The sequence below is a fragment of the Dendrobium catenatum genome, unplaced genomic scaffold, assembly GCF_001605985.2.
Source record: "Dendrobium catenatum unplaced genomic scaffold, ASM160598v2 fragScaff_scaffold_1594, whole genome shotgun sequence".
NCBI classification, from domain to species: domain Eukaryota; kingdom Viridiplantae; phylum Streptophyta; class Magnoliopsida; order Asparagales; family Orchidaceae; genus Dendrobium; species Dendrobium catenatum.
This window is the reverse complement of record NW_021320056.1, coordinates 429799-492033: the sequence shown is the minus strand read 5'-3', so window position 1 is coordinate 492033 and position 62235 is coordinate 429799. Positions and strand designations below refer to the sequence as shown.

At 37.4% G+C, this 62235-nt stretch overlaps 2 protein-coding genes across 3 annotated transcripts in view; both read left to right on the top strand.

Annotated features, from left to right (window-relative positions):
• The first annotated feature begins 3720 nt into the window (after positions 1–3720).
• LOC110098207 (tyrosine--tRNA ligase 1, cytoplasmic) lies at positions 3721–53877 on the top strand. Of its 2 annotated transcripts, XM_020824949.2 has the most exons (10): positions 3724–3979; positions 4105–4252; positions 4728–5011; positions 5136–5232; positions 5376–5481; positions 5570–5652; positions 40277–40422; positions 52646–52751; positions 53221–53280; positions 53649–53877. In XM_020824949.2, exons 1-10 carry the CDS (start codon positions 3870–3872, stop codon positions 53667–53669), a joined length of 1161 nt encoding a protein of 386 aa, XP_020680608.1. In that variant the 5' UTR covers positions 3724–3869; the 3' UTR covers positions 53670–53877. The 2 variants fall into 2 exon arrangements, with proteins under 2 accessions (XP_020680609.1, XP_020680608.1); XM_020824950.2 differs by lacking the exon at positions 52646–52751 and having other exon boundaries at positions 3721–3979.
• A 7537-nt stretch (positions 53878–61414) lies between these two features.
• LOC110098211 (sister chromatid cohesion 1 protein 1) overlaps positions 61415–62235 on the top strand; it is a 14014-nt gene continuing 13193 nt past the window's right edge. The window contains exons 1-4 of the mRNA XM_028700803.1: positions 61415–61694; positions 61774–61832; positions 61955–61999; positions 62109–62128. Coding sequence (XP_028556636.1) covers positions 61480–61694; positions 61774–61832; positions 61955–61999; positions 62109–62128 — 339 coding nt within the window. The 5' untranslated portion in view covers positions 61415–61479. The remainder of the gene's footprint in view (positions 61695–61773; positions 61833–61954; positions 62000–62108; positions 62129–62235) is intronic.

The following is a 62235-nucleotide window of genomic DNA, read 5'->3' as shown; positions in this document are numbered from 1 at the left end:
GCCGACTAACGTCTCAGTAACTGAACCTATTGGAAAGGATCTTGGGGTCTGGCTTGATCAATTTGACCAAGTCAACCCTTTGACCAAAGGTCTGGGCAAAATCGAGGTCAACATATATCTGGCACAATTATTTTTTGTTGTATCCTGGCTGAATGGTCACGGGCAGTATATTGCTAAAGAAGGCTGAAATATGCTGACTACCTTTCTTCAAGATACAACCTTGCAAGGTTTAAAATTGCCTAGTTAGGTATTGAAGCATTTTTCACTTGTGAGGCGGTGCATAAGTCTTATGACGTTTTGAGGCGTAAGCCTTAAAATTCAAAAATTGCGTAAAGTGAAAATAAATATTAAAAGTAGTTTTTTGTATAATACCTAAATAATATGTTAAATAATTACATATTAACTTTCTACTGAACAATGAAGTGGCAAATTGGCATGCATATGAAATTAAAAATTGCAAAAAACATAGTGGTAGGTGATAAATTGCATGAAATAGAATTGAAATCCAATATTACAAAAGCAAAATAACATGAAATATAGGAATTACGTAGAAATTCCTTCTTTCTTAGTTCCCTACTCATCCACATTTAATTCTTAAAAAAAGCTAACATAATTAGCAACAGCTCATAAATCGTCTATATTGTTATCACTGAGGTCTTTATTTGAGTTTGACTCATAAATCATCGAATCACATTAACATAAAGATGAGAATAATACTTCAAAATTTTTAGAGGAGGTGGTGGTGTGTGTGGTTCAAGTGATTCCCAGTGGTGGCTACAACAAAGGCGATGGGATGGAGGTCAAGGTGGTTGAGAGGAAGTTGATGTGGCTTGGGATGCATAAAAGCATGATTTGTTTGGAGCCTTAGTTTAGTATTTATGAAAGTAATTTATTAAAGAAGGTGCAATGACTAATATATAGGTCTAAAGTCATTCCAATTACTAGCCGAGTTATTTTTGGGAATAAGCACAATCGAAGTAGAAGTAACGAACTTAGGGATAGAATTACCAACAAAAAAATTCATAACTATAGAATAAATATCATTACTAATAATATGCTAGGCTTTCTAAGAAAAACTTAGTGGTGAAACCATTCGGCCCAGCCACAGAGGCATCATTCATACCATGAATAGTTTCTTTAACTTCCTCTAAGGAAGGGGGTTTAGAAAGAAAATCATTATCATCTTGAGATATGAGCCTAGGGATAATAGAAGGGGTGTAAATATGATCAGGACTAAAATCCTTATTGAGATATTTTTGAAAATACTAAACAGCTAAATTAGCAATTTCTAAAGCATCCTTGGTTGTAGAGCCATCATCAAGATTAATTTTATTAATACAATTTTTGGCACGCTTCCTCTTAACCAAAGTATTAAAATGTTTGATATTATTATCATCTTCCATAAGGTGTTTCTTTGTTTCCAAAAGCTTCCTCCTGAGCTTGTAATTTAAACAGACAATCTTTAGCATCCCTCAACAAACTGAAGTTATCAACAGAAGGCATCAATTGATAATTTATCTCAAGAGTGTTCACTTTATCTTCAGCATTCAAAATATTGGTGAAAAGATTACAAAAAACATTATAATTTCACTAATTTAAAATTTGCTTAAGCCTTTTTAGTTTAAACCAAAGTCTCATCATGCCAAAGATAGAATTATCTGATGTAAAGGGGCATGCCAATTTTCTTATACCAAGTCCATAAAAAAGTCATGAAGCAACCACATATTTTGAAATCTAAATTGCGGGGAAGAATTAATAAGCCTAGTTTTGAGGCTAATTAACAAGGGAGAATGGTCAGAAAGAGTTTTGCTAAGATGCTCAACAGTAATAGAATTAAAAGAGTTAATCCAACAATCATTAAACAACACCCGATCCAGCTGTTGCCAAAAAAGACCACGATTCCAAGTGAATTTATTTCCAAAAAAGCCAATGTCAACAAAATTACATTCCATAATCACATTATTAAAATCATCCATCAAATGATAGATAGGAAAAGCACCCCTATATGTTCAGAAGGATTAGAAATAGTGTTGAAATCATTATCTATGAGCTAGGGTAAGTTATAAATGCCATGAAAGTTGATGAGTTACTCCTATAATACTTTCCTAGTATAACGAGAAGAAGCAACATAAACAAAAGACGCACAATAATGAAAATTTAAAACATCAACATTACAATGCAACACTTGACTAAAATCTCTAATAATATATATCCGAACAGGATCCTTTCATAACACCCAAATCTTATTGGCAACATTAGAAACAACATACTTAAAACCCATAATTCTAGTAGTACCAAGTAATTTATCAGAGGTTATAATATGTTCAAGTAAAATAAGAATATAAACATTATAAATGCGACATAAGTTCTTAACTCTTAACCAAGAGGAGGGACACCCAATGCCCCTAACATCCCAAATAATAGAATTAAACATAAAAATATAATTAATGAGAAGTATGCGACTAGGTAGTTCTAGGAAATTGTAAAATGATATTCTTATTTTTCCTACCTCTCCTACTTTAAAACTTGATATAACTAGTGTCATTATCATCTTTAGAAAAACATTTAGCCATAATATTCATATCTTCCGTATAAGTAAAAGCATCACTATGATAATGAGAGTTTAAGGGAAGCTTACTATTATTGATCAAACTTGCATGCATCACCTCCTGAGGCAATTCACCCTCCTCAAAGATCGAGCCATCATCCACATTAGTTTTACTACTCAAGTCACTACCAACATTACCTTCCACGATATAGATTTGGCCATCCTCCTGATCATTAACAATAGATTGAGTAGGCAGATTGTCAGAACAACTATTATTTAGTATCATAAAATCCATATCAGGCAAGTTTTTGTTAAGAGTACAAGGACTAATAATAAAAGATGAAGCAATATTTTGATTAGTAGTAATAACCAACATTTGCCCATCCACATTTTGATAAACATTAGATAAACAAAAAGTCGGGTTAAGATTTTCTCCCTAAGCACAAATAGGGTCATCGACTTGGGTGGAAGGTGGTTCAGTATGAACTATGACAAGTTGTATTGATTCCTCAATATTATCCTGCACTTTAGGAACATTACCCTCATTCACATCAATATTAGGAATCACAATATCATGATCAACCAAAGGGACAATATTTCCATGCGATTGTTTAGAGGCTTCCTTCTCCTTTCGGAGATGGGGATGTAACCTGTAACACTCAGTTAACCCATGACCATGCATCTTACAATGAGAACAAAAAATGGGTAAATTTTCAATGTCAACTTTTTAGAAATAACTATTCAACTCCGAACAAATCCAAATCTCACTAGGATGTTTCTTAGAAATGTCCAACTCAACTAAAACATGAGCCACACACGGACGAGCGATAGAGGCCGTAGCTAGGTCCGTCTGCAAAGGCCTACCAAAAATCGACTCCAATCCAAATAAAATTTGAGAATTAAAAAAATGAAGTCTCAGATTCGGGAAGGAGATCCACACAAGGGCAATAGGGGTTCCTCACGCACATCAAAATCTGGTGTATATTTGAGCAATTTCATTTGACACGCTTAAATATAGTAAAATCTCTTTGAAAAAATTCGACTATAATTCAAATTATTACTCAATTGAATCGCAATATGGCACGGATCCAACAAGCCAATATGAAAGGAACTAAAAAGCTTCATGTTAACCAAAAAAAGAAAAAAAAGAAAAAAAAATTGCCTATAACATTTACATAAGATTAGGACGGCAAAGAAGAAACTTGCATTCAGTTATCTTCTTCGAATTCTCCAAGCGCCGGCTTAGGTATAGTAGTCGCCAAGAGGCAGAGAAGCCCAGTTCTTATTACTTGCCCGATCTCTAGATCTCCGCACCGGGTTCATGGCGAACGCATTCGAGGCTGAACAGCCGTCAGCCCTTGATGACGCTCCGGACGTGGGATCCATAACCCTCGCTGCATCTTCTTCGAACTCGCAGGCCGAAGCCTCATTGTATGTCGTCTGACTCTCAAACCCTTGAATATTGCATTAAAACATTTCCTTATCTAGGTATTCAGCGTTCTATGCTGTCTTTTACGGTTCTTCGGTCTTTAGGCGCGTTACTGGGTGTTTCTCAGGTTATCCCTGGAAGAGAGGTTTGCCTTGGTTAGGAGCGTTGGGGAGGAGTGTATTCAGGAGGATGAGCTCCGGATTTTGCTCGAAAAGAAGCAAAATCCCATCTGCTATGATGGTTTTGAGCCGTCTGGGAGAATGCATATTGCACAGGTCTGTGATTTGTCTTATACATACTTTTATTCCTCGTGGAAGGATTTGTTTTGAATGCGTTTTAAACACGATTAACTGAAAATTTAAGAATTTGGTAAGACCACCTTATGGACCATAGTTCAAATTCAACATGCAGACATGATTATACTAATTTTTAGAAAATCCAAAAACCTGATTATCCAGATTTTTTAGGTTTAGATCCTTTGTATTGATTCCACATTCCATTGATAATCAAGTGTTTTTCAACTGGTAATTAGCCAAGATATTGGAATGGCATGCAAAATGTAGAGAATTATCATTTCATAGTTCTTTTTTATGGTTATCTTGGTCTAGACTAGAACTTTTGTGTAGGACTAAGTATGCTTTGATGCTCTAAATTCTATTTAAAATATTTTTAATCTCTAAATAAACAAGGGGAATATGTGGCTCACAGCTGTGCCTGACGGTCTAATTTAAACTTATTTTCCATGAATAGGGCGTTATGAAGACTATAAATGTGAATAAGCTGACATCAGCTGGGTGCACTGTTAAGATATGGATAGCAGACTGGTTTGCTCAGCTGAACAATAAAATGGGCGGTGATCTGAAGAAAATACGCAAGATTGGAGAATATCTTATTGAGATATGGAAAGCTGCAGGGATGAAAACTGAAAGGGTTGAATTTTTGTGGTCTTCTAATGAAATAAACAGTAGAGCAGATGAATATTGGCCTCTTGTAATGGATATAGCTCGAAAGAATACACTGCCAAGGATAGTACGGTATAAGTCTTTCCCTCCCATTTTTCTTATGCACTTCAGAGGAATGCATTAAGTTGTCAACGATCACTGATCGTATATTTAATGAAGTAGTAGTCTTGATATTTTATCTTTCATTTTCATACAGTTGTTGTCAGATAATGGGCCGAAATGAACAAGATGAGCTGACGGCAGCCCAAATATTTTATCCATGTATGCAATGCGCAGACATTTTCTTCTTAAAGGTGTTCCCTTGTAGTTTATCTACTTATTTAATAATCTCACTTATTTTTCGGAATCTTATATTTCCTTGTATTTTATATTATCTCACAGTGCAATGGTTGGTTACTTGTTTTTATCATTCAGCAAATTTCCCCTTATTTTGTAGGCTGACATTTGCCAACTGGGTATGGATCAGAGAAAAGTGAATGTGCTTGCAAGAGAATATTGTGATGACATTAAAAGAAAGAACAAGCCCATCATTTTGTCACACCGTATCCGAGATGCTAAAGAATATTTTCTCAATGCCATATGTTTATTATAATTGAGCTATTGCTTCACATTACTACAATTGAAATATAGATATGCTTCCCGGGCTGCAGCAGGGGCAGGAAAAAATGTCAAAGAGTGATCCTTCTTCTTCAATTTATATGGAAGATGAAGAGGTATGATTGGATGACTCGAATGGCATTATTTGTTATCTGATTTAAGTTTCATGCTGACTTTTTGAAGTGTTCTTGTGGACAGTTTTTTTGTCCTTATGATAATTTAGGAAAATTTTCATTGATGACCTCTCCTTGGTTATTTAAATGTAATTCTAGGTTTAGGCACGGAGATGCATATGCTGCTATCAAGAGGTTAATGTACTTGTGGGATCACCTTTTTATTGGTTAATTATCCTTTTTTTCTAACAAATAAGAAACCTTTAAGGTTTTGTTTTATTTTTTTGGAAAACAAGATTCAATAACATTCATCAAATATTTTGATGAGTATTTTTAGTTGATTTAAAAAAATTTCTACATCAAAGATGAACAATTAATACATCAGATATTCAGATTTCAAGAGTACACACATAGAATTATTTTAGATTTTTTTTTTAGTTGTGAAAACAAGTACACAACATATATGACACTGGCAAACTTTGAACATTGTTTGGACTTGAATTTCTCATCCTAGATAGGTTGTGGCAAATGGTGGACTAATGGCCACTCTGAGCATAGAATGGTTGGTGATTACCTGGGGATTTTCTTTATTTATTTATTTATTTATTTATTTATTTTTTATTTTTTATATTTGTATGGGCTAGATTTTGGTATGGCGAAGACTCGATGTAGGAGACAGAATGTTCTTCTGATAGAATTTACTTCGATTGCACTTATTACCAGGAGCCAAGTTGTTGATGTTATATGTCGAGGGGGTTTTAAGCTAGGGTGCTTGAATTCGATTATTAAACTCTCTATTGAGGGTGATCTTTGATTATACCCACTTGTTATGGTTGAAGGCAGTAGAGTTGTGGCAAGGGACTTCGGATTGATGGCCATAAATTTCCATTTGAGATATGAGTAGTGATTTATGCATAAGAAAGATGCAGTGATCACAATAGTTATCCTTCTAGTTGAAATAAAGCTCTAACTACTTTCATCATTAGGAGATTAAGTTTTGAATATTTGTCACTTTATTTTGAGGGCATTTGATTGTTGGACATATTTTTGATGTAGACATTTTCATTGCTGAGAGCGACATAGGTAATGATAGAAGTTCTTTCGGTGTTAAATAGGGCTGTCAATTTGGGTTCTTGTTTGAGTTGGAGTTTGACCAAAAAAATGACTATACATGAATTTAATCAATTTGAAACCAAATTGTTTACTAAATAGGTAAAAAAGCTCACCTAAATTTGATTTGTTGATATTGAACCTGACTTGCATGACGAGTTAGTGTCAACCCAATTTGAAATGGACACAATTGCTTGATTTGAACATGTTAACTAAAAAAAAGTATATATCTATATAAAACTTTATTTAAGATTTTCAAGAAAAAATGTAATAATAAGAACAAAATTTCTATGCTAGTTTTTTTGGTTGACCCGAATTGACCCACACGACCTAAAGCCAACCTAATTTTTTTTAGTTACTTAAGCTGACGTGAAACTGACCCTAATCTGATTTATATGACTTTACTTGAATATGAAAATTGGCAACAAGTTTGATTTAGATTTTTAGAGTTTAATATTGATTCCTTTTATCCTTACTAGCCTTGAGGATTTTGCTTTAAACCTTAACAAGGGCATCTTCTTCATAGCTGTGTGTTGGTCCATCATTCGGAAGGCTAGATGCATGTACCTGATGCATCTTGGAAGTAAAAATAGCAAAGTAGACAAGTAAAAACTATAGGAACACAAAGATAGCGGGTGATTTTATTATATCTTTAACAAGAAAGAAATATACAAGTGATTTACTGTTTGAGAGGTAGATCAACTCTCCCACAAACTCTAGCAACTGCTAGAAACCCCAAAAGAATCCTATAATAAATTCAACAAATAAAAAGATACTAACCCTAGACCAAACTCATTAAATATCCCTAATCATACAATAATGTCAATTAAACCCTACCTAAACAAGTCAAGATATTCCAAAACATCTCTCTCTTGATTTTTCCTCATCACATAATGAATTATAACTTTGTGGGCCCCACAAGGGGGGCCAAAACTTCCCTAGTTCCTGCTCTTGGTTCCGCCCAGCTCAGTGGCTGGTTCGATTACTACTAGTCATATGGTTGGGTAGGCCCAGGCCGCACCCCGCTTTTGCTACTTCTGCAATATAACACTTACCCCCTCCCCCTCCCCCCCTCGAACTCCTCTAAGTGTTGATCTACACTGAAAACTGATGTAGTGCTCTGCCCATAATGTAGCAAATTAGGTGGATCTCTCCCATAAATAATCCTAAAAGGGGTGGTTTTTGCTGTTAAATGGTACGAAGTGTTGTACCAATACTCGGCCAAATCAATCCACTTTGTCCAACACTTCAGCGTATCTTATACAAATCATCGCAAATAGATTTCCCACCTCCGTCTGGCCATATGTCTGGGAAGGGTATGCCGTGCACTGTCTCCTGTAAACGAAATAAATTCTTCCAAGAATACTTTGTCTATCTGACATTGGATTCTAAAAATCCATTTAAGCGTACCACCTCCCGTATGAAAGTAGCAGCCATTGAGACTGTAGTGTAAGGTTGCTTCAAATGGATGAAGTGTGCATACTTGCTCAGGCGGTCCACCGCTACCTGTATCACCAAAATCCCTATGAATGCGACAACCGCTCGATGAAATCCATCGTCACTTCCTCCCATTCCCTCTTTGGTAGGGCTAGATGTTGTAGTAACCCTCCTGGTGTCATGGCCAAGTACTTGTGCCCTTAGGAAAAATCACATCTCGACACCTATTCCTCTACATCTCGTTGCATCCCCATCCAATATAATTTTACGAATAGCCGACTGTAGATTTTTTGAGCTCCAGAGTGTCCTCCAATTGCACTGCCATGAAACTCTAACAAAAGCTTGGGAATGTATCCCGATGTCCTCTCTAAGATGAATTGCCCCTAATGTAGCAACTGGGGCCCTTTCATCATGTAATTGGGATGCCTGTCTGGGTCCTGCAACAACTCATCTTTGATCTTCCTCAGACCCCATTATGTTCTCTCTCCTATCTCAGGGCTTCCCAATCTAGAATCATTAGTACTGATAGAGCTATCAACTTTGGCTCGTCTTTCTTCCTCGATAGTGCATCTGCAACCTTATTCTCTAGTCCTGGGCGATACTGGATATCGAAGTCATATCTAAGTAATTTGGATAACTACATATGATGCTCCTTTTTTACCATTTTTTGCTCCAACAAAAACTTTAGACTCATATGGTCTGTACTGATGATAAAGTGTCTCCTCAACAAATAGGGTCATCGCTTTTTGATGGCCTAGATAATTGTTATTAACTCCTGCTCGATATGGACTTGAGTCTCGCCTTGGTTGTGAGCATCTGATTGAAATAAGCAATGGGCCGATGATCCTGCATAAGTACTGCCCTAGTTTGTATCCTGATGTATCTGTCTCCACCACAAATGGTCTGTTAAAGTCAAGAAGTACTATTACTGATATGCTGGTCATGATTTTCTTCAATTGTCTGAAGGCCTGTGTTGCTTCTCTCCCTAATTGAAATTGTACTTCTTTAGCTGCTCGGTCAGTGGCGATGCTATCGTGCCATCCCCCCTATATAAACTTTCGGTAGTACCCTGTGAGACCCAATAATCCTCTCAATTCATTCAGGTTTTTAGGCAAAAGGCAATCCAATATAGCTATGATCTTGGACTGGTTTGTTGTTACCTCTTCTTTGCTTACCATATGTTCCAGGTACTCCATCTATGGTTCTGTAGTGGAACTTTTTTCAAATTGACATACAATTGGTGCTACCTTAAAGTTTGCAATACAGTCCTCAGGTGACCCACATGTTCTGCCTCCATATCTCTGTAGATCAGGATGTCGTTAAAAAATACCAGTATGAATTTTTTTGAGGTAGGGTTGAAAAACACGATTCATAAGGGATTGAAAAGTAGCGGGCACGTTGGTAAGGATGAAAGGCATCATAAAAACTCGTAGTTTCCCTCGTGAGTATTGAAAGCTATCTTGTGCACATCCCCCGATTTCATTCTGATATGGTGGTACCCTAACTTTAGGTCAATCTTCTAGAAGATGATCACCCAGCTTATCCATTGCTCATCAATCATGGGGATAAGAAATTTATCCAACACAGTTTCCTTGTTTAAGGCCCGATAATCCACACAAAACCTCCAACTTTTTTTTTTTTACCAACGACACTGGCTAGAAAAGGGACTCACACTGGGCCAGATAATTCAAAACTCCAACATTTCTCTGATGAGCCTTTCTATCTCATCTTTTTGAATTTGTGGGTACCTTACAGTCAAACATTGATAGGAGAAATGCACTCCTTCAAGATAATGACGTGCTCATGCTCCCGGAGTGGCGATAATCCAGTAGGTTGTTGAAAAATATCAAGAAACTGCTGCAGAAGCTGCTGTACATACTTAGGGACCTTGTCTGGCTCTGAATCTCTAACCTCCTTTAAGCTCTACAACTCCACCAAGTAGCCCAGTTTTGCTCCTTGTATTGCCTTGACCATGGTTTTGAGTGAAACCATGGTTCTGCACTGGCTGGCATCTCCTCGTAGCACCACCCTCTTCCCTTCCACCTGAATCTCCATAGTCAAAGATTTCCAGTACACCTTTGTTTCCCTTATCTTTTACTACCATTTCATCCCTAGGATCACATTAGTAATCCTCAAATCCATAGGAAGAAAATCATCTATTATCTATATGTACTGGAGTGTCAGCACCAATCTCTTGCAAATCCCCCTACTCCTCTCCACCTTCCCTATTCCCATCATGACTCCAAAGCTCCCTGTATCCGCCAACTCCAATCCCAACTGGTTCAAGACCTAGTTTGAGATGAAGTTGTGAGTAGCCCCGCTATCCACCAATATCACTAGCCGCTCCTTGATATGTCCCCTCACCTTCATGGTGTGATTTGGAGTAAATCTCACCACTGATTTAAGGGACACTTCCGCCACATCAAGGTGTACGCGTTGTCCTCAATCTTCTGCTTCGTCACCCAAGTCCTCATTGTTGCTCTCCTCGTCATTACAAACCATAAGGACCTTGCGTGTGCGGTCCTTGCGCAGATGGCCGGGTGCTTACTTCTCATCATATCGGAAGCACAAACCCTTCACTCTTTTGTCTTCACCTCTACCTTTGCGTGGAGCCTGAAGTTGGCTCCGCGGCGAACTCCCTCACTCTTCTCCATTGGTGCCTCCCAATGAAAAGACACAGTTTAGGTCTTTGGTGCTAGTGAAGTCAAGGCACTCCTATAGGAGCCCCTTGTGATTCCGCTCATGCTATTCTTCTCCATCTATCTCCAATCCTCCACTATCTATGCTAGCTCCATCGTCACCCTCAACCCCCTTGGCTTCAATAGTTAGAGGTCTACCCGTATGTCTGGCTTTAGTCCTTTCATGAAAATTTTCTCCATCACTGCATCCAAAATCCCCCTCAACTGTCCTAACAGTAACTCAAATCTCTCCTTGTACTCCATCATGGTCACCTCCTGAGTCAATACAAAGAATTGCTCATGGAGGTCTCCTTCTCGAGTGGCTTGGGAACGTTTCAACAAGCAATCTTTAAATTCCTCCCAAGATTGGATCGTATATCTAGCCTCCCTTCACTGGAACCAAGCTAGGGCTTTCTCCTCCAAACATAACTATGCGGTCTTAAGCTTTTCCTCTTCATTCAGGGACTGTTTGGTTGGAATACATTAGGGTGTAAAGTAAAGTAAATACATGGGTTTTAATTTTTTCGGTGTTTGGTTTGACACCCAGTAAAGTAAAATAAATTCCTAATGTATTCGGAACTTTCTCTTTTAGTTCATTTTTCATGTAGAGTAAATCTGCTCAAAATCGAGCAAAAAAAAGAATTCACCAGGCGCAGGCGAGAGAGAGAAGTTTGTTTCTTCCTCCATTCTCATCGTAATCCATATCCTCGTTTCTTCCTACAAGTTCAAACATCATCGACAAGGCGACAGATGGAGCGACGTTTAAACCTCGTCTAAAGTTGATGGATCGGAACAACAGTTTGATGAAGATTTCGAGCTGAACATGCTATCTTTTGCGGAAATTCCTATGCAGGTTTACTTCTCGAACTGTCCTGGCGTGAACGAAAATCTTCACGTCGATGAGAGGGAGCTGGGTCAGACGGATATGCTTTGTGATTTCGACATCCCTGTCCTGATTTTCAGTGATTCGAACGTCTAATTGGAGGTATTGAAATCTTCTACAACTTCATCTGTTTGTCTGTCTCCTCCTAGCTCGACAGTGCGCACGACCCCTCCCGCCCAGGTCACACGAGCAGAGCCCCATGGTAACCCAAATGTCCCTGGTGGGGAGATTGACTTGCAATTTCCCGTTGGAAGGGACCTCTGTGGGTCTGATTCTGCCTGGGATTGAACGAGGCTGTTGAGGTACGTGGTGTTGCTTCTGCTGTCATGGATTTCAAGGATTGTGATAGAGCTCTTGTGAAAGCTGATTCAGCTCCTAGTGTTTGTATGGATTGTAGGGCTGCTATGGAGGATCAATGCAGGCGTGTAAAATTTCCTGGTGCAGCCCACCAGGATTCTTCCAAAACTGTAGCTTGCAGTCCAGATATTTGTGTTAATGCCCAACTAAGTTCTGCCTGCTGGAATAACCCATTGCCTGAAATTTAGCAGCCCTCATTGTGCATTTGTGTAATCAGTTTATTTGTGTAATCATTTGTGTATGCAGCTCATCTGATCTATTGGTTAGGATCTTTTAAGTATTCAAAATACATTGATTTTACTTTACTCTACACACACCCAACCAAATAGAAAAAATAGTTCCCTTGCTTTCACATTATAGACAATCAAATATCCTTGGAGCCCTAGGAGGTGTCCCTTGATGAAAGAAACTCTACCCATTGAACTCTTTCGTTCGTTCTCCTTTCCCTTCGCTTCATCTAAGGTACTCCCTGTCAAATCTTGGTTAGGGTTAGCAATTAGAACCACCAATGGATTTTTGTATTGCATCTCTATGAGCTTCGTTATTATCTTCTCCAACCCTCCAAATCGGCTTTCCATTCGATTTTTCCTTGGTTGAAAACCTTCCTTCAATGGTTGAGAACTTCTCTTTCATCCTGGATTTGATTTGGTCCATTTTGCCTTCCAACACATTCACCATCTCTCCAAAACCTCGCTCTAATACAATTTGATGTGTCTTGAAAGTAAAAACAACAAAGTAGATAAGTAGAAACAGTAGGAACACAAAGATATGGGTTGATTTTTTATTATCACTTGAACAAGAAAAAAAGATACAAGTGATCTACTATTTTGGAGGTAGATCAGCTCTTCCACAAACCCTAGCCGCCACTAGGAACCCTAAACAAACCCTAAAATAAATTTAGCAAACAAAAAGATACTAACCCTATACCAAACTACTACTTAAATAGCCCTAATCAAACAATTATGCCAATTAAACCCTTCCTAAACAAGTTAAAACCTTCTTAAACATCTCTCCCTTGATTTCTCCTCCTCACATAATGAATTACAGCTTTGTTGGGCCCCTAAACTCCCCTTGTTCTTGCTCCTGGTTTCGCCAGCTCTGTGGCTGGTTCGGCTCCTACTACTAGACTGGTTGGCTGGGTTGGCCCAGGCCACCCCCCTCTCTTGCTACTACTGTCTAATTAGTACCATTAGTCCAAGTGGAGCTTGAGAGAATATTTGTCATTAGATTGGGTTATGTATTCACTGCCATCTCCTTTCACACGATTTTTAAGGTGAAGATTTTAGATTGTGAAGATGGTGCTATGAAACTATCTAATTACTATCTACTACTAATTGTACCCATCATAAGGGCATGAAACTATGAACATGCGGTATTTGACGTGGACATTTTTTGGTTGCAGATTGATCCCTTCAGTGATGATTTTTCTTGATTGCACCTATCATCGAGGACTGTAGCCCAAAAATGTATAATGTCTGAAGACATGGTTATTTTATTTTATGGATCCCTTTAGCTATGATTTTTTGTGATACTCATTACATTTCTCGATATGAGAGGTTCTGAGATGTTTGTTTTGATAGCTGAGTTGAGTGTATAATTTTGAGAATGACCCTTTATTCATGATTTGCAAAAATCGAATCCATCATCGGGTGAAGAGTCTTTGTTGTTGTTGGTTCAATGAATAATTGGAGTTTGATCCGTGTCAAATGATTTAGAAGGTGCATTCCTTGGAGCTACAATTGATTTCTTAGTCCGCAGTACACAAGTATATGGTTTTGGATATTCTTTAATTTGGGATTTTAAGATGGCTGATGATTGCATTGGTTTGGCATGAATGATCACCATCATATGCTTTTTTTTTCTTATAATTATTACTTTCTAAATTGCAACTCAATATGCATCATATCTATTGAAGTTGACATGGAGTATGATCTGCATGATCTAATCAACCATGATCAATTGGAGTAGTTCTGAGTCCTTGGTAGTATAGATCTTATCGACTAGGTTTAGAGGTCTTGTTTCATCATGTTTTCTGTTCTGGGCAGTTGACGGGCCTTTTGGCTATATTGACTCTATATTTTGTAAATGAAGGATTTAGTTATATATACTTAGTTATTTATATTTAACAAAAAATTTAATTATTTATATAATTTATTAGAGTTAAATGGGAGTTAGGATTACATGCTTTGGAACAATCATTGGAAGGACTGATGCATTAAATGTGGCTCACATAATTATCTTGTTTTTTTTTAAAGCTTATGGAATTTTTTGGGATTTTATTTTGGGCCTTTATACGTTTCTAACCTTTTTATGTTTTATCTCTATTTCTATTGTTCTTACAGGAATTTTTAGACTTTTTAGAATTTTTGTTGTATTTCATTTGCTTCTAGGAATTTTCTAACTTTCATTTTATTTGTACTTTTTGGGCTTTAGTGGCCACATTATTTATTCTAGACCTCTCAGCTTAGTTCGACTCACAGGCAGCAAAGTTGATTGGGTAGGCACGAAAGAAATTGAGCAATAACCTCACTAACAAGAAATAAGATTAGTTTGCATGCTTTATGGGTGGATTGATCTAAGTCGGATCTGCATAATGCTAGTTTTTCTTGACATGGGTTAAGTTTCTATGTTGGAGAGAGGAGAGAGAGAGAGACTTTATTGCTTCATTTGTACATTTCAAGAAGTCGACGCTCTGGTCTTTCTTCTTTTTAGCAAGAAGGTGGAAGTGATGACAACTACAACTTGGTCCAATTTTAGTTTTGATGAAGAGTTCACTAAAGTTTGCACCAGTTGACTCTATTAGTGTATATTTTGTTTTACTTCATAATTCTTACACATTCTTAAGATCATTTTTTAGGTTCATTTATTCTTCCAAATATTCATGTTTATGTTCATGTCCCTATTATTGAGCATCTTTAATAATAGTTTACATAACACTTTTGTGGCTTGGAGCGGGTATTTACTTGACTAGCAATATTTTGTTTAAAATTTTGGCTAAACTTCCATGTCACCTTTGTGAGGGGGTTAGCATAAGACTTTCGATCGTGCTCACTTTGCTTCAAAAAGCATCTATGGGTTGATGTTGGAGGCACTGCATGATGCAAATTTACTCTTTAATTAGAGTAAAAAGAAGGAAATAAAGAGTTTGTGTTATTTTAGTGAAGTTTCTTTATCATTTTTATAAACGAAAGTATCTATTGATGGTGCTTCCTCATCAACTTTTTCTCTCAAAATTTTACTCCTTATGGCTATTTACAGGGACAATTCATTATTGTTTTGGAGTTTTTATTTATTTATTCCGGCTAGTTAACAATGAAGTTTATGCTTGAGAGGACTTCAATGCTTCATTTTTACATTTCAAAAATTCGAAGCTCGGATCTTTCTTTTCTTTAGCAAGGTGGAAGTGATGACAAGTACAATGTGGGCCGATTTTAGTTTTGATGAAGAGATCACCAAAGTTTGCATCAGATGACTTTATTAGTCTTTATTTTGTTTTGCTTTATACTTGTTACATATTCTTAACTTCATCTTTTAGGTTCATTTATTCTTCCAATCATTCATGTTTATGTTCATGTCCCTATTATTGAGCATCTTTAATAGTAGTTCACATAACACACTTGTGGCATGGGGTGGTAATGTGATACATGCAAGGAGTTCATGAGAGATTAACAAGAGAATTTATTAAAAGTTAACCAATATAAAAATTATGCATCAAATCAAAGTAAGATTTTATAAATACGTAGTCTTCCACTTGCTTAGGCAAAGAAGTACATGAAGATTAATCAAAATGCTCTTAATCAAATACAAAGGCAATCGTAATGTAATAGCTTATAACATAAATCCGCAATTTAATAATGAGAGGTTCACCTTGAAGGGTTTCTCACTCAACTACTCTAGGGTTTAGCGGATGAAGATGCTCCACGCTAGACTTGAGATCGCCACTAAGAAAAGGGAGCCGAGGAACTTTGTTGTTGGAAAGGTAGCCGGCGGTGGAGGAGGCGTGGGATGCCCGATGAGAGTCCACGGTACTCTGGGTTTGTTGAAGCTCGATTGTCTCGGTGAGGCAATAGATGATGCGGTTGACGTAGCTTTCCACCAAATCGTCGTACTCCCAATCAAGTTCTTAGAAAGGAGTTCGGAAGATTTATATCTCTTTGGGTGTTGTAAACAAAGCCGTGGTCGATCTCAGGATCGGCTATACATTATCGGAGAGAAGGAAGGAGGATGTTGTCTTCTTCTTCGGCTTCCAAACATAAGGAGGGTTGGGCTTTCAAGAGGAAAGAGGCACGTGGGAGGGGCGGCTTGGGCAAGGAAAGGTAGAGGTAATGTGAGTTGGGTGAGAGGTGGAGAAATATTTTAGGCAAAAAAATCTGATTTTAATTTCAAATTTTGAATTAGAGGGAGGGAAAATTAATGTGAATTCAAAATATTCAAATTAGGGCTAGGGGGCCGGCGGTTTAAGGAGAGGATTAGGGGAGCATTAATTGAGATTTGAATTGGATTGGAGAGATAAAACATGAGAAAGGGGGGCCGGCCATGTAGAGAGGGGAGAGGGAGTTTTGTGTTTAGTATGTGGGCCCCAAGAAAATCAATGTGATTAAAATCAAATCTAATTTCAAATTCAGATTTGATTTAAATTGAAATAACTTCCTACTGGGCTCTTAACTCTGTAGGAAGGGGTTTTGAAATTCAAAATAGATTGATTTCCAACAAGGATTCTTTCCTAAATAGCATGGAGGTATTTTAGGAAAGTAATTATGACAAAATTTGAAATTCAAATTAGGTGGACTAGGGATTATGGGCCGGCGGGTTGAGCATGTAGAGGGGGAGAAGGGAGGGCAGGCCGGTGGCTTGGGAGGCCAAGGGAAGGCGCGGCGGGTTGGGTAGGGATTTAGGCTTAGGTAGGAGGAAAAGAAAGGGGTGAGAATGGTGAGGCCGGCGGGTGGATGGATTACGAGAGGGGTTTTGAAGTAGAGGGAAAAGAAAGAGATTGTAGAACCGTGAACATTGAAATCCACCAAAGATTGATGGGTATTGCTTTCACCCACCTAGGGTCTCTCCTCTCAAGAACTCACTTAGAGATCAAGCAAAGAAAACTGAAATTTCATTCATAATTCATCATCCAATACAATAAAGGAGGCCACAATATATAGGCCTAAGGAAATAAAAATACAATGACTCATATGCCCCCAGGGCTACAACTCAAGCAGACTCAAAAGAAAGGGTACACCCGTAAATTATAATTAATACATAAAAGCATCAAAATAAAGACTAAACATCAGAAATAAAGACTGTTGATCGTAGCCATCGATCTACGACTCCTGCGCTGATATACTCGTCGATAATGTCTGTCGATGTCCTCATCAGGTGGGGATTTATCTGACTTGCAATATTATGTTTAAAATTTTGGCTAAACTTCCATGTCACCTTTGTGAGGGGGTTAGCAGAAGACTTTCGATCGTGCTCACTTTGCTTCAAAAAACATTCATGGGGCGATGTAAGATGCACTGCGTGATGCAAATTTACTCTTTAATTAGAGAAAAAGGAGGAAATAAAGAGTTTTTTTTATTTTAGTGAAGTTTCTTACCATTTTCATAAATGAAAGTATTTCATGAAGGTGTTTCTTCATCAACTTTTTCTCTTAAAATTTTTCTCCTTGTGGCTATTTACAAGGACAATTCATTATTGTTTTGGATTTTTTTTTAGTTCGGATTAGTTAGCAATGAAATTTATGCCTGAGAGAGACTTTAATACGTCATTTGTACATTTCATAAATTTGAAGCTCAGGTCTTTCATTTCTTTAAATAAGGCGGAAGTGATGACAACTATGACTTGGTCTGATTTTAGTTTTGATGAAGAGTTCCCCAAAATTATCACAAGTTGACTTTATTAGTGTTTATTTTAATTTACTTTATACTTGTTACACATTCTTAAGATAAATTTTTTGGTTCATTTATTCTTCCAAACGTTCTTGTTTACGTTCATGTCCCTATTATTGAGCATATTTAATAATAGCTTACATAGCAGATGTGGCATGGGGTGGAGATTTATTTGACTTGCAATATTTTATTTAAAATTTTAGCTAAACTTTCATGTCACCTTTGTGAGGGGGTTAGCATAAGACTTTTGATCGAGCTCACTTTGCTTCAAAAAGCATCTATGGGGTGATGTAGGAGGCACTGCATGATGCAAATTTACTCTTTAATTAGGAGGAAATAAAGAGTTTTTGGTGTTTTAGTGAAGTTTCCTTACCATTTTCATAGTGAAAATATCTCATGAGGTATTTCCTCATCAACTTTTTCTCTAAAAAATTTACTCCTTATGGCTATTTACGAGGACAATTCATTATTGTTTTGAAGTTTTTTTTTATTTCGTAGTAGTTATCAATGAAATTTATGCCTGGTTAAACTACTTCTAAAATGTGGTGAGTGGTGAGAACAAATTCTAGTAGTAGTAGGTGCTTTTCCAAGAGCTACGACCAAAATAGCTGAGGATAGTTACAGCTTGGATGGGCAACAAATTTTAGTTTTCTGGTGTTAGTGAGTGGAAAAGAGAGAGACGAGAGGAGAGGAGAGGGAGGGTTTAGAAGTGATTGAAATTATTGCATGGAATTTGGCCTATTTAGAAGCAATTATAATATGTATAAATTCTTATTCAATCCTAAACAAGCCCCACAAAAGTGGGTCTAATGTGATACCACTAGGAGTTACTTGCGAAATTAAAAGGAGCAATTGATTAAAAACGTTGCTAATGAAAATTATGGCTTGAACATTAAGAAGAGTTAAGAATCTAAAATAATCAACTTGTTTAGGCCAAAGAAGTGTGATTGATATTAATCGAACAATCCAATCAAAATTCAAGACTGTAGTAAATTCTAAGTACACATAACATAATCCATCGCTTAACAATGAGAGGGTCACCTTGAGTACCTTCTCACTCAATCACTCTTGGGCTTTAGCGGAGAAAGATGAACCATACGAAGAAGGATATTACCGCTAGGAAGACGGCGCCGAGGACCTTTGTTGATGGAGCGGTAGCCGGCGGAGGAAGCGGTGGATGACCGACGATTATCCAACTTCCCAGTGGAAGATGTTCTTCAATTGACAATGTTAGTTGGTATAAGATGCGGTCGATGTATCCTTCAACCGTTTCGTTGTTGCCAAAGAAGACGTCAAAGAATGGGGATCCAAGAATGTCCGTCCGTCCTTAATCGTCGAATACAAATCCGTGGTCGACTTCAGGATCGGCCATGCACCAATGATGAGGTTGGGAAGAGAGGTTGTCTTCTTCTCTTGGCTTCAAGTTTCATGTGCAAACCAAGATTCCCAAGAGAGGGGGTTGCAAGGAAGGGGCGGTCAAGGTAGGAGTAAGGGGGCTGGTGGCTTGGATGAGGAGCTTAGGTTAGGTTGAGGAGAGGATGAGGTTTAATCCAAATATGAAAGTAATTTCAGATTTTGAGTAAATTTGGAGGGAACTAATTTGAAATTTAAAAATCAAATTAATTAGGGATGGGGCCTCATTAGGAAGCCAAGAGGGAGTTTCCCCTATAGGTGGCCGGGCAACATTAAGAGGGAGAGGGGAGGGGATTGAGGAGAGATTAAACACTTTTCAAACAAGTTGAGGCTAATTAGGAGGGAAAAAATATTAATTCCGCTCTAAATGAAATTTGGATTGGATTCAAATTTGAAAACTTTCCTTATTTAAAATTTTGTAAATATGAAAAGTTTTTTAATTTCAAAATTTTTGAACTTCTCCCTTTATTGCAAGAACCAAATTAGGGGGGGTCATTATTATGATTGAAATCATCATAATGATGGAGAATATGGAGGGGGCCAGCGGTCAAGGGGGAAAAAAGGAAGTTTGGCGTCGGGTTGAGGCGGCCAAGAGTTAGGCCGGCGGGGGGGGGTTTGGAAGGGAAATTTGGTGGGGATCAAGGGGAGATATTTTGATTGCGGGATGAAGGTGGAAAGATGATGAGGAGCCGGTGGGAGATAATGGAACTAGAATAGGGAACGTAAAAGAAAACCACGAGCCACGGACTCTTCCGGTGATTGGTGGGTATTGCGCTTGCCCACTCGTTAGGCTCTCCCTTCTCTCCAGTGCACTCACAAGAAGACGAAGAAGAAGACAAAATAAAATATCATATCATTCATCAAGAAAATTACAACACATTAGACCACTATATATAGGTCTCCAATCATGAAAAGGAAAAGTACGAAATTGCCCTCTGTGCTACAATAACAAGACAATTCCCCAAAGGGGTAAATGCGGAAAACAATAAATAACGAAATAAACATAACATGAAAAATGTATCAAAAGTAGAGGCGCTGAATCGTAGCCGTAGATCTAAGATTCCTTCGTCGATAAACATGTCGGTAGCATCTGTCGATGTCCTCATCATTCTTCCCAGGTGGGAGAAAACTCGACCCTGTCGAGTGAGTGTCCCTAGAGCTCTCGTACTACTCTAGGAGGTATGGATCTAGACTCTGCAGCTCCTCTCGGTCAACCCACATATCCTCTATCGCCGGGGTCCCTTTCCAGTGAACTAAGTATCTTCGACGTCCACCTTCTTTCGTGGTAATGATCTCATCATCTAATATGACTTCGATCTTCTCCGCATTGAGTAATTGAGGCAAATTGGGGAGTGGAGGTAGGCTTGGGATTTCACATGGTGGGGTCTCACAAGGCTCATTTGCAAGTGGATTATTGGGGTTAAACTCTGGTCCCTCGAAGGTTACTATATCTTCTATGTCAAATGTAGGATTAATGTTAAAACCTTTGGGGAGGTCCAAAACATAAGCATTACTATTTATCTTTGAAATTATCTTGAAAGATCTGATGCTTCTTTCATGCAACTTCTTTGTGGATCCTGGAGGAAAATGCTCCGGGCGGATTCGTACCATCACAAATTTTCCAACTTCAAATTCTTTAAATCTTCTTTTATGATCAGCAATAAATTTATAATTAGCGTTGTTTTGTTCAATTTTCTTTTTAATTTCTTCGTGTAACTCCTATAGATGTGATGCAAATGCAGATGCAGACTTTAATATTCTAACTCTATGACTCATGAGAATAAGGTCAATGGGTTGTTTGGGTAGGTATTCGTACAAAATCTCAGCAGGACTAAGGCCAGTGGTTCTGTTAACAGAGTTGTTATAGGAAAATTCGGCAATAGGCAACTTAGAATCCCAATTTCTAATATGTTTGCCTATCAAAGTCCTTAAAAGGTTTCCTAAGCTTCTATTAACCACTTCAATTTGTCCATCGGTCGGGGTGGAAGGCCGTTGAAAATTGAAGTTTCGTGCCCATTTTGTGCCAAAGGGTTTTCCAAAAATAGATTGTAAACTTTTTTTTTTTGGCGAAAATTTGGGCGTAGCTCGTATATTAATCAAAAGGAATTACATGTAAAACTAAAAGCCTCTAAAAAACAAAAAGAGGCTAGCCTGAAAGCCCAAAAAAGAAACTACATATATGGTACAGTAGTGACCTCCCTGAAAATAATCATCAAAAACCAAAAAAACAAAGTGACCTCCCTGAAAAAGAAGACGTCGAATAAAGCCTGGACTCAGCAAAGATCATACCAGATCAGAAATAGCAACTTCAAAAATTCCTCTGGTTGACCGAAGGCCATCCTAGGGGAGCCTAAAAAGGGCACATCATCGTCCAAGGCAAGGATGACCTCAGGCAAAATCCATACGAAAGGATCTCGGCGGTACAGTAGTGAGTCTCCAACTATAACTGAAAAACATTTGAAGCAGGCTGGGGGTTGGAGAGAGTTCTCAGCTCTGGTAGGGTTTTTGAGCTTCCTTTCCCGTCGCTTTGCTCCCGCCATTTTCTTCCTCCGGCTATGCCGGAGGATACTCTAATGGCTTCCTCCCTTCCTCTGATTTTCTACCTCTTGTCTCCTCTTCTGGGGGTGCGCCTCCGTCTCCGCAGCGCCTCTGGAAGCACATCTTTGCCCCTCCCGTTCCCTCCCCAAAAGACTTCAACTTCTCTTTTCATCCTTCAAAACCAGAAATTATTCCTTTTTCTGGTGACAAATAGCCTTTGGAGCGGAAGACTGGAGTTTCTGCTTAGTTGGATACTCGATTGGCCGTAGACCTTTCTACGACGCTTTACATGGTTCTATGAAGAAAACTTGGGTTCTTAAAGGCTCGTTCAGCTTCTATTTCTAAGCGACGGTTTTTTTCTTCTTCGCTTCTCTTGCTCCGATGATTTTGACATGGTTTGGTCAAGGGGTGTTTGGTTTCTTTTGGGTAAGCCATTCATCCTCCAAAAGTGGCACCCCAAGTTCAAGCCCAAGAAGGAAAACTTCTCTTCTATTCCGATTTGGATCAAGATTCATGATCTACCTCTTGCTTGTTGGAACTCCGATGGTATTTCCAGAATCGCAAGCAAAGTGGGGATTCCTGTTGCAGCGGACAATCTGACTATACAAAGGACTCGTCTTACATATGCCAGAATTTGTGTTCTAGTTGATAGTGAAGCCATTTACCCGGACGAGTTCGTTGTTTCGCTTGATGGTGATGTTGTTCACCTGAAGGTGCAGTATGAGTGGCGTCCCTCCCCTTGTTCGCATTGTAAGTCTTTAATGCATTACTCCTCTCTATGTCCAAAAAAACTTGACTCTCCTACTGAACCTAGTACCTCCACTGCTGCTAGATTGAAAGACCACACCTACAGAGGTAGGAGTTTCAGTAGGAAACCGAGAAATCGAAAATCTCATGAATCCCCAAATCACATTTTGACGCATACACATAATCCTCCTCCTGAAATTAACACCAATACTCAGTCCTCTCCACCTAAACAGCCGTACAATCCACCTATCACTAATAGCATTGGACTGCCATTTCTCTATTAGCCTCAACTCCCCTACCTATTTGACGGTGGCTTCCGATAATCCTATTGAGAAGGCCCCCCATTCCACGGATGATCGGGAAATTGTACATGATGTTGGGACTTCCAATATTCCTAACCTGAACTCTCCGAATGAATTTGAAGAGGAATCCTCTTCAACTTGCAACCTGCACTTGAAGAATGTTAACCTGCCTTAGGGAGTCATTTTCCCCAATAAGTTTGATATTCTACAACAACAGGAAGAATTTGCCTCCTCTATGAATTTTGCGGATACTAATGCAAATGACAAAGGCAAAAATTCTAAAAGTAAACAAAACCAATCTTCAAATTCTGGCACGTCTAAAAAGCCTACGAGGGGGAAGCAAAGCTAAAAAACCTCCTCCTCACCCTGGTACCTGATGGTTTTGCCGTCCATAGCGGCTTGGAATATCAGGGGATTTAATCGCCCTGATAAAGTTTTGTGTTGCAAACGTCTTATTGATTCTTTCAAATTAGATATGTTATGCATTCTGGAGAATATGATTCAACTTTCTTCTCTTCAAGATTCCTTTCAATCTACACACTCTGTTTTTGCTCATGAAAACAATTGTCATAATTTTTATAAGTCTTCTCCGGGTCGGATTTGGGTGAAATGGAATGCTGACAATATCCATTTTTCAGCCTACTCTAGTTACGCCACAACTCATCTCGGGTTCTGTTTTCTAGGAACTCTTTTACATTCAATATTTTTGTTTTTAATGCTTCGAATGCCAGTGCTGACCGCTTGGAATTATGGTCTCTTATCTCTTGTACAGCTCCAACTCATGATTCTCCTTGGTTAGTTTTGGGAGACTTCAACTGTTGTCGATTTGCTTTTGAAAAAGTGGGTGGGACTCCCATTTCTATTAGGAATCTTGTTGTTTTTAATGCCATGACTTTCGACAACTGTTTAATGGATTTACACTCGGTTGGTTGTAAGTTCACCTAGTTCAATCAGCGCACGGACAATCCTATTCACATTAAGCTTGATAGAGCTATGGTTAATGAAGCTTGGAGCCGCTCTTTTCCTAACTCTTTTTGCTTTTATCAAAGTTCCTCTTGTTCTGATCATAGCTCCATTGTCATCCATTCTGGAGAGGTTATGCACTCTAATCACAAGTTCCTTTTCAAGAATTTTTGGACTAAATTTAACAAATACTTGATTCTTCTTATGGATATTTTTTCTAAGCCCATTTCTGGTAACCCTTTAGCTAGTTTTTGCAGTAATCTTAAAATGTTTAAAGGTGTGTGCTTAGGAAGGAAAATTGGTCCGACACTGGTAACACTAAATCTCATCTTGAAGAGCTTCATCTTCTCCAAAGGACTTGGATTGAGAAAGTTCATGCTGATCCTCTTAATCCTTTGCTTAATGCTTCTCTCAAAGAGATAAATTCCAGAATATCTGAATTTTCAAGTATGATGGCTTCTTGGATTATTCAAAGAGCCAAAGTTATTTGGTTAAAGAATGGGGAAGAAGACTTGAAATACTTTTATGCAAAAATCAGGAGCAGGAAAAACAAATCTCAGGTTGCTGTGAATTTATTTCACTCTTCCCACTTAGACTCTTCTACTGATTATATTTCAACTATTATTCAACACTTTCAAGATCTCTATAATCCTCCATCTCCCTCTCTGACGGATATGAGTATTTTCCCTACAGGCTTCACTATCCCTGCTCACTTCATTCCTTCTCTTATACAACAAGTTTATATTGAGGAGATTAAAATAGCGGTTTTCTCCGGATCTTCCTCTTCAACTCCTAGTCCGGATGGGTTCAATTATCAATTTTACAAATCAAGATGGCATATCATTAGACCACTTCTTACTAAAGCTATATGTTCCTTCTTTGTTAAAGGCTACATTCCTAGTGGGGTAAAAGCTATTGCCCTTGATCTTATCCTCAAGCATAAGCATGCTTCCTCTATTTCTGACTTTAGACCCATTGCTCTTTCTAATGTCACTTACAAAATCATTGCTAAGATTATTGCTAACAGAATTATGTCCATCATGACTCATATTGTTAAAAACAATCAAGCTGGATTTGTCAAATCCAGAATTTCCACTGACAATATTCTTCTTGCCAAAGATATTTTACACTCTTCTCGTATTAAGGGCAACACCAAATTCTTCTATGCCAAACTTGATATCCGCAAAGCTTTTGACTCAATTTCTAGAGAATTTTTACTTGAAAGGTTGGCAATTAAAGGTTTTCCCCAAATTGTTGTCAAATGGATTAATGCATGTATCTCTGATATGAATTTCTCCATTATTGTGAATGGTGCTCTATAAGGGTACTTTCCTTCTTCGGCTGGGTTGAGGCAAGGCTTTCCTCTTAGTCCTTACCTTTTATGTATTGTAATGGATGTCTTTTCTACTCTTTTGGATGATGGTGGTTTTAAAGGTATCACATTTGATGGTTTCAATCTTTCACACCTTTATGTTGATGATATTTTAGTATTTGGAGAAGCTAGTATTGAGAACTGTACAACTCTGTCTAATGTTCTGAATTCTTTTGCTAAGGCCATTGATCTACATATAAATTTTGATAAAAGTTCTGTTATATTCCCAAAGAATCTGAAAAACCAAGAAGCTATTTGCCAAGCTCTGTGTATCTATAACATCAGCAAAAAAATCACTTATTTGGGTATTCCACTTTCTTTCTATAGTTTAAAAGTGGCAGATTTCATGCCATTTATGGACAGCTTATCTAAAAAACTATCTGGTTGGAATGCTCATCTTCTCTCGTTTGCTGGGCGCTTACAATTTCTGAAATTTACTATTTTAAATTCAATTGCTTATTGGACTCTTGGTTCAATTCTACCCAAAACTATTTTGAAATTTGTCAAGAGAATTTTTTCAAAGTTTCTACTATTTGGTGACTCAGATAGTAAAGGTAAATTGCATATGATTGCATGGGATAGGATTTGCAGGCCTAAGTCTCATGGGGGCTTGGGCATTCCTTCTTTGGCTGCTTTGCATTTTGCTTTCAATTGCTCTGTGATCTCTAGAATGTATAATCGGGAATTCCCTTTATCTTCTTGGCTCTTACACAGATACGCCTCTCCATGGCATCCTGTTCCCTCTTATGCATCAAAATTTTGGAAAGCTGTTTGCATTACAGCTATTGAAGCTAAAAAACTTCTTCAAGTTTAGAATTACTGCTTCTGCCCCTATATCCTTACAATGGGACCACTGGTGCAATAATGCTACTCTTCTTGATACTGTGGATGGGATTTATCTTATCAATGCTACTCCGGTTAACTCCTACATGAAAGATTTTATTGTTGAAAACAAATGGTGCCTCCCTGGTTATCTGCCTAACACCATAAGGAAGGTTATTAGTGACATTTCTATTCATGATTCAACTATTTGTTTACTTTGGGATAATTTGGGTGCCGGAAAGTTTAGAGATTATGTAAATGGATGTTACAACCAGATGGATCATTGCCCTTGGGCTTGTCTGATCTGGCATAAAAGGGTTGTTCTGCGTTTCTCTGTTTATGTTTGGATGGCTATTGTTGGTGGTCTTAAAATTGCAGAAACACTTATAAAGCGCATTATCTTTGTTCCCTCTATCTACAGTTGTGTCACCTTCTCCCTGAATCAACATCTCATTTGTTCTTTAAATGCTCATTCTTCCACTCTATTATTACTTATACTATCCCTGTAACCTCTGGGCTCTTGATCAGGCCTATTATGTTACACCTTTTTGAATGGATTGATAATTGCTTTGCTTCCTGGCAATCTGAGAGAAATCTATATTTTCTAATGGCTAGCTGCTCCATTTACTATATCTGGAAAGAAAGAAATGATAGGAGATTTGGGTCATCCTATAACTGCTTCAAAACCATTGCTTTAAATGTTAAAAGAGCTGTATTTGAAAAGGTAACCAAATGGAAGGATGCTGGCAAATAGCTTGTAAACTTAACATCTCTGTCGGAGATTATGGTTTTTGGTAAGCCATGAAGTCTAACGATCTCGTCAAAATAGAGCTTGACAATTCGAGAGGCGTCAAAAGTTTAAGAGCAAGGGAGGAAGTGTACCATTTTCGAGAAACGATCGACAACTACACAAATGGAATCATGTTTTCTCACAGTCTTTGGTAATCCCAGAACGAAATTCATACTCACATCCTGCCAAGGACAATTAGGTACGGGGAGTGGAGTGTAGAGTCCCGTGTTCTGTTTGCATTGCTTTGCGAGTTGACAGGTGTGACATCTCCTCAAAGGTTTACTAACATCTCGCTTTAGACTTGGCCAATAGAATCGGTTCTCTAAGGCGGTGATAGTATTAGATTGCCCAAAGTGACTAGCTAATCCTCCTGTGTGTAACTCCCAAACGAGGTATTCTCGAAGTGATGTGTTAGACCGGTCCAGCCGGTCCACGCGAGACCGGCAGTTCGCAAAAACAGCGAGATCTCCGCCTCCTGCGGAGATTAGGCGGCCCGTCCGCTCAAATAGAGCTTTTTAGGAAGCGTTTTTTAGAGTTTTGAGAGGGAAATTTGAATGTAGGGACTGTTTTGGGATTTCCTTTTGATTTGTATGCATTAAATAGTTGATTTTGCTAGGGTTTGAGTATCTTGAATTTGGCTGAAATTTGAGATCTTTTAGATTTAGGATTTCTTTGGGCTCTAGCGGCGTCTAGAGATTTGGGAGAGATCGATCCTCCTCTCGAATTGAGGATCAATTGTATCTTGCTATTTTCATCTTCTAGTGAAATACAAGCCTTCTACTTGTGTTTTCGAGCTGTTTTCCCTATATTCCTGCTGTTTTTTCTACTGGGGACAGCAAACTGCTGTTGTATTTTTACTGTTTTGGATTAGGGTCACTTGCAAACCAAATGTTTCCTATCATGATGTTTTGGGAATACAGAGTTTTTGAGCTCGGAATAGGTACCCATCTTCTATAAGGAAATCATCGATAGTGCGGTCACTTCCAGAGGTTAAGGAATTATAGATTTTGTAAAAATCAGGGCAGTCCTTATAGTCTTCTTTGATACGCTCAAAGCCAATCACTTCCGTTCTCATCTCACGCCGATCATTATACGACGACTTAAGGCGTATGCAGCCTTATTTTAAGATCCTGCTTTTTCTAATGGTATATGTGTACTCTTGCAGGAATTCGACCCACCTCCTGTGTCAGGTATTAAGTTTCTTTTGAGAATTAATATATCGTAACGCTTCATGATCCGAGAAGATGATAAATTCTTGGGGAAGTAGGTAATGTCTCCAATACCTAAGAGATTGAATAATAGCGTATAACTCTTTATCATAGGTGGAGTATTGATGTCTAATGTCATTCAACTTCTTACTAAAATAAGCGATCAGATATCTTTCTTGGGAAAGGACTCTTCAAATGCCAATTCCAGAAGCGTCACAGGTTACCTCGAAAACTTTGGAAAAATCCGGTAATCTCATAACTGGGGCTTCAACCATTCGTCTCTTAATTTCTCCAAACATTTTAATGGCAGTCGCAGTCCAATAGAATTCTCTTTTATTCAGGCAATCCGTTATTGGGGCCACTATAGTGCTAAAGTTTCTGATAAAACGCCGATAGAATGTGGCCAGTCCATGAAAACTCCTAACATCTCGGATATTCTTAGGTTCGGGCCACTCATTAATTGCTCGCACTTTCTCCAAGTCAGCGGATATACCTTGGGATAATGTGATAAAACCAAGAAAGATCACATGATCAGTAAGGAATGTGCACTTCTCCGGATTCGCATATAGTTGTTCTTTCCTCAAGACTTTACAAACTTGCTTTAAATGATCAATATGTTGGTCCACCGAATTACTATATATCAGAATATCATCGAAGTAAACTACTACGAATTTTCCTAAGAAGGGTCTGAGGACTTGGGTCATCACTCTCATAAACGTACTCGGTGCATTGCTCAGGCCAAAAGGCATCATTGTCCACTCGTAGAGTCCATCTTTGATTTTGAAAGCGGTCTTCCATTCGTCACCCGGATGGATCCTAATTTGATGGTAGCCACTTTTAAGGTCAATTTTAGAAAAAAGTGTGGCTCCAGTCATCATATCTAACATGTCATCTAATCGAGGGATGGGGAAATGATACTTGACCGTGATTTTATTGATAGTGCGACTATCAACACACATTCTCCATGACCCATCCTTCTTAGGGGTTAGAAGGGCAAGAACGGCACAAGGACTGAGGCTCTCCTTAATAAAACCGCGTTGTAATAATTCATCAACTTGTTTCTTGAGCTCAGCGTGCTCAGTTGGATTCATGCGGTAATGGGGTAAATTGGGCAAGGAAGCTCCGATCATTAAGTCAATAACGTGTTGAATGTCTCTTAAAGGTGGTAATTGGTGGGGAAGATCTTCCGGGAAGACGTCAACGAAAGTTTCGAAGAGGGGTTTTACTTCCTCAGGGACATGTTCTTCCTGGGTCGCACTCACTTCCCGAGCTACCAATGCGTAGAGGAGAGATCCTAACTCTAATTCAGTATCCAAATCTTTAGCGGTTAAAAGTTCAAACCTATGTTGGGTTTAAGGGAGTTGGGTTTAACATATTCCTTGACAGACTTAGGCTGGGTGGGTAGGAGTTTGATTTTCTTGCCCCCGTTCTCAAACACGCAGGTGTTTGATTGTCCATAAATGTGTACATCGTTATCGAACAACCAGGGGCGGCCGAGGATGATTTGGCCATCGTCCATAGTCAACACATCACATCACATCTTCTCTTTGTATCCCAACTCAATAGGAACGAGACTCCTATCTTTCACTTCTAAGGTGGTCGAGTTGATCCAAGCGACCTTGTAGGGGTTCGGGTGCGGTGTGACTTTCAAGTGGAGTTTAGAAATCATAGCAGATGACACAACATTAATACATCATCCACTATTGATTATGAATTTGTAGTTCTTGTCTCCTATTTTGGTGAAAGTGTAGAAGATTGAAGTTCTTCGCCAGTCATCGCTAAACTTAGGTTGTGAAAAGCACACCTAACGACTTGTAGGTCTAAGTGATCCATCTTTTGGAGGCAGTGGATCACAGCAGTATCTTCCTCGCAGAAAAACTCATTGTCTTCATCAATATGATGAACTAGTTCGGTGTCCGGTTCATCCTCTTCTTCGGTGACTTCCTCAATTATGGTGACTTTAAATGGGCTGGAACATTGAGAGGCAATGTGTCCGTACCCGTGGCATCGAAAACATTTAGTTCCAGCAGGGGTCTTAGGTGTTTCCCGTTCCGGTGTTTTACCTTTATAGTCAGGGCGAGGTTGAGTTTGGCCAGGGTTAGGTCGACTCAGGGTCTGTTGTAAGGTTGACTAGAGGATGATTTGAAAGAGTTAGGACGAGGGTCTTGGTTCCTTGAAGGAGCGTGGTTCCTAGATTCTTCTAAATCTAGCACAAGACTACAAGCGGCTTCCAAAGTGTTCACTCCTCTTGCAAAAAGCTCATTCCGAAGATCCTCTCTTAATCTGTCTCTAAACATTAAAAGAAGTTGGGCATGAGTCATGGTCTCTTCCCCATTACAGTGGATCATGAAATCATCAAAAGCCGAAATGTGCTCCTTAACGGGTTTGCTTCCCTGGGTCAATTTGTTCAAACGATCCAAAAGTCTAGGATAGTAGGAAGGAGGGAGATATTTTCGTTCTAACTCTTGTTTCATCGTCCCCCAGTCAGTAATAGGGTATTCTCCTCGGGTCTCGCGCATATGTTCAAGATTTGTCCAGTACTGATTAGCTTTACCCGTTAGCTTCATCTCGGCGAAACTAACTTTTCCTTCCTCGAAAATATTATACCATTTAAAATAACTGTCCATTCCCTTGAGCCAATCTAGGAAAACCTAGGGTTCTAACGTACCGTCAAAAGACGGGGCATCTATACGAATGTTCTTAAGTAGTTGGGTATCATTATCTCTCCGAGTGTCGCGTTTTAACGGTTCCTGATTGGGTTGATGATTGGGGCGGTAGTGGTCTCGAGGAGGTCCATATTTAGTTCAGGTGCCATCACCGTAAGGAGAATGGGGTCTAGAGGGGGTATAGATTGCGGGGTTTCCTATACGCTTGATGTTATCAAGTCTCTCACCCGTTTGGCGTCTAAAGTCGGCTAAGTCGGTCTGGGTGTTCCTGATTTGTTGAGTAACCGTTCCAAGTTGGCCCACAGTTAGGTCTAATGTTGCTTGAATGTGTTCTGGATCCATGGGTGGACACTGGGGAATACTTAGGATGGTTCCTTGGTCAAGGACAGCAGCTAGACACAACGAAATGCTCACTAAAAAGGTACCAACAGCGGTGGGAAACTTCAGGACAGCAAACTAATAAGTTGTTTTAGTCATCTAGGTGTTATAGGGATACCGCTAGGGCGAGGACAGCACCTAGACACGACTTTAAGCTCACTCACTAAAAGGTAGCTAAAATAGTAAGGATAGCAGTTTACACTAACGGTGTAATTATCCTAAGCACTTAGGAGAGTTGTAGGCTTGATGGCAGCACTAAGACACTAGAGAAAATGACTTAAACTCCACTAAATGCGTGCAGGAAATGCATGGACAGAAAGCAAAAACAGAGAATTAAAGCTATATAGACGATGATATGCATGCAAATTTTACAACTAATGTTTGGCTAGACCCTAGGATGTTTTCTAGTACATGATGTGCATGCCTACCATGCTCTGATATCAAATATGATGTGGTACCACTAGGGGTTACTTGCGAAATTAAAAGGAACAATTGATTAAAAATGTTGCTAATGAAAATTATGGCTTGAACATAAAGAAGAGTTAAGAATCTAAAATAATCAACTTGCTTAGGCCAAAGAAGTGCGATTGATATTAACCGAACAATCCAATCAAAATTCAAGACGGTAGTAAATACTAACTACACATACCATAATCCATCGCTTAACAATGAGAGGTTCACCTTGAGTACCTTCTCACTCAATCACTCTTGGGCTTTAGCGGAGAAAGATGAACCATACGAAGAAGGATATTACCACTAGGAAGACGGCGCCGAGGACCTTCGTTGACAGAGGAGGAGGCGGTGGATGACCGATGATTATCCAACGACCCGGTGGAAGATGCTCTTCAATCGACAATGTTAGTTGGTATAAGATGCGGTCTATGTATCCTTCAACCGTTTTGTCGTTGCCTAAGAAGACGTCAAAGAACGGGGATCCAAGAATGTCCGTCCTTCCTTGATCGTCAAATACGAATCCGTGGTCGACTTCAGGATCGGCCATGCACCAATGATGAGGTTGGGAGAAGAGGTTGTCTTCTTCTCTTGGCTTCAAGTTTCATGAGCAAACCAAGGTTCCCAAGAGAGGGGTTGCAAGGAAGGGGCGGCCAAGGTAAAAGGAAGGGGGCGGGTGGCTTGGATGAGGAGCTTAGGTTAGGTTGAGGAGAGGATGAGGTTTAATCCAAATCTGAAAGTAATTTCAGATTTTGAATAAATTTGGAGGGAACTAATTTGGAATTTGAAAATCAAATTAATTAGGGATGGGGCCTCATTAGGAAGCCAAGAGGGAGTTTCCCCCATTGGTGGCCGGCGGCATTAAGAGGGAGAGGGGAAGGGATTGAGGAGAGTTAAACACTTTACAAATAAGTTGAGCCCAATTAGGAGGGGAAAATTATTAATTCCGCTCTAAATGAAATTCGGATTTGATTCAAATTTGAAATCTTTTCTTATTTAGAATTTTGTAAATATGAAAAGTTTTTGAATTTCAAATTTGAATTTCAAAATTTTCCAACTTCTCCCTTTATTGCAAGAATCAAATTAGGGGGTCATTATGATGATTGAAATCATCATAATGATGGAGAATATGGAGGGGGCCGGCGGTAAAGGGGGGAAGAAGGAGGTTTGGCGTCGGGTTGAGATGGCCAAGAGCTTAGGCTGGCGGGTGGGGGTTTGGAATGGAAATTTGGTGGGGATCAAGGGGAGATATTTTGATTGTGGGATGAAGGTGGAAAGATGATGAGTCGGTGGGAGATAACAAAACAAGAATAGGGAACGTAAAAGAAAACTACGAGCCATGGACTCTTCCGGTAACTGGTGGGTATTGCGCTTGCCCACTCGTTGGGCTCTCCCTTCTCTCTAGTGCACTCACAAGAAGACGAAGAAGAAGACAAAATAAAATATCATAACATTTATCAAGAAAATTTTAACACATTAGACCACTATATATTGGTCTCCAATCATGAAAAGGAAAAGTACGAGATTTCCCTCTGGGCTACAATAACAAAACAATTCCCCAAAGGGGTAAATGCGGAAAATAATAAATAACTAAATAAACATAACATGAAAAATGTATCAAAAGTAGAGGCGCTGAATCGTAGCCGTAGATCTTCGATTCCTCGTCGATAAATATGTCTGTAGCGTCTGTCGATGTCCTCATCAGGGTTCCATTATACATTTAGCAAACTAGATAGTCTTCATGTGTCATCCTTCTTTGGGACCATCACAATGGGCAATCCAATCAAATTGTTAGGCTGAATAACTCTATTCTAAAGTAACTTTGCAAAATGTTTTTTGTTCTCTTTATTTTTCATGGTCGGAGTTTAGTGCATCATCAGGTTTAGGAGTAACTCATTTGAAACTTGTACGTCATGCGTTATGGGTTGCTTTGGTAGCAACCTTTGCTCTTGTTGAAAGAGCGATGCATACCTCTTTAATTGTTGCAGTGGTAAATCTTCAGCCTTGCTTAATGCAGAAAGAGGAACTCATTTTTTCCTTCACAATAGGCTTGATAAGCAGAAGTAAAAAAGTTTTTGTAGCATTTAGAAATTTACTTGTCTGACTTGCTTTCTTGTTGTAGGTACCACATAGTCCTTCATTAAGTTGTTCTTCTCATTCTTAGTTATCATGCACTAGTAAGGGTGACAATACAGTATTCATACTTGTCAGGTACGTACATATTACTCAAGATAACTGATGGACTAACTAATTTGATTGGGAGGGAATTAAGAAGTTTTCTAATCAAGAGGGAACTGTTTAGAAAAGTTCTTAACCAAAGGGAATTAATTAGGAGATATTTCTTAATTGAAGATAGCATATTTAGGTGCTAATTTGGGGGCTGATTTAGAGGGGATTATTTAGGAAATATTTTCTAATTAAAGAGGGCAGATTTGAGGGCTGATTTGGAGGGGAAATAATTAAGGAAATAGGGCAAATTTGGGAGGGAATTGGGGGAGGGCTGTTTGGGTATTTGTTGTTTATTATTTGTTTTAAATAGGAGATTTTCCTAGGGTTAGGGGGAGCTCTTGTTTGCTAAAATTGTAGTGTTTTCAAGGTGCTTTGGGCTCTAGCAGCGTCCAGAGATTGTGGAGAGCTGGATCTTCATTTCCAATTGAAAATCCAACTGCATCTTGTCTTTTCTTTCATATATAATCCAATAGAAGTGTTCTTGAGTGTTATTCTTCTTCGTTTACTTATTACTGTTTTCTATTTTGCTAAAATTGTAAATTCAGCCAAGGGATTTCACAAGTTCTACATCCACTTCCTATCAAATTGATATCAGAGCTGTTCGATCCGGGCACCCATGGATGTAAGAAAAGTATAAGTATTGGAAGGGGAGATTAGGCCATCCATGAAAAGATTTCAGATTTAAAAAAGTTATTTCAACCATCCATGAGAAGATCGATGAGAAGTTTGCCATTGTGGAGGAGATGATGAGAAAGATGCTCGAGTTCCAAACTAAAATGGCGTCGTCGGAGGCAGGGTAGCCATCAACGACCAAGGGAGTGGAGGAAACCCTAATCCGATAAGGATAGGGAAATATCAGGAGGTGGAAATATTGGAAAAAGAAGAGGAGATGCAACCTTTGGAGCCACTTCCAAGGAGAGGAAAGGGTGAATGAGTGGGACTTTTAGTGGTGCTATAGAATTTGAAAGGAGAAAAAGATGAGGAGAAGAAAGAAATACTAGACATGATTCGACCACCCCTACAATAGTATTGATGGACGTTCCAGCAAGTTTCAGGGTTGAATCCTTCGCGGGAATGCGAGTATGTTATCATCTTGAAGAAAGGAGTCCCACCTATCAGTGTTCGTCTATACCGTCATCCCCAAATTCTGAATGAAGAGATTGAGAGATTAATCAAGGAAGTGCTCGAGGCAGGGATCGTTTGACCTAGTGTCCGTCCATTTTTCAGTCAAGTGCTTTAGTAGCAGTTTTTTCGTTCCACCTGAGAATAAGATGACACTTTGGGAGGGGAGTATTGATGGACTAGTTGATTTGATTGTGAGGGAATTAAGAAGTTTCCTAATCAAGAGGGAGCTGCTTAGAAAGGTTCTTAATCAAAAGGGATTAATTAGGAAATATTTCCTAATTGAAGTACATATTTGGGGGCTAATTTGAAGAAGATTAACTAGAAAATATTTTCTAATTGAAGATAACATATTTGAGGGCTAATTTGGGGGCTGCTATGGAGGCGATTAATTAGGAGATGTTGCCTAATTGAAGAAGGCAGATTTGGGGGCTTATTTGGAGGGAAAATAATTAAGAAAATAAGACAGATTTGGGAGGGAATTGGGGGATAGCTATTTGGGTAATTGTTGTTTATTGTTTACTTTAAGTAGTAGATTTTCCTAGGTTTAGGGGCCATCATGAATCCAAATATCCTCGTATCTGCCAACTTCAATCATAACTGGTCCACGACCAGATTGGAGATGAAGTTATGAATAGCCCAATTACCCACCAAGGCCACCACTTGCTACTCCTTGATCTGCCCCCTCACCTTCATGGTGTGATTTGGAGTAAATCCCGCAATTGGATTAAGGGACACTTCCGCCACATCCAAGTGTAAGTGCTTTCCCCTTTCTTTTGCTTCCTCCACCAGATCTCACTATCGGCCTCCTCATCACAAACCACAAGGACATGGAGTATGTGGTCCTTGCACTGATGTCATGGTGCATACTTCTCATCACAATGAAAGCACGGACCATTCGTTCTCTTATCCTGCATCTCTATCTTTGTGAGGTGCTTGAAATTGGCCCCAAGGAGAACTCCCCCACTCTTCTCCCTTGGTGCCTTACGCTAAAATGACACCGTCTGGGTCTTCGGGGCAAGTGAAGTCGATGTACTTCTGTAAGAGCCTCACGTGACTCCGCTCTTACTGATCCTCTCCATCTGTCTCCAATCATCCACTATCTGAGCTAGCTCCATCATCTCCTTCAACCCCCTCTGTCTCAGCAATCGGAGGTCCTCTCGTATGTCGGGCTTGAGCCCCTTCATAAAATTTTCTTTCAACACCGCCTCCGAAATTTCTCTCAACTGCCATGACAGCAACTCAAACCTCTTCCTGACAGTCATGTCTTGGGTTAAGGCAAGGAATTGCTCGTGTAGGTTTAATTCCTGGATGGCTCGAAAACGTTCCAACAAGCAATCCTTAAACTCCTCCCACTAATGGATTTGATATCTAGCCTCCCTCCATGAGAACTAGGTGAGGGCTTTCCCCTCCAAACATAATCATGCGGCTATAAGCTTCTACTCATTTCTCAATCCATTCACTGCATAATACCACTCCACTCGGTATACTCATCCATGGGCATCCTCCACTTTGACACTGGCATCTTCAACTTCCTCACCTTTGCATCTCCACCCCAATTTCCCCTCCCTCTAAGGGTTCCCCCCGTGTATCGAGGGTGGGAATCCCACCTATCTTCCATGCACCTCCTATGACCCGATCCCCATAGCTTGGTCTGTCCCCCTCCTCCTTCGGTAACCCACTCCCTTTACCCAAAAAGCCTCCCATAGTGGTCGGTCACCCCACCACTTGCACCATAACACCCTTTCTACTGTCCCCTCATCAGAGAACACTATTCTGCCCCTTATCGAAGTCCTAGGCAGATGCTCTTGATAGAAGAAACTCTCCTCTACGAACTCTTCTCGCTCGATCTTATTTCCCTTAGATTTGGCTAAGGGAATCCCTGTTAAATCGTGGTTAGGGTTAGCAATCGGAATTGCTGGGGGAGTTTTGGATTACATCTCAGTGAGCTTTCCACATCATTTCCTCCATCTCTTTAAATCGGTTTTCCATAATTGAAAATCTTTTTTTCATGGTTGAAAACCTCCCTTCCATGGTTGAGAATTTCTCATCCATCATGGATTTGATTTGCTCCATTTCTCCTTCCAACGCATCCACCTTATTTGTTGTCATTGTCTCCAAAAAATCTCGCTTTGTTACCAATTTGATGCATTTTGGAAGTTAAAATAGCAAGGAATTGAGAAGAAAATCATAGGAACAGAAAGAGAGGGGCTGAATTTCTATTTATCGTTCAAAAATAAATGCAATGATAGAACTGATCTACTATTTGAGAAGCAGATCAACTTTCCCACAAACCCTAGCTGCCTCTAGGAGCCCTTAATGAAACCTAGAATAATTTCAGCAAAACAAATATCACCTATCCCTATCCAAGAACCCCATTTAAATAGCTATAACCCTTATTAAATACAATAAAAACCTTTAATTCTTTCTCCATTAGTTTCTCCTCCTTACATAGTGAATATTAACCTCCCTGACCCCACAAAAGGAACCAAAATCCCCTCCCTGATGGCTGACTCCCGCTCTCCCTAGTCCGGCCGGTCTGAGCAGGACTACTGGCTTCCGCGTGGAATTGTTATGTGCGTAACAGATTATAACAGACTAACTTTCAGAAAAATAGAACTTGATGCTATCAAGAATTTCTGTACTTTTCTTTTATTTGAACAATAGTATATTTTGTTTTCTATTTTATTTTCTTCTCTTTTTAGCTATCCAATGATGGGAAAGCATCCAATGATCATGGTAGATTGTGCATAAGACTTGGTAGACCTTTGGTTTGCTGGCTCGATTGGTCCTTGGCTACTGATGGTTCACGGGTTGGTTGTTTTGATGATGCTTCACGGGTTAGTTGTTTGGAGCTTATGGCATTGAGCTCATTCTCTTAAGTTGTTGAGCTGAAGTTTAGTAGCTCATTAATATCCAAAAAGGTACCTCATTAAGAAGAATTACTCTTGGAATGGCCTTGTCCCTTCCTCTTCCCCTTTTCTTCTTGTCTCTTGGAAAACCGTGGCTTGCTCTTTATTGGTGGCTGAATTCAATGCATTAGAATTTATAATAGAGTGCTTTACCCTTGGGAGTCCAGCCGGCCTCTGTTTTTCCGTGCTGGGGTGTTTTTTCCCGTGGCTGCGTTGCTTTGATTTCTCGGCTTGCTTGCTTACCGTGATGTTGGCTCCTTGGTTCCGTGAAATGCTGGGCTGTTTTCCGAAGTTGCATTTGGAAATCCTATGAAAAATAATGCTTGGGATGTTGTGAGCATTATCTAAGGTGGCTTTTGGCATTCCTGTTCTATGCCTATAAATAAGAGAATATGTTGAGAATGAAGGCAGTTGATATTTGTGAGCATATTTGCTATTAACCTGCGGGTTTATTCGGAAATCCTGCGGGCTCTTTCCACCCTTCTTTTCTCATCCCCTACGGAAATCCTGCGGGCTCTTTCCACCCTTTCTTCTTGGGCTTCTAACCTCTTTCGTCTCTCCGCAAGTGTCACTCCATCTGTATCCTTCTTCTCAACAGTGAAGCAATTTTAGGGTGTCGTGTCTTGGTTGATTTGGAAGCATTTGGACAGTCTTGCAGTGGTGGACCATCGGTTTGCTAGTCTTATACACTTCTCTTATTTAATCTACTATTCGATGCATGTGAGGAACCCACTCTGACGGTTGTCTGAGGATAGTTTTTTGTTTTTAATTTTCTTTATTCCTTAAAAAATCTCCTAGTATTTCTTGTCGTGTTTGTCAAGTTTTAGTTGTCCATCTTTATTTTAATAAAGTTTGTTTTAAGTTCTATCCATTGCGTCTGTTTCTTTATTGTGTCTACATCATAACTGGATTGTTGTTCTTAGAAACCTAGGTCTACAAATCGGAACATGTCTCTTATTTCTAGAAATTGGAGAATCTGAACTGGCTGAAGGGAGGCTGTGGTTTTGGTCTTTTCTAAATGCATAGAAATCGTGCAGGTCCTTACCTATTGTTTTGGTTGACAAGAATGAAATCACACCATATGTGGTTGTCCTTTCTTTTTCTTTTAACTAGTCAGCTGGTCTCAGAACAGGCAATGACATTTATGATATATCTGAAGTGGATGGTATACGTTTTTTTTTTTTTTTAATTTCAAGGGTTCAAATCTTGGACATTCACTTTGAGATCAAAGGTATTATCACTAAACCAAGTGATTTGTGGTGACAGTGGACAAACATGGACAAGTTTACTATACTAGTGCTTTTTGACATGGGAAACTCCCCCAACAACTAGGGTTCTGATTTTACTGTGTTGAAGTCCCCCAAACGAAGAATCCTTAAATAAAACTTATCTGGGCTTAATTTTTGTTAATATGGCCTCACCAGCACTGCATTGTTATCTTTAGTAGAGTCCATTTTCAACCAGAACTAGACTCTTTCTAGTTTAGAACAACTGCCGGTAGTGTTATGCTCACTTGCAATAACATCATGAGAACCTGTCATTTCTTAGTTACTTTGGAATCGAAATAAACCTTATAGAAAGTGGGTGTATCTCTACCGAGTTCACATAAAACTTCAGACAAAAAGGGCGACTCCTTGCAATTTGGAATGGATCTATGCCTTCAATGCTAGTGCAAAAGAAACGTTTAATAGATGAAGAAAATGCACAAAGCATAAGCATGGATTTAAGTCCATTGTATAGAAATACGAAAGAGATAATTAGCCTTAACAATTATGAATTCTAACTGATAGATGCTAAGTAGTTCATTTTATCTGAATCCTTGATCATAGCATTGGAAATGCCAGCTCTTGAAAGATCTTTTAGTGCATATCAGTTAACATTGATATTGATTCAGTTGCAACTAATGTTATCAATAAGCGTGCAATGGATGCTCATTAATTTTATTAGTACTTGGAACAAACAGAGATTAGTTTAAAGATTCTAATGGGAAATCATCATTTTGAGACATAATCTAAGTGAATAATATTATCTTCCAGTTCTGAGGAGATTACACAAAACTCCGTTTCCATTGAAAAAGGAATATGGTTTTCCTTTATTTTGATCGGACAACTGAACATAAACATTAATGTTGAGATTCTTATAAAATATGATGCATTCCATGCTATGGGTTTTTTGTGCGAAGTCACTAGCATATCCAGTGTCCTTTTCACTATTTTTCTAGTTGAGTGTTCTCCTCCCGTTTGTGAAAGCCATTATCTCATTTTCATATTTTTTTAAAAGATACCCTGACGATAATTTTCCATTGTCTTGCCCTTCATTTAATCAGTCACACCCTTGCAGATACTTCACTTCTATTTGTTTCTTCTTGTAGGCTGAAGTTAACGTGAAGATAAAGAAAGCATATTGTCCGCCTAAAATCGTGGAGGGTAATCCTTGTTTAGAATATATAAAGTATATAATCTTCCCGTGGTTTCATAAATTTGAAGTTATTCGCCAAGAAGAAAATGGTGGAAACAAGTGAGTCTCAATTCCTCTTTTTTGTTTACTTTTTATAGGTTTTATTATTAATAATTTATTAGTTTTCTTTCTAGAAAAATATATGCTTATGATTTTATAAGTATGCAAATTCCTATGTTTATCAATCTTAAATTTTAACTGAAACTGAATCAGGCATTGTTGCCTTAGGCTGTAGTTGAATGTTTTCAAGCAAGATTATTTATTTATTTTTATTTTGGACATAAAAAGCGATTGCATCTTTTCAGCCGGCTTTGTGATATCTGGGGCTGTTAATGCACTATCCTAGTGGGAAATTAATCTAACTATAATAAGAATAGATCTTAAGAATAGCTCTGTTTCCACTGATTTGATGTCAAGTTCAATTCAAACCAGTATAATTTTATATGAATTAAATGTTGAGTAATGTCAAAAAAAGTGTCCCTAATCTCAACCATTATTTAAGTAGCCATCCTAGGCATGCTTAAGTATTTAATTGAATCAAATGTATAACTGTGTTTAAATGTAAAAAAAAGTGTCCCTAATCTCAACTTGTTTATCTCTTCAATGCTGGTTTATGCTGTAATTTGAAAATACATACCATTAAAAAGGCTAAATATGCAAGATGACTAAAATACATTTGCATATCGTGTATTTGTAGATACTAGATGCATAGTGGCATATCTTTCGTGTCACCAGTTACCCTTTTCCTCTTATCTTTATTTTTATTTTTTTTCCTAACCTCTACATAAAGAAAAATAGTTGCTTTTGGGTTTATAATCCACTAGGCATTTAGTTAGTTTAAAACCCAGATTCACTTTGGGCGGAACTTCAATATTAAAATTTTTATGCAAAATGCCATTTTGGACTTGAACTTAATAGAAGTGAAATTGTTAATTCCATCAAAATAAATGTTTTATCTTTCTCAAAGAAACGATCAATTTGGTTGTGCGAATGGGAGGGGTATAAGAAATATCATGGAAATGTTACACATGCATGCATACTCTATATGAATAAGATCATATGCATGCCCCTATTTATGTGTATATAAGTTGATATACTAACATGCTTATAAGGATAAAGCATAGTTAGATAGGTATGTTTTTGTGTTTGTGTAACTTCAAATGGCTAAAATTCAATCATAACATAAGGAGCTCAACTATTATTTTTTGTGACTTAATACAATACAATACAACATCAAGCCTTTGTCCCACTATGTGGGGTCGGCTATATGAATCATTTTTCTTCATTGTGTCATGTTAAAAGTCAAATTCTCGTTTAAATCTAATAAAGAAAGATCATTTCTAATATTTTCTAACCAAGTCTTTTTAGGTCTACCTCTTCCTTTTTTAACGTAAGTCAAATCTAATACTTCTACTTTCCTAACCGGGTCATCGGAAGGCCGCCGTTTTATGTGACCAAACCATCTAAGGTGACTCTCTTTAATCTTATCTTTCATTGGCGCTACTCCAACCTTTTCACATATATGCTCATTTCGTATCTTATCTCTAAGGGTAAAACCACTCATCCACCTGAGCATCCTCATCTCTGCATCACTCTTAGTATTATGCTTCTCTTTTATTGGCCACCTTAAAGCATTGCAGGCCTTATCACCATCTTATAGAATTTTCCCTTAAGTTTGAGGGGGACTTTTCTATCACACAACAAGCTCGGTGCATTCCTCTACTTCAACCATCCAACTTGAATTCTGCTGATAATATCCCCATCTATTTCACCATCACTTTGAAGAATAGATCTAAGATATCTAAACGTATACTCTTATTAATGACTTGATCGTCCAAAGTCACAATGTCCTCACTAGGTCTATTACTACTAAAATAACACTCCATATATTCAATGTTAGATCTACTCAAGCGAAAACCTTTAGACTCTAAGGTTGACTTATATAATTCAAGTTTACCTTCAACTTGCTATCTAGTCTTATCAACAAAAAGAATATCATAAGCAAAAAGCATACACCAAGGTACATCCTCTTGCAAATGTCTAGTGAGAACATCCATGACTAAAGCAAAAAGATATGGGCTTAAGGCTAATCCTTGATAGGAAAATATTGAGTCAAACCACCTTGTGTTTGAACACTAGTAATAGCTCCTGCATACATATTTTTAATGATTTGATTATAAGCGTTATTAACTCCTTTCTTTTCAAGAACTCTCCATAGCACTTGGAATTTTATCATATGTTTTCTTTGAATCAATAAATATCATACGTTTATCATTCTTATTCTCTTTATATTTCTCCATCAAACCTCTCAATAAATGTATGGCTTCCATAGTAGATCTACCCGGCATGAATCCAATTTGATTTTGAGAAACATTAGTATCACGCCGCAACTTATGCTCCATAACTCGCTCCCATAGTTTTAAAGTATGACACATTAACTTAATTCCTCTATAATTCACACAACCTTGTGCATCACCCTTATTCTTAAAAATAAGAATTAACACGCTCATTTTACACTCATTTGATATCTTTTTAGTATTCAAAACAGTATTAAAATGTTTAGTAAGCCAAAAAATTTCTTTATCTCCTAAGCATTTCCACACCTCTATTAGAATATCATCAGGTCCACAGCTTTTTCACACTTCATTTTCTTTAAAGCCTCTCTAACTTCGGTTTTAATAATATGCCGATAAAAACAAAAATCTTATTTTCATTTAGGGTGTTAAGGTTATTAAAGTCAATCGTATTTTCACATTCTTCAATAAAAAAATTAGCAAAATATCTCATCCATCTTTGTTGAATATCATCTTATAAGAAAAGTATTTTTTTTATCTTCATTTTTAATACATTTCACTTAAACTAAATCCTTATTACTCTTATCTCTTTGTTTGACTAACTTATACATATATCTTTCACCCTCAGTATTTAACTTATTATATAAATCATTAAAAGCTAAGATCTTTGCATCGCATATTGCTTTCTTAGATTCCTTACGTGCATCTTTATATCTTTTCCAATTATTAGAAATTTTACATCTAAACCAATTTTTATAACAAATCTTATTTTTTTTTTAATCTTTTCTTGCACATTTGAATTCCACCACAAACTATTTTTACTATTAAGAGTTTTTCCCTTTGATACTCCAAGCACATCTTTTGTAATATTATTAATTTCACTAGCCACTTTATTTAACATTAGCATCCTCATGTACAGAAAAAATCTTAAATTTAAAATTTTACTCTCAAAAATATTTTTGTTATTATTCTTTAAATGCCCTCATCTAATCCTAGAATATTATTTTACTTTTTTTGTTCCTTTATCTTAAAGTCTAAAACTAATAATTGATGTTGGGTACATAAATTTTCACTCAGAATAATTTTACAATCTTTGCAATATAAACGATCTAATTTTCTTATAAGAAAATAATCAATTTGAGTTTTATTATATCCATTTTTATAAGTGATGAGATGTTCATCTCTTTTCGTAAAAAAGTATTAACAATTAAAAAATCATATGCTAAAGAAAAATTTAATATGGTCTTACCACCTTTATTTGTCATTCCAAACTCATGACCACCATGAATGCTTTTAAAATCATCTGCCTCTCTATCAACATGTCCATTTAAATCTCCTCCAATAAAAACTCTTTCTCCAAGAGGTATCTTTTGTATTAATTCAAGTCATTTCAAAATTTTAATTTTTAACTCATATCCAAACCTACTTAAGGAGCATAAACACTTATAATATTAATAATCTTAACATCAATAACAATCTTTAAAACTATAATTATATTTTCAATTTTATTAATTTTATAACATTATCTTTCAAACTCTTATCTATAATCACACATACTCCATTTTTAGTAAGACTCCTACCCGAATATTATAGTTTAAATCTCAAACTATCAATCTCTTTAGCCTTCTCTCCAGCCCATTTAGTTTCTTGAGTGTTATCTTCCTATGAATCATAGTGTATATTAATTCTATTAATTTTCATGTAAGAGAACCTATATTCCATGTTTCTATCCTAATTTTAGTTTAATGGACTAGCTTCTTTGCCCACATCTGCCCTTGATGTGGGAAACCTTGCTTATTTAACTCTGCATCCGGGCGACAGTACAGCGGCCCTTGCACACTTGTCGTTGTATTTAGGTCATACATCGCTTCCAGAGGACACCCTAACATTAACACAATTTTTTAAAAGATTCATATCATGATTATTTGACAAGTTTTGCATAGGCTGTCGACTATCTAACACAACCCTCCACTTTTTTCTCATCCAGGACTTAGGACTTGGCAACGACAGTGTTTAAAATTATAGTTATACTAAATTTGAGATGAACTTAAGGTGAACTTAGAGGCAATTTGATTGCCAGTGTTTAAAATTACAGGAAATTTTAAATGTAATATTAAGAAAATTCAGTATCTTTAGAATTTAGGTGATTATTTTATTTTGTTTGGTCGGAACTAATAAAAAGAAATCTTGAACATAAAAGAAATTGTTGAATGATACCTCCTCTACACACTCCCAGGTTTCGCCTTTACAACTCTTGGGTCCCTTCTCCACACTATTCAGGCTGTGGGCCCTGCCTTCTTCTTTGAAATGATATGGCACATGGACCGATTGGAATTGGCATGAAAAGTCACCTCATCCCCACCATCCGGTTGAATGGTGATAGTTTTCTTTGTTGGGTCTAATTGGTTTGAATGTACATTAGCGGGTGAAGCAGTATTAGCTATATCACCGGAGACACAAAGAAGCCTGATATGTGGGATCCACCCTATGCCGTGGGATGCGATGAACTCCATGATTAGTCAACTCCATAATTGAGGAGATAGGAACATATTATCTTATGCTATTCCACTGAAAAAGATTTGTGGGATAATGTCTCACAAATGTACTTTGACTTGAGGAATCAATACCAAATGTATGAGTTAACCATGTGACTTGGAGAAATTTGCCATGGTGAGGATTCTATGATAAGGTATTTATGGTCTCTTAAAAATATTTGACGAGGCTTGTACTTGTTTAATGATTATGAGTGGAAGTCATCCAAATATTGCAATTATCATAAGAAGATGGTAGATGGTCCCATCTTTAAGTTTCCTGTAGGTTTAAATATCTAGTATGATAATGTTTATAGCTGAATCATCGGAGGAAACCACCCCATACAAATTAGGGAAGTTTTTGCGAAGAGAAAATTATAGACAAAATGAACCATTGGAGTTACTTGTCCATTTTAAGGATTTGTATTAGCTATTCCTGAAGCACAACTCCGCCACGAGACACATCTAAATCAACGTCATGGATACAGGAATATCCTGCATTATGACTATTGTGAGTAATCTTGTGAGACGAGAGACTTTCTACAAATTATATAGCAGGCCCCAAATTGCAGATTTGCTAAACCTATCGAGCAAAATGTTTCTGCAGCACATAAAGTAGAATCATCTCCTTTCAACAAAGAGCAAATAAATTTTCTTGAACCATTAAAATCTTATTCCTAGTCTAATACTCTTGTTGGTTCTGTAACATTAGTAGGTAGAGATACATTCCTTTATGTTCTTGAAAAAACCCTTTGAATATAGATTCAGGAGCTTCTTATCATATGACCAATCACTCGCATTCTTTCATTTCTTTTTACCCATGTCCAGATTTAAAATAAAATAAAAAATCAAAATTGCTTATGGAAGTTTCTCATCTATTATTGGCAATTGACATTAAAATTCCATAAAATATTACCTTCAACAATATTTTACATGCACCCAAACTTGCTTGCAACTTTCTTTTTGTTAGTAAAATCCTAAAAATAGTAATTGTTTAGTACATTTTCTTCCTGTAATCTATGTTTTTAAGAACTGACACTCAGGGAAAGTAATTGAAATTGCTAGAGAAATAATGGTTTTATGGCAATTTCTAAGGACCTGGGCCGGTTTGGTCGGTTCAGGGAACCCTAATAAAATGACTCTGGTTTCGAAATAAAGGACATCAATGATAGGAGATTTATTTTTGGATACTATATCTTTTTAGGAAGTGACCTAATCACTTGGAGTAGCAGAAAACAAAGTCTTGTGGTTAGAACTAGAGTTGAAGCTGAATTCTGATCTATAAGTACATGGATTTTGTGTAGTATTATGGATTAAAAGACTTTTGAAAAAATTGAAGGTGTCTAATGCAATACCTATCAAAGCTTATTGTAAGAATAAAGTTGTAATCTCTATGCGCCTATATTCCTGTTCTATATGATAGAACGAATTATGTAAAAGGCGACAAACACTTTATCAAAGAGAAAATTGGCAATAGTGTTATACGTTTGATTTACATACCTACAATAGATCAGCTTGACAATATGCATATCTTGTAAGCAAGCTATCCACAAGCGAAAACTTCATCCTCAACCAGATCTTCAGGTTTATATAAGAAAAAAATTTTCTTAAATGTACTACTGCTCTAATTTTCTCTGATGCAGATGTCCAATCCAATCCAATCATGCGAGGGATGATTTCACTTAGGTTAATATTCCCTCATACCGTTATACATTCTGATTTTGATATTCCTATTGCATTTAGAAAAGAACCTTGTACATTTATCAAATAACCCATTGAAAAATACCTATCATATGGAAATTTGTCAAAAAAACTAGTCTTTGTATCTGCAATTTCTAATATGTTTATTCCGAGAACTATTCAAGAAGCATTAAGTTATCCGAATTGAGAATGAGCTGAGATGAAAAATATTAATGCTTTAAAAAGGAACAACACTTGTAGTATTGTTTATCTATTCTAAGACAACAATACAATTGGATGCAAATGGGCATTTATGGTAAAATGTAATATTAATGCGACTGTGGCAAGATGCAATGCGAGACTTTTAACAAATGTATTCAGTCAGGTCCATGACAGATTACCAAGATGCTTTTGTACTTCTTGTTGAAAATAATTCTATCGAAATACCTCTTATCATTTGTAGTCAAATTTAATGGGCCGCTTCATCAATTTGATATATAAAATGCTTTCCTCATTGGAGATCTGCTAGAACTATACATGCGTTTTCCTCTTGGATTTGAAAAATTATTTATGAAAAGAGTATGCAGGTTGAAGATATTGCATGGGTTAAAACAGTCTCCTAAAGCATGGTTGGAAATATTTAATAATATTACTAGAAAACATATTTTTCAATGAAGTTAGGCCGACCATACCATATTATTCAAACATCTTATCGTAAGTAAGATAACCAACATCCTTATTATTATGTTGATGACATAATCATAATAGGAGATGACTTAATGGAATCAACAACTTGAAGAAAAAGCTTGAGGTCAAATTTGACATCAAAGATCTAGGGAAGCGTAAGTACTTCCTTGGTATAGAGTTTGTGCATTCTAGGGAGGCCATTTTCAGTGACCACTGCAAGTACATTCTTGATGTACTCAAAGAAACATGAACGTAGTTGTAAAGTTGCAGAAACTATAACCAAGCCCGACTTAAAACTAAAACCCATTAGTGAAGATGAAATGTCAAATTTTGAATGCTATCAAAGATTAGTTGGGAGACTAATCTATTTAAGTCATAGTGGATTGGCTATATCTTATATTATAAATATGGAAAGCCAATTTACGAATTCACCTAGTGATGTAGAACGGGAGCGGCTAGCCACTTAAAATATGAATTTAATTTTCAGATTTTAATTTGGAGGGATTTGAAATTTGAAATTTAAATTTAACTCCAAAGGGGAAGGGGAATTAATGGAGAGAGAGGTAGATAGGAGAGAGAAGGGGGGGCGGTGGCATGCATGGATTTGGGGACTGGATTGGTGGAGTTAATGCTCTCCTAAATTAAATTTCAGTTTTAGAAAGAGAGATAATCAATCCAATTTAATTTGAAATTGATTTGGATTGATTTAAGGGATTTCCTAATTGAACACTAGATATTTTAGGAAAAATTTTGAAATTTGAATTTGAATTCAAATCAGATTGACTCTCTTTCCAAAATTATCTACAATATTTTAAGAAAGTAGGCTATCAAAGTGAGATTGGCTCTAATCAAGAGAAAGAGGGGAGGGGCCGGCCTAGAGAGAGAGAGAGAGGGGGAAGGGGTGTCTAGGTTCAATATATTTGGGTTAAGGATTAATTAATCAATTAATTTCAGATTTGATTAATTAATAGAATGAGGGAAGCTTTCAAAATTAATGTAATTAATTAGGAAGGATTTGAAATTCAAATTGGATTAATTTGAATTTAAATTCCTTTCCAAATTAATGATAATCTAATTAAAGAAAGAGTGGATTTTTGGGGAATTGGAGTTAGGGAGCGAGATGGCCGACGGTTGGGCTGGGATGGTGGCTCTCAGCCAAGAGGAGGGAGGAGGGGTGAGGGGTTGGTGGCGGTTTGGAGAGGGAAGGGTGGTTGGCCGGTGAGTGAAGTAGGGGGAAGTGGCCGGACGGCTAGGAGAGGGAGTTTGGTCGGCGGTCAATGGAGAAGGAGACGGAGAGTTTAGAGAAAGAAATATAAACCATGAGCCCGGACGCTTCCTGCGGCTGATGGGTGCTATGCTGCCCTCACCCAAGGACTTCAAACCACGAGCCCGAACATTTCCTGCAGCTGGTGGATACTACGCTTCCCTCACATAGGGATTTCACCAATGTTTCTCCCCAAAGAAGTGCAGAAATTTTTTTTATTAATTATCCATCATTCTAATACAATAGCAAGGGCTTCTATATGTAGGCCTCGAAATAAAAGAAACTCAAAAAATACACAAACATGCCCCTAGGGCTTACATAGGACTACTCCCTCAAGTGAGGGTAAAAATTGAAAATGCATAAATAAAACAAAAAAATACAATTAGTAAATTAAGATAAAGTGAAATAATCTCGGCCGTTGATCTTCGTCTCTTCCTCATATAAGCGTTGATTGTCGGATGTCCGCATCACCTAGACCCACCTATTTTGAAATTGTGTTTTGTTAGACCGGTCCACTGGACCGGCCCAGCCGGTCCAGGCGGGACCGGTTCGCGAGCTTGAGATCCCGTAGATTAGGTTTTCTTTGGGCTCTAGCGGCGTCTAGAGATTTGGGAGAGATCGATCCTCCTCTCGAATTGAGGATCAATTGTATCTTTGCTGTTTTCCTTGATTTTCTAGTGAAATACAAGCTTCTACTTGTGTTTTTCTCTACGTTTTCCCTGTTTCCTGCTGTTTGGCTGCTGTTGGCTGCTGTGGACAGCAGTTTACTGCTGAAATTTTACTGATTTTGGTGAGAAACACTTGGAAATCCAAGTGTTTCCTATCAAATTGGTATCAGAGCGTCGATTTGGGACCACCGGCGGCTGAAATTCTGAAATTTCAGCAAGTTTATCATTTCCGGAAGTGATATTTTTGAGATCCATTCGGAAGAAAGATGGCCGGAAAGAAGGTTGACATCTTGAAAGGCGAAGTCGGCCAATTGAAAGCCGATTTGGAGGAAAGATTCTTCACCTTCAGAATCAAATCACCTCCAACAATGAAAGGTTGGAGGGGAAGTTCACCGCAATGGAGGAAATGTTGAAGAAACTACTTGAGATGAAAACCAATCCGGCGACATCGGAAGTAAGAGAAACCGCCGACGGCCATGGCATGAGAGGAAATCCGAACCCCTTGCGGGGGAGGAGAAATGTGGAGGTGGAGATCCTAGAGGAAGAGAACGACAGGCCTCCTCTAGAGCCTCTTTCGAGGGAAGAGATGAGTATGGGATATGACAGAAGGGAGGGTGATTTTGGTGGGAGGAGAGAGGGATCTCATCGCCGAGGTGCTGAATTCGAAAGAATTCAGCGTCGAGGGGGGCGAGCGATTATCGGATAGCGTATTGGAGGGAAACTTCATGAAGGGGTTGAAGGCAGAGATTCGAGCGGCAGTTAAAGTTCTGGTGCCTAGTGACTTGGAGGAGGCAATGAAGTTGGCACAGCTGGTAGAAAATCAGAATAATCTGGAGAAGGGAGCTAGGAGCAGCAGCTCAGGAGGCTCTTACAAGACTACGACCACTCTTTTAGCACCAAAGGGGCCTGCATCAGTCAACAATAATGAGATCACCAGGGAGAAGCCAATAGGAGGAGGGAGTGGGGATAACTTCAAGAAGTTCACTGAGACAGAATTACAGGAGAAGAGGGCAAAAGGGTTTTGTTTCAGATGTGACGAGAGGTATACGCCGGGGCACAGGTGTAAGGACCGAACTCTTCAAGTTCTTACTGTTTGTGATGAAGAAGGAATGGAGGGTGTCGTCTTTCCACCTTGCGGACAAGGTGGATCTTTGGGAGGGGAGTATTGTTAGACCGGTCCACTGGACCGGCCCAGCCGGTCCAGGCGGGACCGGTTCGCGAGCCAAAAATCGCGAAACAGGCGGAAGCCGCACGCACGCACGCACGCCGCCGATTCAGCCGCACGCCCGAATAGGAAGGTTTTTGAATGGATTTTAGGAGGGAAATTGATTGTAGGGATTGTTTAGGGAATTCCTTTTGATTTGTATGCATTAAATAGTAAATTTTCCTAGGGTTTGAGCATCTTGAATTTGGCTGAAATTTGAGATCCCGTAGATTAGGTTTTCTTTGGGCTCTAGCAGCGTCTAGAGATTTGGGAGAGATCGATCCTCCTCTCGAATTGAGGATCAATTGTATCTTTGCTGTTTTCCTTGATTTTCTAGTGAAATACAAGCTTCTACTTGTGTTTTTCTCTACGTTTTCCCTGTTTGGCTGCTGTTTGGCTGCTGTTGGCTGCTGTGGACAGCAGTTTACAGCTGAAATTTTACTGATTTTGGTGAGAAACACTTGGAAATCCAAGTGTTTCCTATCATGTTTCTCGTATCCTCAGATATCTCAAAGGACTTCAGGAAAATGATTCTTGTTTTGAAATAAAGGATATCAATGACAGGAGATCTATGTTTGAATATTGTACCTTTTTAGTTGTTGTCCTGATCACTTATAGTAGAAAACAAAGTGTTGTGGCTAGAAGTAGCATCGAAGCTGAATTCCGATCTATGGCACGTGACTTTTGTAAAGTATTTATGGATTAAAAGACTTCTAAAAGAACTAAAGATATTTAATCCAAAACCTATCAAAGTCTATTGTGATAATAAAGTTGTAATCTCTATAGCTCATATTCCTGCTCCATACGATAGAGCGAAGCATGTAAAAGTTGACAAACTTTATCAAAGAGAAAATTGACAGCGGTGTGATACATATGATTTACATACGTACAACAGATCAGATTGATGATATCCTCACCAAAGGGCTTTCAAAGCCACAATTTGAATATCTGGTAAGCAAGCTATCCACAAGCGATATCTTTATGCCAATGACTTGAGGGGCAGTTTTGAATGATCCCTCCTCTGCATGCTCCTTGGTCCCGCTTCCACAACTCCTAGGTCCCCTCTCCAGACGATTCAGGTTATGGGCCTGCCTCCTCCTTTGGAATGATATGACACATGGATTGAGGCACTCAAACCCTTGAATTACTTACCCTGGAGCTGTTAGATCACTTCACTTGTATCCATATTGTTGTCGGCCCCTCGTGGGGCTATTTATTTCCTATGTCATGTATTTTGTGTTTTGTTTTTATAAATTTTCTTTTATTTGGCTTCTAGACAAATATATTTTTTATTTTGCTCCTAGGAAATTATAGCAATTTTTCATCTCTTTCTATTCTCTTTTTTCGTTCTTCATAAATAAAGTAATAAAACTTAAGGCACGAGGGGCGGTTTAAAATTATGCAAGGGAGATCGCATGATGAAGGTCTTTGATGCTCTTCATTGATTCACATAGGGGGTTTTGCGGTGGTTGTGCGTACGGGTCGCTGGAGGTTGTGCACGGAAAAGAGGTTGGTGGTTGGGACTAGAGAAGAAAGTCTTGGGTTGCCGGATATCTTGGGTGTCTAGGGTATGTGGAGGTTGAAGGCATGTAGGGCGTCATGGGTGTGCATGATGTCAAGTGTGAAGTGGTGTTATCCAAATTTGTTCTAATTGGGTAAATTTGAAATATAACAAAAAATTAAACTAAGTGAGGTATTTCAAATTCCTCAACAATTTCCTTGCATTTTTTAATAGTTTAAAACTTGTTTTATTTTTCTTATACGAAACATCTACATTAATTTTACACCCAAAATACTCTCCCAACCAAACCTCTTAGTTAATTTCTAACACTTTGTCACCATGTTCCTTGGTACTCATTAAATTGTTGGTGGACTATGTCACAGAAATGAATATTTTTCCATTTACTCAATTCTGTCACTTAAACGTTCTTCTACAATTTTATTTTTCCTCTCAGGATTTTTGACTGCATGGATGAACTAATTTCTGACTATGAAAGTGGAGCATTGCATCCAGCTGATGTAAAACCAGCTCTATCTAAAGCATTAAACGAGATTTTACAGGTACTTTGTCATCTTATTGATATTCTTCAACTATTTGTCTTATAAAATGATTCTTTGGATTGATAAATTATTAATTCTTTAAGGGTTACATAAATTCTGTTTTAGGATTTTGGATTTAGGGTTTAGGGTTGCTTAACATTGAGACATTTGATAAGGAAATCTTATTAAGTATTTTATTTGCACAAAATCTGCTTGCAATTTTTTTTGCTTTAGTTTGATTATTAGAGATTTATGCAACTCAAATGGGGAATGTGTGAAAAAAAATTAATAATTGGGTGAAAATCAGAGAAACAAGTGAATTTCTTTCCATTTTGGATTTGTTAATTGGAGATTTACAAAAAGTATGTTCTGTTATGTGAGAAATATGTTATCAAACTTCTTATCATTTGGTTATTCTGGATTCCAATTTTATATAAATCTTGCTTTTCTTATTGATATTGATGGTTTCAGCTCAATTTTTCATTGACAGCCTGTTAGAGATCACTTCAAGAACAGTAAGGAAGCCAGAGAGCTGCTAAAAACAGTAAAGGTATTAGATTCTGTTGCTTAATTTACAGTTCCTGGCCAGTTGCTTAGCTTAAAACAGGCAAGGAAAAACATTTTGATTTTTTTTTTTCGGGGGAAATTTTTATTTTCTGATTAAATTTTAGTTTGGACAGGGCTCTCAGGTCTCTCTAAATTATTAAATTTATTTTAAAATTCCTTTAATATAAAAAAATTCAATTAAAATTTTTATCGTTTTTCTCTCAAAATAAATTCAGAAGTTTTTTAACGTCCATCCTGATCAAGTTCTGAATGATTTTCGATAATTTCTTTAAAAAAAAAAACTTTTAAAAAATGTAAAACCTTTGTTCTGATGGAAAGTTTGGCTCCTCAAACCTTTGATTGTGTTTGCAGGCTTATCGAGTTTCTCGCTGATCTGACATTCTCAAACCATTCCATGTTTCATTTGTGTAATGAATGTTTAAAAATATTTTACTTTTATTTATTTTGATTTTTCGATCTGATTCAGTCTGCAGATCAGAAATTTAGGTCGAAACTCTGTTTTTACAATAAAATAAAAAAGAGGACAGATATTTTGTGGATTTTTTCTGTTGAAATTTTAAAAAGTAGACTATTTAAGATACATATAATATCTTAATCGTTTAGGTTTGAATTGGGTAGGTTCTTTAAGTAGCTATGGTTGTCGAGCATATTATGCATTGTTAATTCTCGATGAATCATTATATGTTTTATAGTGTTAATTTGCAAATTGAAATCTTTTGATATCCTTGTCAAAATTTTGGCTATAATGATTTTTTAAAATTTATGGAATTTATTTTGATATTAATGTTATATAAAATTTAATTATATTTTTTCGCTTTTATCTTAAGGTTAATTTAAGAATTTTATGATTTATTATGAATAAATTTTAAGGAGTTAGCATTTTTATTTAATTTAAATTAGAAGAAAATTGATTATGATTTATTTTGCAATGAGTGCAATATATAATAAATTAATTATTTGTTTTAAATTAATTTAGTAGCTTTAATATATTTTTAATCAAAATTTGATAACAATATTTTTAACCAGGTCTTTGTTTTCTTGAACTTTGTTGAAGTTTGCTGGCTTCACTCAAAAAATAAAAATAAAATTTTTGGAACCTCTTTTTTTATTCAGGTGTCATATAGGTAGTAAAAGGAAAAAAGTAGGTTGCTCTGTTTAAACTTTTTATAGGTTTACAATCATTAAATGTATTTTAAAATTAATATAACATGCATAATTAATATTATATTATTCTCAAGATGAATTAAAGAATTTTGAATTAATTTTAAATATAAAGTTTAGTCTTTGGGTTTGTATGGGATGGGTTTTTTTAGCCTTATTTTTTATATAATAATGATTTAGTTTTGGTTATTATTTTTTTTTATTAAAATTTTTCAAAAAATTTATTGATAAAAAGTTTTTATTTGCAGCTAGGATAGTTAAATTGTTTTTTTTATAGTAATTATCTAACTAATTTTATAAAATATCTCAGCCCTACCAAATATATTCTTAATTTTAAAATAGAAACTTTGTCCGTACTATTAACACTGAAAGGGAAAAAATTTGTCAGGTAAAGATAAAACAATACATAAATGATTTAATGTTTGGCGGTGAAATCTTAATTCATCACAATTAACTAATTAAAAGAATTGTGCTAGGCAAGCTTAGCATATTTATTGACATTATTTGTGAATAAAAATAATTTCATTTGCATGTCATTCATCATCATAGTTAGTCAAAGTTTACCTTTTATGAATCAAAATTTCTCCATAATTTTCATTTTTTAGCTTGGAAGGGAGAAAGGTAATAAAACAATATGCACTAAGGGTGATGAGAAAAAAAATCTAGTGATTTAGTGAAAAAATTAGTAGAATATTTTGATGCAAATTGATAATAAATTCTAAAGCTCTTGAATTGTATTAAGATTTGTTTTATATATGATATCGTGAGTTATACTAATTTTTGCAGAAATCTAAAAATTTAGAAGTTCATCTTGATATGATTTGCATTATTTTATTATTATTTTTAATGAATTTATTTATTTTATTATTAGTAGTATTATTATTATTATTATTATTATTCATCTCTTAGCTGCAGTTAGATATAAGTAATAATTCAAATCAAATTTTGCGATTGGAACACACCAAAATTATTATGCCCAGATTGAGCCCATATTATATGGCTGGTTTGGGTGTTTTACAAAATTAAGATATCCAAATTTCATGTAATGGTAACGTAAAATTTCCAGCTAGGCATAATTGTAGCATACATTTACTCGATTTGGTGCAAATTTTCTTTATATGACTAAGTACATCTTTTCTAACTATACCGTTTGATCCATAAATTTGTTAAAAATAATGTTCTCATTATCTTACAACCAATTCTTAAAGTTTCTTACTCAAATAAAAATTGCAACATAATTTGTTCTTGATAGATAATATTTAATGGCATCAAATATACAGTTCTTCACATGAACTAATAGGAACCAAACACGTGCTTGTTCGAATTTGAGCTCAATTTATTTAAAATTAACTTTATTGTTGCGTCCTGGAATATTCGCGATGGTTGAGAGATAAAGAGTTTAGGATCCTAGCTTTTAACGAATATTCAAAGCACATACAAATAAAAAGAGATATGTGCATGAGTTATAAGAACACTATATTTTTTATGTGAAAATTCATGGAGCCTTGCCCAGTTGAAATGAATCCACTAGTGTGCTATTGATTACAAATGATGGCCTTCATCGGGGGAAGGCATTGGCTCAATGTAGAAAATATAAAGCACATTACATAGTTGAGGTGTGAAGAATCCAATGATATGAGGGCTATTTTCACGAGAACATTGGCCTATTCATATGGTTGGTAGGACCGTAGTTGGGCGACAGAGACTAGATAGATTGTAGTTGGCGTAGGAAAGTGGTCGAAAGGACCTTAGTTTCCATGTGATGGTGGTCGTATGGATCGTAGTCGGCGAGCGACCGTGGGTGGAAGGATCGTAGTCAGCTGGCGATGGTGGTTCGAGGTAGACCCGGCAGTGGTGGCTAGACAATGGTTTGAAGGTGAAGATCAGGCGGATGTTCAACAGCAATGGCCGGGCGACAAGGGTTCACAGATGGTGGTGTCAGGGTGGAGCTCTGTGATACTTCAACCACTATAGCTCTCTTTAATCTCAAGCCCAAGGTTTAAGCTTCCAATGGTCCAAGTACATCGGGGTCTTGCCCAATTGAAATTAATCCACTAGTATTTTTTATTGATTACAAGTGATACCCTTCATCAGGAGAAGGTATTGGCTCAATGTAAAAATATATAGTACATTACATAGTTGAGGTTTGAAGAATCCAATGATATGAAGGCTATTCTCAAGAGAATATTGGCCTATTCATTTGGTTGGTAGGACCGTAGTTGGGCGACAAAGGCCAGATAGATTGTAGTTGGCGTACAAAAGTTATCGGAAGGACCTTAGTTTCTTAGTGATGGTGGTCGAATGGATCGTAGTCTGTGAGTGACCGGGGGTGGAAGGATCGTAATCGGCTGGCGATGGTGATTCGAGGTAGACCCAATAGTGGTGGCTGGATAGAGTTTTGAAGGCGAAGATCGGGCGGATGTTCAACAGCAGTGGCCGGGCGATAAGGGTTCACAAATGGTGGTGTTAGGGTGGAGCTCTGTTATTCTTCAAGCATTATAGCTCTCTTTAATCTCAAGCCCAAGTTTTAAGCTTCCAATGGTCCAAGCACATCGAGGTTTAGCCCAGTTGAAATTAATCCGCTGGTATTTATTATTGATTACAAATGATGCCCTTCATCAAGACAAGGTATTGGCTCAATGTAAAAAATATAGAGCACATTACATAGTTGAGGTTGGAAGAATCCAATTATATGAGGTCTATTCTCAAGAGAACATTGGCATATTTATTTGTTTTGTACGACCGTAGTTGGGCGACAGAGGCCAGATAGATTGTAGTTGGCATACGAAAGTGGTCGGATGAAATTGCTAGATGCACTAAGAAGGGCGTGAAATTTATATTTTAACAACTTCTTTAAAGAGAATAAATATCTTTTTATAAACTACATGCGGAAGCAAAATATATTCACAATCAAAAGATAAATCATCAATTTCATCCACGCAGTTAATCACAATAAAAATGAATGCATAAATAAAGTGCGAGAAAAAAAAATAAAGGAAAGAACACACCAATTTATAGTGATTTGGTCAAACCATGACCTACGTCCACTCCTCGGAGGCACCCTCTGAGTATTATACTAAACCTTTGATGATTATTCTCCTTTTGCCCGCACAGCTTGGTGGAGAAACCCTTACAAATCACTTTCACCTTCCCCGGTGCGGCGGAGGAGCCGGGTCCTTTGACACCAACGAAATCTTCTTCTTCCCAAAACTTCCTTCAAGATGAACATTGAATCCGATAGTACTGAGGTGCAAGCTCGCCGGAAGTAACCGTGTGAAATCTCCTTCACACTCACTTGAAACCCCCTCCAAGGATCTTCTCCCTCTCTCAAACTCCACCCTTTTCTGCCTCCCTTTCAAGTCCTCTCTTCAAGTTTTCTCCAAAAGAACAAAAACACAATGGCCGCCAAAGACTCTTACAAAGTCTTATGAGAGTGCTTAGAGGGCTAAAAAAACCCTAAAAAACTCAATTCAAACGCCAAAGATCAGACTATACGATCGTAAGATCGTCTAGTACTGTGTGCAGAAATTAACATGTTAGTAATGTATGATGTCCAGTTAGTACTGTACGAACAGTTCATACTGTACGATGTCTGGTATGATGTTCTATATGAACATTTCAATAAAAGTGCAGTACGTCCAGGACGAAGCATGGGATGGCCAGAATTATCTCTATTAATCGTACAGTACGATCCAATTCATATAGTACGATCAAAATATCAAAATTAGATTGAATAATCACAGGATTAAATTAGGCAATGTTTTAAATATCGTATAGTACGATCATGATCGTATAATACGATTAGAACAACTTTTCATTTTAAAAAAAGTTGCTTATTGCATTTTTAAAAAAAAAACAACTTTTTAAATTCAAAATTTTGCCTAATTTAATGGACGGCGGGCTTTCTAATTATAACAGATCGTACGGTACAATGTGGTATTCGTACAATACGATTAATTATATTTTAAGAATATTTTTTTCAGAAAAAAAATATTTTAAATCATTTATGTTACACCTGATCGTACAATATGATCCAGATTATTCCATGCGATATACAAAAAATTAAAATATTTATAATCATTTTTTGCTCCCTCTGTGTGTGTGCATGGTCAACAAACTAGCATACATCGTTACAAGACTTGACTCAAGAAATGAAAATTACATACTCATTTAATATAACCAGTTCTACACAATCTTAAGCCTTGAATCTTCAAGAACGGTGCATGATGTACATGAAATATTAGTCAACACACAAACAAATATGCACTACAATCACTAGAAGAAATAAAAGATTAATCAATATTATTTGTTATCATCAAAATCATAAACTCGAAAGCCCGAGTTACAACAGGAAGGACCTCAGTTCCCTAGTGACGGTGGTCAGATGGATCGTAGTCAGTGAGCGACAGTGGTTGGAAGGACCATAGTTGGTTGGCGATGGTGGTTCGAGGTAGACCTGATAGTAGTAGTTGGATAGAGGTTTGAAGGCGAAGATCAAGCGGATGTTCAACAGCAGTGGCTAGGCAGCAAGGGTTCACATATGGTGGTGTCATAGTGGAGCTATGTGATTCTTCAAGCATTATAACTCTCTTTAATCTCAAACCTAAGATTTAAGCTTCCAATGATCCAAGCACATCGGGGTCTTGCCCAATTGAAATTAATTCACTAGTATTTATTATTGATTACAAATGATGCCCTTCATCAGGATAAGGTATTGGCTCATGTAAAAAATATAGAGCACATTACATTGTTGAAATTGGAAGAATCCAATGATATGATGGCTATTCTCAAGAGAGCATTAGCCTATTCAATTGGTTGGTAGGTTCATAATTGGGCAACGGGAGCCAGATAGTCTATAGTTAGCGGACGTAGGTAGTCAGAAGGACCATAGTTTCCTAGTGACAGTGGTCGGATGGATTGTAATCGATGAGCAACCATGGGCGGAAGGATAGTAGTCGGTATGTGATGGTTGTTTGAGGTAGACCCGACATTGGTGGCTGGACATAGGTGTTATGACAATGATAGATCGGGTGGATGTTCAAAAATGGTGGTCGGGCAACAAGGGTTAGATGATGGTGGTGTCAGGGTGGAGCAATATGATTCCTCACGCATTATAGTTCTCTTTAATCCCCCCCCCTACGCGCACGCACATCTAATGACACATATAGAATTCTTTAATTATTAAGAGTTCATCCAACATTTAAGTGCCATAAACATGTGAGAATTAAACGATCTTGTGCTCGTTGGATTCATTTCGTCAGGTGCTCGATTTTGACTATAAGCATGTTATGTTTGGAAATTATTTGATCATCTAATGTATGCTTTGAAGATTTCAAATATGAGTTAGTCCCTTGATTTGGGCTCGGATTAGATTAATTTTGGTATCGTTTAGTTCGTCTTACTGAGACGTTCAATTTGATTAAGTTTGCTAAAATTGGAGTTTGGATGATCCCACATTTAATTTCAAATTTTTCAATCGCCTTGAGATTTGTGCTCGTTTAATGCGATTTTCTCCGTCGATGAAGATTGGGCGGAAGTTCAACAATGGTGCTCGAGCAACGTGGGTTCATCGACAGTTGTGTCAAGGTGGAGCACAATGATTCTTCAAGCCTTATAGCTCTCTTGATCTCTAGCTAAAGGTTCAAGTTTCCCTTCATGTGGGAAGATGAGATCTCTAGCCTTATATATTTTTTATAGTGATAGGTTTCGTAAATATGAAGAAGATCAATGATAAATTTGGAGTGCTCCATTGCACGAAATATATTAATTCCTTCAATCATAGATTGTTCATGCAACATTCATCTGGTCGAGCCGCTCGGTTTGACAATAAGCATGCTATATTTAGATATCATTTAATCATCCAATTTACGCTTTGAAGCATCCAAATATCCTTCGGTCCCTTGATATGAACCCGTTGGGCCTCAGATTGAACCGATTTTAGTGTAGTTGGGTTCATCTCACTAGGATTTGATTATAAATTTGTTGATATTAGAGTTCAGATGATCCCACATTCAATTTCGGAAGTTTTCAATATGAATATGTCTTGAGATTCTTGCTCGTTCAATAGGATTTTTGGTAACATATAAATTATGAATGTTCTAGCTTGATTTGGGCTTCCTTTTGGACGACTTTTTTATTACTTCTTAAAATAATTTTTAGTACACAAATTATAATTATTGAGTCTCTTTTGATTTAACTCACGAGCTGTACTACCGAGTAATGTGTTTGATGCCCGACCCTATCATATTGAGCATGCTAATTATCGAGTAGCTTATTAGTAATCAAGCCTATTAATAAGTAGACAATCAATTTTAATATGAGCTTTTAATGATATTTTCATTATCATAAGTAAATTGAAAATTAGAATGTTCAAAAATTTTCATTTATCAATCATGAAATAATAAATATGTTCAAATTTGTTTGATGTTTTAATTCAATTTATATATATATATATATATATATATATATATATGCTCAATTTAATCTTAGAGTATCATGTTGCCTCAATTTAATCCATCAACTATATAAAACTAATAAAAAAATCTCTCATATTATAATTGTGATATAAAGTTATTCTCAATTTATAATTAATAGATTAAATTGATACAATGTGATATTCTAGAATTAAATTGGGCATATATAAATAATCTGAGAAAAATTTTGAATTTTAATATATATAAACTTTAGATGATGGAACGTCGCTATGTGAAATGCGTCTCTGCAATCCTTCGTAACAGAAAGTGCGTGCTCGGAGCCTCGGACGTTAGTAGGCTATGTAGGTTCGAAATCTCCTCATTTCTTATGGCGTCGTGAAGATAGACAGCGAATCTCAACCGTTAATATAATCAGTCGGGAAATCGGACGATGCACCTCTCGTAGTAATTCTTCTAAATGTTCTGGACTGGACTGTAATTTCATTATTTCAGTACGGATTAACGGAATTATATGGTGGCAGATTGAGAACGGAAGAGCTCTCATCATCCTCCTCCGGCTGCGAGGAAAATATCAAAGGAAACGAGCAATGTTTTACTCTCACCAGCTCCTTGCGAGGAAAGCTCCTCTCGGCCAGATCTGGCGAGTGTTCATCTCCGTCTCTTTTAAGTTCCTCTGGTTTTATTCCCGCTCGATCGATTCATTCACAGAATTTGGAGCTATATGTGATTACAGGATGGCAGCGACCTTGAATAACAAGATCAAGCGAAGAAACTTAGAGAAACTTAATATCCCACTGATTTGGTGCTACTTTTATATTGAATTGTTTGCTTTCATTTCACTCACTCGATTTTCTTATTCACTAAATCGTCATCCATTGCAGTGAAGAGATCCTAAATCCATCCATTCCGATGGCTCTGAGACTCTCGGGAATTCTAATGGGTGAGTGAGATTAGATGCTGCTTCTTTCTTAAAATCTATATAATGGAATTAATGTTTATTATTAATTATGCTTTATATTATTCTTACATTAGTTCTCTATTCGTTTTATTTGTCCTGCTTAGGTGGTGTTGTAAATGTCTACAAACGAAAAGTTGATTTTCTCTATGGTTCGCATCCGATATGTGCTCTGTTCTTTGTTGCTCTTTTCCTTTATCTGCTCTCTGCTTTCTTACACAGTTACCCATATGTTTTGAATGTGCATTGATTATGTTGCAGATGATGTTAATCGGTTCCTGGTATTTTCTCTGATCCTGATTCAGTCGATTACAATTTCTTCTGTCTTCCTCTCTCTCTCTCTCTCTCTCTCTCTCTCTCTCTCTCTCTCTCTCTCTCTCTTATTGGC

Coding starts and splice junctions, on each gene's coding strand:
- LOC110098207 (XM_020824949.2), top strand. CDS start 3,870: ATGGCGAACGCATTCGAGGCTGAACAGCCGTCAGCCCTTGATGACGCT. Junction 5,012..5,135: donor ACACTGCCAAGGATAGTACG/GTATAAGTCTTT, acceptor ATTTTCATACAG/TTGTTGTCAGATAATGGGCC. Junction 5,482..5,569: donor GCCCATCATTTTGTCACACC/GTATCCGAGATG, acceptor ATTGAAATATAG/ATATGCTTCCCGGGCTGCAG.